Below are 72,089 nucleotides of genomic sequence, written 5' to 3' on the forward strand. Positions count from 1 at the left end.
ATGCTACGTACTGAATAACATTATTATTAATATTATTATTTTTTGACAGTTTGCACGAGCCGGCATGATTATAATATGTGCTGCCGTCCTAGAGCAGCAGCAAAGAAAGAAACAAAAAAAAAAGAAATAATCCGGGGCGCGAGCGGCCAACACTATTTTCCTACTACAGCACCCCAAATACAGAAACACACCATTGAATGCAGAGTTAAGTTAAAAAATGATTATTGGAAGAAATTACACACACTTAACAAAACCCCCAATATACATATTATCGCACTGCATCGCTTCCCACCCCACACAAATCACGGCACAAAACACTTACCACATACGCCACTAATACATAAATATGAGAAAGAGAAAAAGAAAAAAATAGTGTATTCATAGTCCTTTAAATATTATCTGTTAGGGATGACTATCTCAGTCTGTGGAGGGGAATGATGCGCTGAACCATACCTACTGTTCTGGGAAACGTACAGCTCAACAGTCCCTTGTGCTGGCTTGTCAGGTCCTCTCCAGAATACCTTCACCAGAAAGGAAATATCATTGGTCCTGAAATGAACTCGGGTTCACTTGATGTTTTCCATGTGGTGTCAATCTCTTTCTCTCTTACCTCTTTCTTTTATGATGTCTGCTTCTCTCTTGGCTCTGTGCTCCTTCTCTCCTTTTTCCCACCACCCATTTACATACCGTTGGCTCCTCCCCGTACAGTCTGTTGGGCACTCCAAGCCAGGTGCTCCCCTCCCCATGTACCATTGGCCGGCCTTACAAATTAAGACATTCTACCATTAACAAGGATGGGGAAAGGTGTAAACTCTCAGTGACACACATACATATTACAGACGACCGTTACAAATCTATATAGAATGGCTGTTGTCACTTCTCAGTGAACTGGCTGACATGTCAGGAATCTCTCAGCCAAGCTTCACTCCATGCCTTCTGTGCTAAAGACCATTAACTGACTACCGTGGGACTACCTCGAGTTTTCATATGGTGTGGGTCCACATGCATAAAACAATGTGTTTTTGTCAATATAAAAATGAAATTTGTAGTAGTGTCCATTTCTCCTAACATAATCAGATCACTGTACTGCACTCATATTGCAATAAGGAAACCTCGAGAGAATGAAACTGCTTTTGTTGCTACATTAATTAATAATTCTAGTAATGCAAAAATAATCTGTGATGCCAAGATGTGGCTGTGAAATGCTGTGTCCCCATGGCCTGGATCAGTCCGTGATTCATTTATTTTGAATCAAAGTAGCTGTGACAGATGTGATGGTGCTGTACATGGTGGCTGGCTTATTGGTAAGGTAACTGGGTGATCCTTTAGTTTATCATATGGCCCATACTATTCATTATAACAGCAATCATGTCATTACATGTGGCAGGAGATAGCGGCTACCTGCTCAGATGCTCCTAACCACTAGAACGCAGAGAAGAGGCGCAATAATGCTGTGTATAATCTTGTGCTGTCAGTTGTGGAGCACAGCCAGATACTTTTGAATGTGGAAGTGTGGTCTTGGTGCCTCAGGAGCGATGCAGCTCAATCAGCCAATAAAGTTCTGCAGCATCACGATTGCATATGTATAAGAATGATTAGCATATGCCATATATGGATGTTTCAGGGCGGTGTTTGACGCGCAATGCATTTGTACAAGGTAATTGTGATTTATAAAGGGTAAATTGCATACAAATGTGCCTACGCCAGGTTTTATAAAATCAGATTTTTTTTGGAATGCGCATTTTCCTGTTTTTTGTCGTGCACATATTTTCATACTTGAATTCACGTAAGTTTTATAAGTGAGGAACCTGATCTGCCAACCCTGAAATGTCAAAAATAGCCTTTTCCTTGTTCTTTGACCATATTCTGTTTGTTTCTTGCCTATAGTAGCAAAACTTCATTTTGTACACTGCCTTCTGAAATTCACTGATTCAATGTAATGTTCAAAGCTCTTACTTGTATTTTTTCATGCTATTTTTCTGAATATGCTTTTTTTATTGTACTCATCCCTTTAAATCTGACGCTGAACTGAAATCTTGTTTTCTTTTTAAAGTACCGTAATATTTGTATATAAAATAGAGTAGCTCCATTACGTGGTTTCATCCAGAAAATTCCATAAAGCAACAGGCATCATTTATAGTCCAACGGTTAATTGGGTGTATCAGAAGTGCTATTTAACTTGTGCTTTTTATATACAATGTTTTTTTTTGTTGTTTTTTTTGCCAAGGGCTAATAATATTGGCAGGTAGTATTTAAGGCTTTGGACGTAGGACTTCAAGCCATGAGGTTGAGGGTTCAAATCTTGCTACTGACACTGTGACCATGGGGATCACTTCTTGTGCCTGTGCTGCAACTAACCAAATGTATCTGGAATGGTATAAGTCGTCTTGGATGAAGGTATCAATCAAATAATAAGTAATAATGTTAGGTCATTGAAGCTGCTTACTCTTGAACATGCTATACACAATTGTCCACGAGGAAAACATTCTGCACTAGGTCAATTTCTTCTTTTCCTAGTGATTTGACTTTTGTTTACGTTTATTGCAAAACTCAGTTTTACAGGAAAATGTATTTGCTTGAACTGAAATGTCTAATCAGTAAGTAGGTCAAATTTGGGTATGTGTCCATCCATCCATTATCCAACCTACAGGTTCACAGGGGTCTGCTGGAGCCAATCCCAGCCAACACAGGGTGCAAGGCAGGAAACAAACCCCGGGCAGGGAGCCAGCCCACCGCAGGGCACGCACACACACACACACACACACACACACACCAAGCACACACTAGGGACAATTTAGAATCGCCAATGGACCTAACCTGCATGTCTTTGGACTGTGGGAGGAAACCCACACAGACACGGGGAGAACATGCAAACTTCATTCAAGTACAGTATTTCCTTTCATGTTTTTCAACAGTTGTATGCAGTCCCCCTTTAAAGTCTACAGATGTAACTATATATTGTTGTGTTTGGGCTTCTGAGTTGCACAAAAAGATAACCAGGAGAGAACTGGGCAAAGAAACTTTTATTCTGGTATGTGAAGGAACAGTATTGGAGCTGTACGCAAGAGTGCCTTTGTGAACAACAAAGAAAAGTGTTACCTAACCATTGAGCTTTATTTCTTCCTTGAGATTTGCCATTCTTCCCCTTTCCATATATAACCATTGAGCTTTATTTCTTCCTTGAGATTCGCCAATCTTTCCATTTACAAAATTTTTTATTTTCCTCTTGTTTTTCTTGTCCAGAACACCGCCCGGTTTTCAGCTATCCATCCTCCCTATTCCTCCCTATTTGTTACTGGTGTTGTTCATGTGGCCCTTCAATCACCTCTGCTGAGCCTTTCTTTCAAAGCTCGCTCTCCGTACAGCTGAGAGAATGTGAGTTAGCATAATATTAATAAATACTGACAAATAAAAAATTACCCACAAAAAATGTTTCTACTTATTTTCCTTTTTTCTATAACATCACCAAATTTCAACCAAATCTGTCAATACATTAAGATTTTTAAGGTATTTGCCCCTAAATATTGATATACTGAAATGTAATTTCTGCTTTGTTAGCGGATACCTACTGTAGATATACCATCCTGTCAAATTTCAACTTTTTAAAAAAATAGGAAAAGTGTTTTGTTAATGAGTGAGTGAGTGAGTGTGTGAACTAGTCAGTCATCTTTGCATTATGTATAACAAGGGGGCTTCGCCCCCTGCTCGCTTCGCTCGCCTACCCCCGGCGTTTTGAACCCGTGCCCGCTGGGCAGCCGTAGTTTCAGACGCACGTTGTAGGAGCTTGCGTTGTTTTGAACCCGTGCTTGCCCTGCTTCTGCGGTTTGAGACGCGCGTTGCAGTCGTATATCTGTCAGTCGAGCTCGTTCGGTTTGAACCCGTGCCTGCTTTGCCTCCGCAGTTTCAAACGGTGGGTCACGTTCGGCGCTTTGTACGATCCCAAGCAGCACATTATTCCTAACTTCACTGCGCAGTAGTGCCACGCACAATATGGCGGTGACGTCTGCGCCTTCACTACACATTAGTGCCACTCACAATATGGCAGCAACGCCTGCGCCTTCCGTATTATGTCGGGTTTTACCATGCTGTGTAGGCGCCTTTGCCTTTTGTACTTTCCCGCGCCTTCCGACGCGCGATGTAGGCGCCTGCACCTTCCGGGTCTGCCTCCGCTGTGTGGTGTGGACGTTTAACTGTCGTTGTTTCTGCCTTTATATTCTGTATCTCGCTGTGCATGTGTTTCGTGCCTAGGTTTTTTTGAAGCTGTTGCATTCCAGTTTTCATCATCCGTAACCTGCTCTCCATGTGTTTGGCCCCGTTCTTTAACCTCTTTATGACGTTTTACTTTGTTTCCTACTCTGTCTTTTATTTCTAACCTCGCTTTATCCTGCTTGCGGCATGTCAGATGGTTCGTAGTCTCTCCCGTTTCGCTCTGGGGCGGGGGGGCTTTGTGTGGCGCCTGCGCACGTTCGTAGTCTCTCCCGTTTCACTCTGGGAAGGGGGGCTTTGTGTGGCGCCTGCACACTATGTCTCCTGCGTCCACGGGCAGGTCCCTGCGTCCATATCCGGTTTACCATTCTCGGTTAGTAATATGGATAAGCCATCATATTAAAACAACTGACATATGAAGTGAATAACATTAATCATCTCATTACAATAGCACATGGAGTGGGATATGTTTGGCAGCAACTGAACAGTCACTTCTTGAAGGTGACATGTTGTTAGCAGGAAAAATGAGCAAGCATATGGATCTGAGCAACTTCGACAAGGGCCAAATTGTGATGGCTAGATGACTGGGTCAGAGCATCTCCAAAATGGCAGGTCTTGTGGGATGTTCCTGGTATGCAGTGGTTAGTACCTACCACAAGTGGTCTTAGAATGGACAACTGGTGAACCGGCAACAGGGTCATGGGTGCCCAAGGCTCAAGGATGCATGTGGGGAGTGAAGGCTAGCCCGTCTAGTCCAATGTTCCAACAGAAGTTGGTCCAATGTCCAACAGAAGAGTTGCTGAAAAACATAATGCAGTCTATGAAAGAAAGGTGTCAGAACAATGTGCATCACAGCTGGTATGGGGCTGCTTAGCCACAGACTGCTCAGAGTACATATGCTGAGCCCTGTCCACTGCTGAAAGCACCTACAATGGGCATTACAACTGGACCATGAAGAAATGGAAAAAGATGGCCTGGTCTGATGAATCACATTTTCTTTTAGATCATGTGCATAAACATTTGTTTGCCTGGGGAAAAGTTAACAGCAGGATGTTCCGGCCAATGTTCTGCTGTGAAACTTTGGGTCCTGTCATTCATGCGAGTATTACTTTGACACATACCACCTTTCAAAAAGATTGTTGAAGATCACATACATCCCTTCATGGCAAAGATGTGGGCTGATAGCAGTGGCCTCTTATAGCAAGATAATAACCCCACCACACTGCAAAAATTGTTCAGGAATGGTATGAGGAGCTTGGCAAAGAGTTTAAGGCATTGACTTGACCTCCAAATTCCCCAGATCTCAATCTGGTCAAGCATCTGTCGCATATCCTGGGAAAAAAGTCCTACACATGTAGGCCCCACCTCGTAACTTTACAGGACTTAAAGGATCTACTGCTAATGTCTTGGTGACAGATGCAACAGGACAGCTTCAGAGATCTTGTGGAATCCATGCCTCAAAGGGCCACAGCTGTTTTTGCGGCATAATATTAGGCAGGTGGTTTTAATGTTGTGGCTATTTGTTGCTTACAGATTATTTTTATAAATGAACTTTGCAGTGCTGCCATGTAATTTTTTCATTCATTTCTGTCTTCACTATTCTGTGCATTTTTGCCTGCCAATGTGTGAAATAAGCTCATTGTTCATCTCAATTACAAGCATTGCAAAAGCACAGAGCATTGGGTCTGGTTCTTCTTATGAGTCATTGGAGCCTCTGTAGTTCCAGGGAATCACAATAAAAACAGTAATTTTAAATTAGGAAAGGAAGACAAGTAGCTTGAGTTTCTGACAATACCATTCATGAGAATAACCGTATTTCATTAGTAGAGGATATCCAAAGCAGCCGACAAACCACATGGATTACCACTTCTAAGAGATGAGTCTTCACATTTACAGTTCAGCATAACTACAGGCCGATGAGAAGTAATGTGTTAATTTTATTATTGGGACACTGATGTCTCCCTTTAATGTAGCATTTTAACTCAGTCTTCATCCATTATCCTTTCTTCACCAAATGGTTTAATTTTTAGTCCAAATTATTGACTGGGTTATATATTTAGCAACTGTTTGGGGTCTTTAAGGCAAATTGTTTCTTTGTAAATATTTTCTCTTTCAGGGTTTTATACAGTATGTAGTATGTGGCACACGGCTGGGGGTGGCACCCAGCCGGGACGCCCAGGAAGACAGGAGGAGGGCTCATGCCTCCTCCAGACCACGATGGGGTGACCGCCCTGGTTCCTTTGGGGGCCACGGGTGCAGGGCTTGGAAGCCCAACCCTGTAGGGGCCCGTGGTCTCCACCAGGGGGCTCCCCCATGCCTGAAGGACCCGGGCCCCCAGCACTTCTGCCACACCAGGAAGTGTTGGGGGTAAGAAGACTGGGGACACCCGGAGGGCTTCCAGGAGCACAGCCGCCACTTCCGCCACACAGGGGAGTGTCCGGGGAAGTGTCGGGAATCACCTGGAGCCCATCCGGGCATGTATAAAAGGGGCTGCCTCCCGGCAACCGATGACTGGAGTCGGGTGAGGAGTGGACGAGAGTCGAGTTGGAGAGGAGTGGAGGCGGTCTGAAGTAAGCAGGCACTGGAAGAAGAGGCCTGGACTGTGGGAGATTGGTGCTGGAGGCACTGGGGTTGTGCATTTGAGGACTTTGTATATAGTGTAAATAAACGTGTGGTGGACTTTAAAATGGTGTCCATCTGTCTGTGTCTGGGCTGCTTTTCACAGTGGCGTAGTCGGCAGGATGGTCTGCCTGGTTCAAGTTAGGAATCTGTATTGAAAAAACATTCTGTGAGCGGCCTGGCACAGCAGCGGAACCCACACACACGCCACTCCCGCGGCGCATGCACAACTCCGTGTGAGCGATTCTCCCCAGGGACCACCACCGGTCCGCAGAAAGGCTCTGATCCCCGGGTGCGTAGGATCGCCAATGGGCGTTGCCGGAGTGCAGTGGACTCCGACCGACACGCTGTCGGAAGTGGCAGCCAGGACAGCATCGCAGATAGGAAGGCCCGAATACAGCAGTTACGGCTGAATGACGGGAACCGGGAGGTAAGTGCCCTGCCTAACGGCGGTCGGCCCTGCGGGGTCGGACTCACCTCTTTTGTTGCAGGCAGGGTCTGCCCAGGTTTCCGCGTCCGTGGCAGAGGTGTGCCGGTCCACGGGCCGTCGGCAGTGCGGAGGCAGCAGTCGGGAGAGCTGCTGAGAAAATAGTGATGAAACTCCAAGAGCCAGAATGGCGCCGTACCAGGGGGAGAAGAGCCAAAATGGTGGCGGACCAGAAGTCCCTCCCCATGGCAGGCATGAGATTGGATGGTATGTCTTGTGTGCCCGCCAATGACTGTATAGATGCGGGACCAAAGAATGTCCATCTCGCGGCCAGAAGAGACCCGATTGAGCCAGAGGAAAAGGGCCCCAAATAGCAGCCTGCGGCTGCGGCTGACGAAGAGGTAAGCCCCCTGCTGGCTGTTTGTTTGTCCATGTCTGTGGCTCTACGGGCGCTGGCGGTTGACCTGCGTTCTGTGGAGTCGCATCCACAGGAGCTGTGTGCCCTCCGTCCTGAGGTGCAGAAGCTGGAGGGGAAGGCAGTCGCGTCAGGGCAGGCTCTGCAAGAGCGGACGGAACGGCGTGGCGATCGAACCTTCGGCCGGAGCGGTACAGCAGGAACGGTGAGTACAGCCGATCCCGTACAGCATGTTGAAGGTCCCACTTAAAGGACCCGCGAACCCTGTGACTGGAGTCAAGGAGAGGGATCTCCTACAGTAGATGCGGCGGTGGGTGCTGCGTACAGGGCGAAGGGAGAAACAGCGAGGGGGTTGGCAGGACGCGGGCTGATAAGTGCCCTGGGTCCTAGCGCTCTCCGACCTAAGCCGGCCGCAGCCTCGAGCCGTTCTACAGGGACGCAGACGCGAAGGGGTCTCTTTCTTTACCATAAGGAGACTCAGTCCGTCACCACGTCCCAGAGAAAAAGGGGGAGTTGAGGGAAGAATGCCGGTTCCTCCGATAAGGGAGGACGTGAGGCAGGATGCTCACATCCGGAGAAGGGCCGCCCTCTGCGGGTGCAGAGGGAAAACCCACGGCAGGCTGAGGTGATGGGTGCGCATGTGGTCCCGTCCGATGTCCCACCACGAGGGGCATGGAGGTCACAAAAGGGGGGCCGAGCTGGCAAGCACCGGGGTGCCGGTCAAAGGGGGGAGCATTGCCCCTATAGAAGACAGAGAGACACCGAGTGGCAGCGTCAGGGCAACGTCTCCGCCCCTTGTTCTGTTTTCTATTTTGCAGGACCGGGCCCTGGAACGGAGTATGTCGGCTTCCCTCCGAGGAAGACCTGCCCTCGCGGGACGGGCTGCTGGCCCCTAGGGGGTCTCAGCTTGTGGTGGGGTACTGTGGCACACGGCTGGGGGTGGCACTCAGCCGGGACGCCCAGGAAGACAGGAGGAGGGCTCATGCCTTCTCCAGACCACGAGGGGGTGACCGCCCTGGTTCCTTTGGGGGCCACGGGTGCAGGGCTTGGAAGCCTAACCCTGTAGGGGCCCGTGCACCCCCAGGAAGTGCTGTGGGGAAGAAGACTGGGGACACCCAGAGGGCTTCTGGGAGCACAGCTGGCACTTCCGCCACACAGGGGAGTGTCCGGGGAAGTGTCGGGAATCACCTGGAGCCCATCCGGGCATGTATAAAAGGGGCCGCCTCCCGGCAAACGATGACTGGAGTCGGGTGAGGAGTGGACGAGAGTCGAGTTGGAGAGGACTGGAGGTGGTCTGAAGTAAGCAGGCACTGAAAGAAGAGGCCTGGACTGTGGGAGATTGGTGCTGGAGGCACTGGGGTTGTGCATTTGAGGACTTTGTATATAGTGTAAATAAACGTGTGGTGGACTTTAAAATGGTGTCCGTCTGTCTGTGTCCGGGCTGCTTCTCACAAGTATTATTTTATTTATTTGTAGATTTCAGCATTTGGTGTTTGGAGGATTGTTTGCAGTGTACTTGTTAATACACAATTGCTTCTGTTTCTGATTATCCTAATGTTATGTATTTCTGTTACTTGATTGATTTTTTTTTTGGCTTGGAGAAAGCAGAAGGCTTAGCTTTGGCAGGGAACAAGTCGACATATATGAGGGATGTTCAAAATGTTTCTGCACTTTTATATTTTCGTTGGAAACGGTGAAGGTGGGAGGAGTAGTAATTGGGCATTAAAAATTTGGTATGACGCTGGGAAAATTGCATCGCAAAGGAAGGTGACTATGTAGAAAAGTGATGTCATTTATTTTAAAATTCTTAATAAATAGAGTTAACTTTTTGAACGTCCCTCGTATAACCATCACCAATAAAAGATACTGGGCTTGCATAAAACCTATCTTAGAGATTTAAGGGGAGAATCATCACAATTTTAATTACCAGATGATAAAAATAACTAGCATCATTCTTAATTATTAAATTCATATTTTAATTTCATAAAAAAATAAATGTATAAAATCAGTAAAAAGCACATTTTAAGAGTTACTCGTAAAATATTTGAATCCAGGAACATCTGACTTGGTAATCTCAACATTTACTGTTAAGGTATAACAAAAATTATCATTATCTAATTTTTGTAAAGAAAGCCTTTAATGTTTGAGACCATTCCCTATAGAATAGGTTGTGGGCCTTATAAGATTTTAGTAAATGTATTAAAAATGGATTAAAGGTACTGCACAGATACCTTGGGATTCGGTCATTAAGTGAATGAAACTTAAGATCAAGGACATAGGTTCAAAATCCACTAAGTAAATAAACATCTCTGTGTGTACCTAGACATTGGTCATGCCCTTTAAAGTGCTGCGTGATGGTGTTTATCACAAAAGATCTGACTATTTTTATAGTGTCTCATAACATAGGTGTCAAAACTCATCTATATGATTGTGCACAGGTCAGGCCTGCGGTATACACAGACTGATTCAACAAGTAAAGGAAGTGGTTTCTTTATCAAAACGTAGATATTTTGGTGCAGCTTAACGCCTCAGGAACCACATTAATCCTTTATATGATCTCTCTTGGAAACCTTCACTTGTTGCAGGCTTATATTAGGAATACAAGTTATGTGTAGATGAAGTTTGCCAGGTCTAAAAGATGACAAACACAAGATTCATAACCCTGGACCACCAGATGACGGTAAGCATTAAATATAATAACTGGCAATCAACATAATATTCTGAAACCCACATAATTTTATTCAGGGTCATTGGACGCCAGACCTGTCCTTTCCAAAGTTTCAAGCAGACAAAAATGCTGCTTAAATACCAAATGTAGTGAATCCACTCCAATAATGTAATGCCATATGTGTTGCAGCAGCTTTCTTGTGGTTAGGAGGCCCTGATAGTATTTTGTTCTAAAATTAGCTGCAAAAAAAAAAAAACAGGGTCTATTGATCACTCAGTATACTAAAACTTGAGTGTATCTTGTAGTTTTCTGAGAAGTCTAGACATTGAGTAATAGTTTTCCCACTGCTACTATAATGTCCATCACAGAGGATAACTGACTCATTCCTTCATAATTGTTTAGGCCTGCCACTTCAACTTGCTGTAAAGTTCTTCGGCACAGCCAGCTAATTCCATGTCTGTTAGGGTGACTGTCAGCATTCCTGGCATCACAGGCCCATTTTTCATCCTCCACCGACGCATCATTTCATACTGTGCATCTCTGAAACAATGCGGATGGTCGCGCTGAATAACCTCAATCTCATGGTCACTAAGGCCCAATCTACGGATAAACTCTTTCCAGCAATTGACTGGCACAACTTTGATAACCGAGTAGTAGAAAAAGGCACCTGGGAAGAAAGAAAAAGCGTGGGAATTGAAATGGGTTACAAGGAGCAAAAAAATGACAGTTGAATAAATTATGAGAATCACTTGATTACTTACTATCTGTGCACTGGGGAATACAATCAGGAAGCTGAGCAGCGGGGCTTCTTGACTGAACAACAGACATACATTCTGGAGTGGCTGTCTCTTGAATTCCCTGCCCAATTGGCAGCTGTATGGAAAAATTAAAATAAAATGTGATTAATTTACGCTAGTTTCACTTAAGCTTTTGTTCAGCTGCTCCAATGTAAATAATTCCTAATTAAATTTCCTAACGTGCTTATTCCAAGACAGGTAATCATATTCACAAGGGCCATGGGAACCAGATGAGGCACAAGAACAGACACCCTACTACAAACATGTAAATATGTATAGAGATTAGTTACCGTCGTTGTGCCTGTTGAAATTGTTGGTTCAGTGGGAGAAACTAAAAAAAAAAAAAAAGACACAATTATAATTGGGGAAAACAAATTATCTACCTCATTAGACATACACAAATAAGAAGGTAAACATCATTTATAACTTGCTCCTTACCATTATCATATACTGTGACAGATCTGGGTTGTATGTGTTTGAAGACCTTCCATGCACTGAAGGCAATTAAACAAAGGCCAAGAACAGAAAGTGCAGCGATGCATAGGTTCTGCCAAAGGTCGTTTTTTTTCTACTAAAGCAAAAATAGAAACAAATCTTTAATGAAAAAGGGAAACTATAAATATGGGGTTAGGTTGACTACAGATATTATACTGTAAGTAGAAGCAAGGTACTAACAGTGTGCCACACACAAATGTACATTCCTGACATTATTATCAATAAGAATCTCCCCTTGTAGAAGGGCCAGCCTTAGCACCAAAGCATGCAGTATTACTGCCTCACAAAGCTTTGGTTGGGACACCTAGGATTTTCTTGAGTGAGCATAGCTATTGTCCAGGGATTACAAAATACAGGTATGGTCACTGTGTCAAAACATGATATTATGCTTATTGTGATTTCTGCTAATGTCTACATATACTGTAAATACAAACAAATAAAAAAATGGAATAACAAGCAAAATCCATCCATCCATTTTCCAACCCGCTGAATCCAAACACAGGGTCACGGGGGTCTGCTGGAGCCAATCCCAGCCAACACAGGGCACAAGGCAGGAAACAATCCTGGGCAGGGTGCCAACCCACCGCAGGACACACACAAACACACCCACACACCAAGCACACACTAGGGCCAATTTAGAATCGCCAATCCACCTAACCTGCATGTCTTTGGACTGTGGGAGGAAACCGGAGCGCCCAGAGGAAACCCACACAGACACGGGGAGAACATGCAAACTCCACGCAGGTAGGACCCGGGAAGCGAACCCAGGTCCCCAGGTCTCCCAACTGCGAGGCAGCAGCGCTACCCAATGCGCCACCGTGCCGCCCCATCCATTATCCAACCCGCTATATCCTAACTACAGGGTCACGGGGGTCTGCTGGAGCCAATCCCAGCCAACACAGGGCACAAGGCAGGAAACAAACCCCGGGCAGGGTGCCAGCCCACCGCAGGGCACACACACACCCACACACCAAGCACACACTAGGTACAATTTAGAATCGCCAGTGCACCTAACCTGCATGTCTTTGGACTATGGGAGGAAACTGGAGCGCCCGGAGGAAACCCACGCAGACACGGGGAGAACATGCAAACTCCACGCAGGGAGGACCCGGGTTCCCGGGTCTCCAAACTGCGAGGCAGCACAAGCAAAATCCAAAAAGAAGATTTGAAATTCAAGCAATGTTAATGCCCAAAGCTGTTTCCTCCCTTCAGTAAATATTAAAAAACTGACCATCAAAAGTGTGCTTCAAATGTTTATAAAAATCACACTAGACATTATTATCTAAAGTCGGTAATGGCCATAATTTTAGAATAAACGTTGCCTGTTTTCACCCTCAAACCACTGAGCACAAAATTGTCTTAGTAATAGAAAAAAGAAAGAATGTAACTGTCTCTCTCTTTATGCAAGGGCATTTTGGCCACCAACATACTATTTTATTAATTAATGATTTTACTGTGACTTGCAAGCCTAGGCTAGTGGCTTATGCAGGTATCAGTCAGCCGATAACACATCAACAAATGTTTGGATGTTTCCACTTCAGAGTTAAGACTCATGCAACTAAGATTTTTTTTCCCAAGTTTCTATGCCATTACAGCAGCACTAGAGATATTTACCATTACTGGGTTTTGTGACCAGCGCTGGACATGCCGACTTGCAACTGCTGTCTTGGTGATCTCCACACCTGTGGAGAAATAAGAGAGATGTACATTAGTGTTGGATAACTTGGTCCATTCTATAAAAGTTATAAATAGATAAATGAGATCTTTGTGCACTTGGATGTCCTTTATCTAATAAAATTTTTTAGTTAAAGATCAAAAGCATTTCAGTGTCAATAATTTGCAATTATAGAATAAATATAAAAGGCACAGAAAATATTCACCACTGATACTTCTTCCACACCTAACTCAATCCACATTGGATCAATACAGGTTGAAAAGGAAACTTTTACATTGAATATTATTTAGATTTCTTGTTGGTCTTATCTGAATGAGACAATGTGCAATGTCACTTTTGAGATCTGCAGCTTAAAATGACTTTGCTGATTTGTTGTATTTATTCACTGGTTTGTTCACCTTAAATTGTGAGTACCAAACAAATTATCCCAATTCTTACTGGGTAGGTGTGTTGCATGTCTGAATGCAAGAAAAGAAGTTCTAAAGATCTTTGGTAGTCTTCTGCATGCTACAAGGTGAAAGTAATCGGCAGCAAATGATTAACCAGTGCTAATCATGAGAAGATGAACTGTAAAATAAATGGGGCTGGGGCTTTAATGTGCCATTTGGAACCATGCTATTTGGAAAAGTCCATTGTTAAACTACAACTGCTCCTACAAATAGGACCATTTTGTCATAAAGCCTTCAATAAAAATTGATATAATTACATTATTAAACCAAAATAAAATAAGAATTTGCATTTCATAACAATGAAGTGACTTTTGTTTAATTATACACTTCTCACAATTTAATGACTCATTTACATACAGCATGCCACAATACATTTTCATATGATCATTTAAATTATAATTTATTTAATTCGTACACAGATGGTATTCTATAAGCATTCACTTAGCCTCAGTTCTGCTAGAGGGCACTCAACAAGCCCCAAGGTAGTGGGGGTTTGGGGGGGTCGGAGATCTTTGCTGCTCCCCTTATGGACTCTGTAGCTGGTGAGCAACTTGGAAGACTTAGCACTTCAAGGCTAACAGCTCAGAGGTGCCAGGAAAATGAAGACCTCTAGAGAGAGCTCTAGATTGGAGTTGCTACAGCCAACAAAGGCCTGCTAATGAGCACAGAATATAAAGCCAGGGTTAAGTTGAAGGCCAGGGTCATGTGAGTAGGAAAACAGGGAGAGAGAAAGAGATGTAGAAGGGAACTTAAAAGATATGTAAGTGAGGGAGCCACCTCATAAGAAATCTGTAACTGCTGTACAAATGTAGAAAGACCTGTACAGACTGCCAAGCAGCAGGGTTTGTCTTCTTTGACATTTGTCTTCTTCCTGTTACTTTTAATAAACGCAGTTTTATATCTGTGGCTCTTTTGCCATTATTATAGGTGTGATAAATTGTCAAGAGGGCATTAACCCCTGTTTCACAAAAACTGCAGATTGACTACGGATCAGGTGGCGAATATAAAGGAGATAAAAGAAACATGAGAGCAGGACACAAACATAAAATAAACTATATGGACACATGGTAATACATAATAAATCATCTAAGCCTTTCCTATTTTAATGACTTTCGGCATTTTCTACTGATGTGTATTATTTATTAGGAATATGTCAAATGGTTAAACTACTTGTATCTGTTTCTACTAGATTAGAAGCCATCTAACTTTGGTTATTTGATGAAAATATTGTAAGTCTTTTTGTGAAATAGCATTTTGACTTTAAAAATGCTGGGCTTTAAATCCAAACAGGAAATGTCATTTCAGTTTGAGCTAAATTATGACTCTTGACTTAATAGGGTGAAGAGGAAAAAAAGGTTTGTTTTGAGAGACAATATTTTAGTATTGCATTAAGGATTTGCTATTTTTAAATGGTCCAAAATTTCACCATTTCCGTTGTTTATACTTGTGCACTCAATGTCTGAGAGAGAAATACTGCACCTCAGTATCCATAAATGGCTCAAGACTATCGAATATGCTGAACAACTATTTAAAATTTGTCAGCAGAAAATAGGATCTTAACCATATGATAGTATCTGTCTACATTATGATGAGACAATAGAAAGGAAAAGCAACTTGATAACAATATTATAAAATTAAATTAAAAGCTATTTCCAGCAGAAAACTGAATAGTGCCTTGCAAGTTGGTAAAAGGGTATAGTCAGTCTGTAAGAGAACTGTTGGCTGGTTTAAAACATTTTCTTTGAAAACCAGCAATATGCACCCTGTATTGAGTTGTCTATTCCAAAAAGATATAGTGTGAACCTGGTGAGGGTTTTCTTGCAGCAACAACTTCTTCAATATCACATTACTTGTGGCACAAGTTATGTCTAATAATGTCAAAAATACAAACTGATGAAGCAACCCAAAATGCAATGCAGGAAGGAATTTGGTACTGGTTATACAAATTATGAATTTATTTAAAATCTACTCTCTCTATATAAAACCCTAAGCCTAAAAGTGCAATGATTTTATGTCACGTTTTTTTGTCACACTTTAAATCGGGCTTATTTTAAAACCTACATATATATGTTTGGTATCATTCTTTTCAGAATTTATCAAACTTTAATGTGATGATGTTAAATTTTCAGATTTTTATTCCCTTTTTAAATTATAAACTAAAAAATATCAAGAACTTGCGTCCTGCGAGACGAGACTTTATGCCAAAAGATTTAACCACACCCAGGGCCGGAAATAAAAGACAAAGAGTAGGGCAGCTGCTGTACAGGCTTTTAAATGTTCAAAGCCCTGTGCAAGATGCAGATCATGTGGCATTGCAGCTGCAGCAAACCAGCAACTGATCGAGCAAAGTGGAGGTTAAAAAAAGAACTGTATTTGTTTCCCATTGTATCACCGTTTAAAAGGGGCTTTCGGAGGAGTGACTGCGTCTCCTTGGGGTGCGTCCAGCATCCCTCTTCACAACACGAGCGGCACAGACATGAAGTAGCTGGCTTGTAGCGCAGGCAAGGGGGGGTTGGCGAGCAAAGCGAGCAGGGGGGAACCCCCTAGTAGGTAATAAAATTACATATGAACTTAAAACAAATACCGAAAAAGCAGAAATGAAAAACAAAAACTACCAGTGCCTCCTTAAAATTTTTTTGAGTAACACAACATTGATTGTAAGTAAGCACCCCAGCATTGAGTGTAAGGATTCTGTTTTTCTTAAATATAAGTAGAAGTTTGGAGATGGGGTCAAAAATTCCTTATCAAGTTCAGATTATAGTTTTATGATGTTTAAAACACAAATAAAGGTTGATTTTAGCATGGTGTCTTTATGTGTGCCTGTGGAAACCTATGTACTGCAATAACTTTAAAGAAAAAAAAAAATTGATCTTTTTCAAACAAGTTGCACAGTGTTTGTCTTATTAGAGGCTTTGGGCCTATTGTTTTGGCACAATTTGGTCCAGTACTATCTCATAATTATAATTAATCACATTTATATATCACTTTTTTAACCTACTCAAAGTACTTAACATCCTATCAATAGGATCAATATCCTTCAATAGTGGTTTGACCTACAGTATGTCCAATGATAACTGCTGTAGGAATTGTTTAATTTAACCAGAATTTTTGTAGTCTTCTCTATTTAGTCATTGAACTAGACCCATTGGTTTGCAACATTTTTGCATGAGTAGTTTTTGAGGTATATTTTATTTAAATATATAAGTATGCACACTCAGTTGTGCGCACATGCATACACACACTCCAAGAAATTTATAAGTGAACATCGTTCACAGCTGATTTGCCGTACCATAGCACATGATGGATGATGAAGAGAAAGAAATGAACACACATAAACATACACACCTAAATCTGTAAAGGTCGACGTGGACAGAGGCATTAAGCCACCCCTTTACCAATCTATCTGTGCAGCTTGTTTACTTCATTTGACCCAACGTGTTCAGTTTCAATTTAAATATTGCAGAAGTTGTTCACTTGGTTCAGTTTATTGTTCATTTTAATCTACATTTATTTGGGTACATAATAAAAAATATATGTTAATGTACTTTATTACTGTATTTATATGGAAGTACTGTACAAACCATTCCACACCATTTTTTATGTGTATTTTAAGGTCCAATGGCTTTGTGCAGATGGAATACTTTAACTAATCATCTTAATGGTCAGTACCATCCACATCTTCTCATCTGATGTAAAACAAACCCTGCTTCTTATCACATCAGTAACAATATTTTACAATATGCACTCCATCCCTTCTTTACAAAGACATAGATATACAGTAAATAAGATACAAATGTCTAATAAAGCAATTTAAACAGAGTATGGTGCAAAACATAAATCTCAGATAATTTCAGAGAACAGTGCATTTATGCGTTTTTCTTTCTTTAAAAACAAAAATAATAAAACTATGTATAGCATTTCAAAGTGTCCTATCCTTTTTAAAGTGAAATTTGGCTATGCTTTGTCAAAAACAATTTACATCACAATGTAAACATCATGTACATGTAGGGGCATAAAGTAGCTAGATTTATATTTTGTGGTAAATTTTTTTCTGTATGTGTCAATGGGAGTACTTTAGAGGTGTTACTTTGTGAGTAGCATGGCTTAATATTAATATTGATTTAATATGAATTTACCTTCAGACAAAGGAATATTAGCACATATTCAACAACAATCACTGCAGCTCTAACCCTGCTTGGGAAGAGTGTCAATCTGAAAGGTTTTCGTATTATGTATTCTAATTGAGACATCATTTTTACCACTTTTAAAATTTCCAGTATTAAAATTATATGAAACAAAGTAAAAACAGATTTTGATAAATATTCAGCAAGACACTGAAATAATGACTTTTTATATTGTTGTTAGCAATGACTGAGCATAATGCAACGAAACATTAATTAATGTTACAGCTAAAGAAAAAGAACAATAGCAGTGAAAAACTCCTTACTCTGAGCAAGGCTTGCAGTTCTCATCATTTTCACCTTTGAAGTAATTGTTTAGACATTTACAGACTGTGTCATTGTTGTCAAAACCTAGAAGAAAACAGATAAACAGAATGAACAAATGCACAAACAATGCAATTTGATATTTTTATATTTATCCTGTCACTTTTTACAGCTAAAACCTGAATGAAACACACATTTTCTTTTTTTATATCTGAACCATTAAACTCCTAACAGTCATCCAAAAGGCATGCAGTCATGACTTTCAATATGTTATTACCTAAACTATAAATCAGTTTGCACTATCGAGTCAATGTTACCAACCATTCTGCAGCTCAGTTCCATTATTCTTTCTGGCACATCTTGTAGATCTGATATTTATATACATTGATTTTTTTTTTTCCATATTTAAGAATACTTATTGCCACTGCTATTATCATCGTAAATTGAACTCTTGTGTCACGATTTTGGATTTTACTGCACCAGTGAAATTAGAAACAAATAATTTTAATTGAACTGTAAAGTATATTGACAATAAACTGAACTGAACTGGTATGATAATGGAAACTTTGCTAACTATGTAAATGGTAAAATGCATATTTACATGGTTTGACAGCATAGCTGTTCTTTCCGCAATGAGAGCAGGCTTGACATTTGAAGGTGTCTGCTAGTGGACGTTTAAAATATCCCTGCGGACAGCCACACACCCTGTCCTGGTTATATTGACATTTGGAGATTTCTATCTGTCCCAGACCTTACAGGAAAAAAAGACAAGGGTTATCAGTAAGATACATACAATAGTGATGAATAAAACAGAATTGCTGAAAGCAGAAAAATGAGGGAAAATGTGAACTGCATTTGATCTCTGGTGTTAATAAAATTTTAAGTGTAAGGATGGACCAGAAGAAAAGTGCCTTTAGAGTAGATTGACTTTTGCATCTTATTTAGTAATATATTGGGGTGAATATCTTTTCATTACATTTAAACAGGAAAAGAATGTAAAGTGGATAACTTTCACTAGCTGTCTGGCCAACAACTGATCTTTTTGCTGTTTTGTTTTCACTTAAGCTTCAGAGTACAGATTCCTTCTTGTTTTACAAGAATCCTAAAAACTACACAAGGGCTCAGGGATCATTATTCAGGTCATTAATAGTACAAATGTCAGTCCTGAAAGCAGAAGATAATGAAGTCTATAGAATGAAATGTTTCATGGCAAGTCAAAGTTAGTTTAAATTGATCTAACCAAAGTCATCATTTATGATGGGAAACAGACACACTTGCAAGAAGTCTTTTTTGACACAAGTAACTGGGCCTTGACAATGATCTGATTTATTTAAAAGTGTACATTTAAAAGTGATGGCATCTAGTTTCTGAAAAGAAATTATATACTTTATAAAACAGGGCTCAATTAAATTTATAGTAAATCAACAGAGTGTGCCAACATGCTGTGTCCAATGAAACTTTAAAGAACAGTTAGTTAGAATAACACAAAAGTCAAAAAGAACCACGGTAACTTAGATTAATACATTTTTCAAATAAGCAAGCTCTTGCATTAACATGCATTAAACTATAGAATGGCAAAGCATGGAAAAGTATAGGAATTAATTGTAAGTGGATATCTTGAATTGTTGGCAGGGAAATTATTCTGATATTTCTTCCAAAGTGCAGTTAGAATGATGCTTAGCAGACAACACATGACGACTATGCCAAAAGCTTACCAGAGTTGCATTCCTTGCACCGAAAACAATTCTTGTTAAAGTTGATTAAGGAGAGGAAGGTTCCATTTTCACACATCTCACATTCCGACCGTTCATTGTGATTCTTACAAGCACGGATAAGCTTGTATCCTACACACACAAAAAAGTAAGCTTGAATAAACTGGTGTAAAAAAATTTAACCATTAAACTTCAGATATAACTACTACCCATACATGATGAAGACTGTTATTTTTTCCGTGAAGGTTTTCATGGAGCGTGAATAATAGAAACTGAGAAGAATAATGAACCAGTAAGCGAATAATTCGGTGAATAAGAGAAGGAATTTGTAACTTACCTTGAGAACATTTGTTACAGCAGTATTCACCACTTCTAAATTCATCAGATTTGCAGTCATTTATCTGGTTAGGTGGGATAGGAACAGCCTCATTTCTTTCACCAGTCAGTTCCTCAGCATTTAGGTTTGATCTTGGGATAGAACTGGAAAACCCAAAAATCTAAAAAAAACAGAGAAAGAAATGCAGGTAGACAAAGGTTTAAATAAAGGATAATTAATGGTGGTTGGATAAATTATTACTGTGCCACAACCTTGGAGATTTACTGTTTGCATGATATCCAAATAACTGACAATCAAAAAAAGAGAGATTTACATAGCCTAATCAAAACCTAGTCAAGGTCATCTAATTTGACGTCCTGGTATGCAATTTATTAAAATATAGTTTGGCAGAAGGTCTCAATCCAAACACAAGTTATCTGAACTGGAATAAAGCAACACATTTTCTCCTCAAAGATTTACATAGACGGGATCAAACATTAAAAACCAATCTTCACCAAAGCTTATACCATTAAAAATCAAGTTATATTTTACTAAGTATGAAAGAATGTAGGAATGGACTGTTGTTCTTTTAATGGCTCATTCCTACATTGTTACAGGGACAGTCTCTGACACTGTAAAGAAATAAGGCAGGTTCATAAAAAATATGTATAGGAATATTAGCATAAGGCAGTGCAGCATTAAATTTTGAAACTTTCTAGTTTCACATTTAAAAAGATGTTATATACTTTGAAATTCTTTAAATTTTTCCTGATAAGCCTCTTTTATATTGGACATTACTAATGGTTTGGTGCTGCTGCCTCATAAATCTAGGGGCCTGAATTTGATTTATTACTCTACTCACTGTCTGAACTGAGTGTGAAAATACACCTTTGTCTACATCAATTTATGCCTTAAAAACACTGATTTCTGTTGACATTGCAAGGATAGGCAGGTTATGTTATCAAGGACTCTAAATTAGCCTTATACAAGGGGGTCACGTAATGAGCCTTGAGATAAAATTATTCAGTCACAATTACATTCATTTTCAAACTATCTTTGTCTAAGGGAAGGAGAAGTAGGATGTGTGACAAGCTTCACATTAACTTGTTATGTTGTACAGATAAGAATGTTGGCATGTATTAAGGGTAGATGCACAAAGAAATAGGTAGCTAGATCTTTATTAATCTACAAAGGGAAATTTACCTGTTCTAAAAACATAATGCAAAACAGTGAAAACAAAAATGGGAATACTATTACATAAGATTTAAGACTACATGCACAAGACAAAAAAAATAACATAAAGAAATGCTATATTAATACCAGCCTGTCAATTATAATTGGCTTGGATCAAGAAGGGCGTCTGGGACAAAGTGTTACATAGTCTGATGTCTGATGACTAGAACCCATCATGGACAGGATAAGACTGCATTAGTCAGAATGGCCTCTAATTTTACCATCATCCCCGTCTCTATTATGGGTCAGTCCTACAATATTCTTGACCCTTACTGAACAGTCTATGTAGGTATTTGGCGCCACCTGACCTAATGTTACTTGTGACGGTACAGGTCAGCTCCAGCTCCCAATTCCATTCTGGGAGCCTCTTGAACCCTACACCATCAATAGTCATGACCAGATGAGCCGGCAGATGAAGACACTCAAATAAGGCAAGGAGATGGTGAAAAAGTGCAAAAGTGCTTTTATTATAAACCAAGTCCAAAACAAACAGTGCCAATAGTGCAGTGCGTAATCCACAATAAATAATCTGATAAAATGTAGATGCTAGTGGAGATTAAAAAGTTGTAATAAGTAAATCCATTAAAAGCAGAGGATAAAAACGCACAGTCATCTGATCCTTACTGGACAGTCAGACGAGTCCAGCATAACTCCATCTTCGTTTGCCCGGCTCACACCTTGCTTGCTTAGCTGTGGAAAACATTAACAACTACGAACTTCATCACCTGACCTCCATCTTAGCTGCCCACACAGCTCCAGCCAGACTGTCTGAGGTCAGTCCTGCTCCCATCATCCTTCACACATCCACAGTCATACCGCGGATCCCTGGGGAGGACCCCACCATGATCACACCCACTCCACACAGTTATTCAGTGGGGTGAACCAACACTCAAGCACTACTTTGTGAGGCTCAAGATCGTGCTGTCTTTTTTCACTATCTGGCTGGCTCTTCCTGCATGAGACTACTGTGATGGGTCTTCACCTTTTTTGCTCTCAATTCTCCCTTTAACCTCCGATGATGTTTTTTCTTACATGTTTTTTAACAAAAATCTTTGGACAAGTTGACAGTCTGACATTTTGCAGTGACACTGATGTTTTGTTTTCTGCTCTCGGTTGTGATCATGAGGCAACAGAATGGCGACTGTTTATTGACGTATTATTGTTAAGTTTGAAGGCTGTTTTTCTGCACAATGGCAATATCCTTCCATATCTGTCGGACATGCCATTCATATGAAGGAAATGTATGAAAACATGCAGCTGCTGCTGAAACACGTTCAGTACTCGAGGTACAACTGGAATATATGCAGCAATCTGAAGGTGGTTGCAATATTACTCAGTCTGTAGCTTGGATACACCAAGTACAATTGTTTTAATAGTGAGTGGGACAGCTGAGCAAGAGATTTACATTACATGATGAAGGACTGGCCATGTCCCAGGAAATTGGTTCAAGGGCAGAAGAATTGTTTCATATGACCCACTGGTTGATCTGAAGAACATATTTCTTCCACCTTTGCACATCAAACATGGGCTAATTAAAAAAGCTTTTTTAAGGCCATGAACAAGCTAAGTGAAGCCTTAGCATACATGTGACAGATATTTCCATATATCAGCGATGCCAAGAGAAAAGAAGGTGTTTACACTGGTCCACAGATCCAAGATCTGATGAAGGATAGTCACTTTGATGGCCTTCTGCAGGATGCCAAACGTGACGCATTGACTGCCTCATTCCCACTTGGAATTCACCAAGATATTGCCAACATGGAGAAACTCTACCAGGGAAAGTGGAGTCCGTCTATGCTGGGAGACTATTGTTGGACACTGATATGCGAAGTATTAGACAGTGACTACAAATGAAAATCTGCTGCAAAACATTTCTAGTTTTCTCTTGTTTTGCTTAGATTGCAATATCTTAGCGTAGGCCCATGTTGCTGGAGACATTACAATGTTAATTGTGTAATTGCAGTTTTCTTCAAAACCCTACGTCATACAGAAATTACAAATATATAATTTGTGTTTAGCATGTAAAAGCCTGTTATTTTGACTAAAGTTTGTAGAGGAAACGTTTTTTCCATAAAATCAAATGGGACCCGATTATGTGCAGAAATGGGAAATATGCAGTGTCACGCTCATTTATGTGGTCACTCCTCACTGCAGCTCATCCCCACCCAATCCATAGCTCCTCCACACACAATATATTACTGCTGCATTGCCATTTAATTCTTCGGTACTTGTTTGAATCAGCAGTTTTAACCATGAGAGTTAAGGATGTGCTTACATGATTGCATCTCTGAGGCAAGATGGGTTTTAAGGGCAGTTTCCCTTTTTCTAGTGAGATTCAGTATATGCAGTTTCCTCCTATTGCAAAACTACTTCATCGACATCTATAAGCATATATTTTCATTATAGATTCCAACTGAAGCCCCTTAAGGAAACTCTTACAAACATAATGATATGTAAACTTCACACAAAAGACAATCCAGCCCTGAATGTAAAGTGGAGCCAAAATGCTGTAAGGTAACAATGAACTAGGAAACAATGACAAATGGAAGTGGTAATATTCTATTATCAAATTGCATGTTCAGTATTAAAAAAATAAACACACACAGAGGACAGTGATCCAAGATTAAACTATTAATCATCAACACAATAAACCTGAAAAACTGGAAGCCTCATGTCATACACCATTGCATATTTCAAAGAAAGTGGAATATTGTTTTTAATTTTTTAAATGCCTTTTTTAAAAATTGTAATTCTGAAAACAGCAATTTTAGTAATTCATTTACAAACTGTCCTGTGAGGTATATACTGTAGACCCTGCATTTTAAAGAAACTATTACCAACCAATGAATAAAGAAAATCACTGTTTTGATCACTTTTACTACTGCTATTATGGATGTGTTATAAGTTTTAATCATCAATGCAGATTCCTACTTACAATGGGTGATTTATTTATAATAAAAAATTACAATGTACATTGTACAAGTACAAAGACATGTAAATGCAAAGCGAACAGTTTTTAATAAATGTGTTAATTGAATATTCTCGTAATTTGGCTCAGATCGCTTACAATAACACTTGAAAATTCTGCTGGAAATTAAAGCTTTTCATAGGAACTTCCAGAAGAGTGTAGATATATTCTGGTCTGAGTAATTTATAACTTTTGTCCAGAGTCTACAACATCAGGGCAGATTACTTATTTATATTTATTTATTTATTGTGTGTGTTTTTTTTTTGTCTATGTTCACTGTCTGCAGGGGTACATGCAAGCAAGCATTTCATTGTACATGGTTCTTGTACTTGTACACATGACAATTAAGAATTGAAATTGAAATTTTTGTTCCAAAATTTTATACCATCGTGAAACAGCCAAAGAATTAGAAAATGTATTGCAAAGTCACAAACTCTTCACTTGATAGCTAGCCAAATCGAATAATCTATTGACCTAGTCTTGATGAAAACAGGTTCCTTAGATTTCTAGTCCAGAAACTGAATAGTAGTAGTAATTGTTTGTAGTAAGGAGGTTTTGCCAGTGCATGACATAGAAGTGAAGAAAGGTAAAGCTGTGAAAAGGGAAATTTATGATTTGATAGAGTTGCAGATGCAAGAAAATTGTTCCTGACTGAAGAAGAAAGAGACTGGGACATAAAAATACACTACAGCTTGGACTGAGAATGTAAAAGTAAAAATAGTCTATCATAAAATCTTATTATGACATGATAAATCACCATAAAATGACGATGATGCAAATTTATACTAGACATTTAGCTGTAACAGGCTCTAAAACCATCTGCCTAATGCAGATACACTCTCAGCTAATTACCTTGATGTGTGCCAACCATGTTGGAATATCCTCTGCAAAAAATGGCACAATTTACTTATTTTTGATATGTGCAGATCTACAACAAAAATACCAGACTGTAAGATAAAACTTGGTTTTAGCTAGATGTCATCCCACAATCTACATATACCGTATATATTTTACTATGACTTACTTTACACTTCATTGCATAATTCCAAAAAAATCTTTATGTAGCTTTTATGTTCTCTGGCTCAATCAGCAAAGCTTACAAGAGAACAGAGAGAGAACAAATACGGTACATTCATTCTGGTTTATCTAATGCACAATTTGCATAAAAAATCAAGATACATAAAATGAATGATGGTAATGCATGTGAAAAAGTGTGTTTTTTTTTTGCGTAGAGTTTTTTTGTTTTTTGTTTTTTCATGTTTAAAGAAGGTTTTTTGAGAGATTTATTATTAACAAATAATGCATTTAACCACAATGGCAGATCTATGGTGAGTGAAAGGACAAATTGGTTCACATTGCTTATTATCAAAGTGGAATCTAAAAAAAAGATTATTTTCACCCAAAGAAATAAGAGAATAAGCAATGAGGAATGAGGCATGGCAGAAGAGGAGAGCAGGCTCAGGTTTAGGTGACTCATGTACTATACAGTGACTGAATAACTAATTGTGTGCATGTACAGAAGCAATCTCCTGTGCTCTCATGTAACATTGTGTGCTATGGTCTTTCACAACAAAGCATAAGCATGACAACAACCAACACAATGCTTTATATTAAAGTATCTGAAAAACAATATAGTGAGAAGTACTAACAAGCAATGGGACAGCCTACTGAAAAATTATACTGTATAAGAAAAATTAATATTATTGACATTCTAACATTTATTTTAGTTTTTCCCTCTCATTTCAGCCCAAAATGCCCTTCCATAGCATATGATTTGAACAGGAAAAGAGTGAAACATCAGAGTGAACCAAACAAAGGCAATAGATACAAGCAGCTCAGCTAGTAAATGGGAAGTGAAACAGAATAAAATAAAATTGAACTGAAACCTATAGTCAAGGCATTGATGGAATTCAGGACGAGTAATGTGACAGTCACTCAAATGATACTCCTATTTTTGCTATTTGTGTTTTGTTTTGTGTGAAATGAGTAATAACAAAACCTGCTAACTGAGAAAATCACTTTGTTTCTTTTTTCTAGTTGACTGGCAGGAATGTTTCACAAAACAGCGTTTTCATATTTGCCACGTGGAAATTTTAAATTAGAAAATTATATTTTTAATGTGTCATGTCCTTACCTTGTTACAGTTTCTAAGGAACAATATTTTAGTATAAAGTCTATATACTATTAATAATCCACCTGCCATGTAATGCGAGCCAAAAGCCGATGCTAACAATGAAAATAAATTCAGGAACCAAAACATGTATATACACATTATCATGAATTTAAATATAAAAGTCAGACTAAGTCCTCTTTCTAGATAGATAGATCTATCTACTGTATTTGTCCCAAGGAGGAAATATGGCTTTTTATAGAAGTTCTTTATTAAAAAAAAAAAACCAAAAAACAGACAGAAAGATAGATAGATAGTGTAACAAGGCACTATATAAGCGCACAGCACAGATTGGACACAGGAGGCACATATAAAAATAAATAAACTTTCATTTTCTTCAGCTGGAGGACATGTCTTCACCGTGACCCCCCAGCCACAACACAGTCCCAAAGCACCAACTGAAAACACACACGGTATAGCACACTCCTCTCTCTCTTCCACCACCACTCCTCCTCCTCCCGACTCTGGCCCCCGAGTGCTGGGTGCTGGCCCCTTTTATTGGGCACCTGGAAGTGCTCCAGGTGCTTGATTGCAGACATCCGGCTGCACTTCCGGGTGTGGTGAAACTAGTGCCCAGAAGGGTCCAGAAGCTCCTGCTGCAGCACCCCCTGGCGGCGCCTGCGGAATCCAACAGGGCTGCACAAAACTCCAACGCCCATGAAGCCCTGGGGGAGTCCGAGGCACCGCTGCAACCCAGGGAGGGGAGGCTGCCATCTAGCGTCCAGGGAGAGATGTTGTGTTTCCCATGCTTGTTCCCCTGGTACATATGCTGCAAGGGCGTCCCGACCAGGCATGGGCCCTGGCCATCCGTCACAATAGATACATAGATAAATATATACACTCATACTATGGTTTAAATACACACCGGAAGGAAAAAAATTATAAAGAAAGAAAACTTCTGACTTATCTTGGAAGTCACAGTCACAGGGACGCATTATGCAGATGTATTACTAGTTGGTATACTGTAAAGGAGTGTTTCTCAACAAACTTCTCCAGAATAATTTGTTGGATGAAAGTCCTCAGTGTGTCAGAGAGGGGATGTGTTGTGTTGTTCATAATGGCATTTAGTTATTATTTTTTATAAATTCTCTCCATTGGTACGACCTCCAGGGGGTCCAGAATTAATTAGCTTGTTAATTTGGTAGGCCTTTCTTGATGTTACCAGTCCAGCACACCATAGTGTATTAAATTGCACTGGCCATCACAGAGTTGCTAAAGATGTGAAAGATGTCCAAATGAAAGAAACACAGTTTGCTAAAGATGAAGAGCCTGCTCTGTCTGTTCTTATATACTACATTTGTGTTCCGAGACCAGTCCATCCTGTCATTGATGTTGACCACCAAATACTTGTAGGAGTGCACAATCTCTACATCCATTCTCTGAACAGTGACCAGACATAAAGTCTCTTTGGTATGTTGAAAGTCAATATCCAGTTACTTGGTTTTTCCAATGTTAAGTGCAGACAATGCTCTTTACACCATGAAACCAAGTTCCCCACCTCACTGCTATACCCTGTCTCATCTCCCCCCTATCGATAAACCCCATAAGTGCAGAAGCAACTGAGAATTTCTGCAAGTGACATGACTTGGTGTTATATTTATAGTCGGAGGTGTACAGAGAGAAGAGAAATGGAGACAGGATATTTCCTTGTGGTGCATTTTCATAATTTAAGCATACCTCACACAGACATTCTATAAATCCGGAAATCAAGAATGAAAGTCAAGGTTATGAAGTAAGAGACTTACTTCTTATGTTGATACTTCCTAATGTTGAAATTATTTTATTTATATTTATTACTTGTAGAACTATAATGAAAACATTACTTAAATCCTTCCCCGATTATAGTTTCATTGGTTTATAGGATCATTATTGCTATGGTGAAAATGTTACACTTATCTGTCTGCTTTAAAAAAATTTTTTACTGTGTTAACTCCCAAGGCTGTTGACATAGAATCAGTTTTAAAGAACTGAGAGAACTGTTTCAACTAGAATAAGATAAGATGAACACTTCTGTAAAGAAAATTGTTTATTACTGATAATACAGCTCTGCGTAACCTGCTTTTTTGAAATAGCTTTTGATCAATGCTTTGTGATGAACTATTCTCTTCTTAAGATATCAATAAAAAGCTTATTGCACATCCTTTTAAACAGAACATGGAATTTAATTTCTGCCACACATGCTACCAAACTTTAAGGCAATACTTTACGTGACTTAAAAGGAACTAATTTAGCAGTACTTTTCACTTCCATTTAGAACTTCTATAATTGACAAATCTAAATGCTGCAGTAGGAGAGTAGAAACTTAAACAAGGCAAAGGGAATTGACACAGTACGTTAAGTCTAGATAAAGTACTGTATAGTAACCCTGCTATACCAGCTTAATGTTATGGAATGTGCTGCCATATGTTTGCTCCAACACATTAGCACGTTCATGTCAAATATCTGGTAAGTAATTATTAAGCCAAATAAGAAACAGTGACAATATAAAATACATCAACTTACATTTTATAATAATGCAGTTGCTTTTTACTCACTTTTTTGCACATTTCTGACAGTACCTGATGCGTCAAATTTCTAACAAAACTTGCATCATTTGAAAAAATAAATAAAAACAAGAGCAACACTCAACACTATCAATAACAAAAACGTCAAAGCTTATGATGATCTTAAGTGCAGCACCTGTACAATAACAGTTTAAGGCAGCTGGATAATGACAGACACCACAAGTAAATTGGGTAATGAGACAGAGCTTTTTCATTTAATACCTATTGGGATATGTTTCCAATTGGTAAAAGAAAATGTCAAGTGGAAGTCCATCTTGGCATTACTCTTTTACTAAGAACTGAAAAATCATAAACACTGAATTACTGTTCCTGCTAAGCTATTTGGGGATAAAGAAAAATGGTAAGACAGCTAGCTGCCTTAAACCTTTTAAAGATAAAACTAGCAAGGAGTGTTGGTTCTTGTAGGACTGGGCTGTGTTGTCTGCTCAGACATGTAAAAATCATTTTCCTCTTTTGACAAAGGGGACATACTGTCTGCTTAGGCTTTACTCTGTCATTGCAAAATAATGACAAACAATGCAGACATACACATTGAATATGAACATGCAGTTTCATTAGATGAGCAAACTTGTTTAGCCAGAAATACAAAGTTCCTTTCTTGCTTACCAGAGCTGCTGTTTAAAAAACTCATGCCATGCTACAAGTAGGTGTTTATGACAAACACTTGAACTGTCTGGGAACTTAAAAACTGTGAAAAAGCAAAATGAATCTAAGAACACTCTAACTTGCCCCATCTTCCCTGGGCTTAAAATCATAGCTGCCTGACTCCTTGATTTTATTGCCCTAGTAGCTGAAACTGTAGCACAGTGTGGTGATAATGCTTCCCATTTTTAAAAGTTTTTGTCTTACCTTATCACTATACGCAGTGCTAATGAGAATTACATTTTGTTTAATAAACATACACAGAAAATGTATCCAAGTTATTCATGATTTCCATTTTTTGGTTACAATGTTGGTCATCCATCCATCATCCAACCCGCTGAATCCGAACACAGAGTCACGGGGGTCTGCTGGAGCCAATCCCAGCCAACACAGGGCGCAAGGCAGGAACCAATCCGGGGCAGGGTGCCAACCCACCACAGGACACACACACACAAGGGACAATTTAGTATCACCAAACCACCTAACCAGCATGTCTTTGGACTGTGGGAAGAAACTGGAGCACCCGGAGGAAACCCACGCAGACACGGGGAGAACATGCAAAATCCACACAGGGAGGAACCAAGAAGCGAACGCGGGTCTCCTAACTGAGAGGCAGCAGTGCTACCACTGCGCCACCCTGTGTTGGTCAGTCTTTTTTTAAAAAGATGGCCACTTTTAAAAAATGAACAAACTTTCCTTTATACATTACTTTTTATAATAACAAGCAAAAGATTTCTGTGGTAAAATTAAATAACATGACTGTAAAATGTGTCATTTAGTGTTAACAGCATTGTCTTTGATAGCATCATGTAATCATCTTTCTTTTCCTTGAATGCTGTCAGCACATAATTCATTAATAGTTCATTGGCTATTTATTCACTCTCTTGAACTAAAATAATAAAAAGTCAAAGCCAAAAATAAAAACCAAGCCTACAAAATGGACTTTGACTGTCACTTCTCATTTACTAAACATCATCTGGTTTCAAGTAGCATTAGTGAAATTTCTTCACTATAAAATGATTTAATCTACTTTCTGTTCTACAGTTCCTCCGAGACACTATTACCCACTATGCTAAACAGAAGTCTTACTTGGCAGACTCTTTGGATTTTTCCGGTAAAACTTAATCATTTGCAAGGTTAAACCTACTGTTGCCAAATGAAACTTCAGCTACCCTCTCTATGGTAAAAGCAGCACCAGAAAAAGGATACATGGATGGAGGAGTATATTTAATCAGCAAAATGTGTGTTAATAGAAAATATGCTCCTATGTTTATAATTTAAATAATACAGCATAAAAACACAAGGTGCAAAACTTTATGTAATTTATCTTGGAATTTTACGTTGACTGCAGAATCATTTTTTTGAAGTTTTAATTCTGATGAGTCTCTAACGTTTTGAGTTATATGTGTTATTTCTCTCATGAATTATTTTAACACATCAGACTTCTAAATGTTAACAGGCAGTTCATGGAGTATCTGAAAAGGATATTTAGTGAGTCCTTTTTCCTTTATTTTATATTTATTTTGCCAAATGGGTGGCTTGCAAATCTGGAGCTAAACCCTGAAAAGCAAAATCCTACACTGGGAGTAGATTCTGACAATTTTGCCCACCTTTACACACTCCTCCAGCAGCAATTCGATTTCTATTCTATGTATAAAATAGATAATTCTGCAATGAATTACTCTTTAAATTAATCACACTAATTTGTCTTGTCCATTTGAAAAGTCATGGCTTCTTACTCAAACAGTATAATTACTACTTTGATCTGTTTTCATTTGAATTACTCTTCACACCAAACCCACCAAAAAAAATCATTGAAGGGAGAAATGACTCAGGATACTTTAAAATTATGTTACTTCTGGTCAAAACTGCTTATGCCCTTTAATGGTAAATATATTTCCTGTTGTGCATATTGTTTGAAAAGTGAATTGGAAGAACTCAATGCCAGATAAAGAACAAAATTACATAACAGTTCTGGCTAGAGTACATTCATTGCCACGAGGATATGCTTTAACTCCTCACAGTCCTGAACAGAAGAATACAGGTAAAATAATAAATCAGTGGACATTCATGTTTGCAGATAACAACAACTAGATTCTTGAGATTGTAAGGCTTTTTTTCTATTTCTATGCTACCTACATTATCTATTTCATAGGTTTTATGGTGAAATATCCAATTTCAACCCTAAATAAGTGGATGGGACTGACAAGCTTTGTTGGACTGAATGGCCAGTTCTCGTCTAGATTGTTCTAATGTTCTAAATACATACAATCATATATGTCATATAATGGATGTTTTGTATTACATTTTAAAACTGGATCTTGAGTTTGGCACAAATCTACTACATTTTTACTTCTCTCTGATATATAATGAAACCAAGAGTACTGGCTACCTTCCAGCTTAGTATCTGCATATGCAGCAACCGCCACAACCGTAATTTATTTTAAAAACAATATCCCCACATACAGACAAACAGGCTTTCCAAAATTTAAAAGATAGATACTGTGTTTTTCTTTAAGCAAGTCCATTATATATGAAAATGACTCAGTTCTCATCTTAAAATCTTCAAGGCACACCATTGTATATTCTTCATCTGACCAGACAGGAGATTTCGAAATTAGAAGTCAATAACCAACACTTCTTCTCTTCCCAAAATTGTTTCCACAAGACACTGCAACTTCCTTCCTTGTTTTTCACTGTAATGTTACTTATTACTGGTAGGTTCCGGATCTTTCTGGTATTTACACATGAAAATGTTAAAATAAGTTTTTTAGAATGTATAAACAATGGCACAGTAATTTGTCACAAATCTTAAAAAACAGAAATACTAAGGAAGAGTCTCCAGTCAGACATTTTGCGAAGTGCTGATCAAGACCAAATACAATAGAAAAGCACTTACTGATGGTAAAACAGCTAATTATCAGAAAAATAAAAATGCTGAGAACGAGCGGCACAGTGGCACAGTGGGTAACGCTGCCGCCTCGCAGTTAGGAGAACCGGGTATCCCTGCGTGGAGTTTGCATGTTCTTCCCATGTTTGTGTGGGTTTCTTCCCACAGTCCAAAGACATGCAGGTTAGGTACATTGGTGATTCTAAATTGTCCCTAGTCTGTGTGTGTGTGTGCGTGTGTGTGTTTGTGTGTGTGCATACCCTGTGGTGGGCTGGCACCCTGCCCAGGGTTTGTTTCCTGCCTTGCTCCCTGTGCTAGCTGAGATAGATTCTGGAGCCCCCTGCAACTTTCTTCAGGACTAAGTGGGTTATAAAAAGACAGGATATTATATTATTGAAGGCAATAGCACAAAATATACACACTCATAAACTCTAATGTTGTTCATTTTTATTATGTCAATTTTAAAAAACACACTTTTCTTAAAGTTTTTATCTTCCTCTACTTCTTAACAGTACATTTACTTAACTAATAAAACTGCTTATTTATTTCCCATGAAAATGAACAGCCTAACAAGATTTTCCTTAAAGCTTCCAAAAATGTTGCTGATACTATTGACACAGCAACTCAGCATGTAGAAAATGAATTAATTAATTATAACAAGGATTATCAAATCTTCTTATTTTTTTAAGCAAGTTATTCCCAATAGGCACTTGTGATTCCTTATGCAGAGATATTTATAGTTCAACATGTACGGTATATAGCACTTTGCTACTAGTTTCCTGCCTGAACAAAGATATAATCTCCACAATATGGCCTTCAGTATGTGATCTGTTGATGACCCAACTGTGACCAAGAATGCATGTTAAGCATGTAAGGTTTCCTCACCTACTATCACTCCAGCTTCAATGCTTTGATTTGCTTACTTGTGAATACGATTTGAAGGTAACTTTAATGTTATTCAGACTGGAATGCACTTATCCAGGCCTGATGAAGGTTCAAATATCAAACTGACAAAAATATATTTTTGAGAAACTGTTTGAAAAATTTTGCCTGGTCTATCTCCAACAAAATTTAAAGCAGAAGCTAGGGCTGTATTTTGTCCACAATATTCTAAGCATGATGATGAATCTCCAAGCATTCCTGCCGATTCTTTTTCTCTGTGTAAAGAAGATCTTAACTTTTCATTACTAAACTGATGTATTTAGTATTGTGTTGGGCTAACTTAACTGTTCAGCCATATACTCAACATTCTGGGCCAAACTATCAGACTATGTCATCATTATGTCATTTGGAGGTACATTTTTGAAAAGATGCATACAGTTAAGGAGAAGCAGTTGGATAACTTCACCCAGACACAATCTAACAACATATTTTTATATTTTAACATTTACTGTGATAGTATTTCTTGAATATTTGAGGAATATCAAGAAATAAGACTTCTGAATATATGAATCACACAACCATGCGCAGGACTTCCAGCAGTGTTTTATAAATACTATGAGTATGTTCTCACAACTACATTGTTAAAAATGCAGGCATTAATCTCTGTTTTCATCTTTTGTCAAAACTACCCCAACAATTTTAACCCACAAAAATTGAGACATCTGAAAACTCAGCTGATAACGATGTGGCTGAAGAAGTTTTTGAAAACAGTGGCTTGCTGTTGTAGTGTGGATTGGTGAAAATGTAGAGCTTTTAAACTACAGACTAATTGCACTCTAATTGGCTTGTGCTTGTTACGCTTTATTAGGTCCAGCTCATTACAAATTATATATTTCTCAGCCACTTTAATCACCTTGTACTCATTTGTTACTCTCAATAACAATTTCACCTTAACCTTAGTCCAAACAAACCATTTTTTTGTATTCACCATTGCTGTTCTCTATGTGTATATGCAAGGTGTAAATGAATGTCTAGCATGGAGGACACTTCAACTCCCTGTTTCCACTGATATGTGCTTGGCCAGTATAGATGAATATCCAAGTCATGTGCATTTTTGATCGTTTTAGTGTGGATGGAGTTACTTTCATAAATAATGTGAAACTGCTAGTATGGACAGTATGTCTGCCCATTTACATCTGCCAAGTTAATCAGTCATGTGCAATACTCTTAGCTCTTTTCTCACAATGGCTTGACTGATCAGCAGTGTTGAAAGTTAAATCAATTTATATCCTATGGTACCCATATAAAACTGTAAAAAGTGGTCCAGATGGCAAGGCTGACACCAAAATATCAAAGTTTCAAAATGGACCTCCCCGAGACAAAATAAGGAAATGGTAAAACTTTAGGTACTACAAAAATGCATCGATTACATTTTCTATTGTGTAACAAGACCTTAATAAACACTTCTAATAATCTTCATCACAATAACAAGGCATCAGTAAATTACCCCTTCAATGTGACCTACTAACAAAACTTTGGAGTGGTGTCAGGTGGCTTAACTAAAACACGTTTTTCTTGATATTACATATTTAGTATAAGACCTGTGAATCCTTCATAATAACAAGAAATTTTACCACCATGTCAATATGCCACACTGCGCAGAGATGAATGAACTATCTGCTGATGTTTTATAAGCATTTTGATAACCAGAAGAAGCCTCTGTTAAGGTCTTGTTACATAAGAATATGTGAATAAATGAGGCATTTTTGCAGTACCTAAACTAAAGTGTTAACAAGAAAACTACACTGAAATGTACAATGGAAACTCTAAATGCCTTTCAAGAATATTCTTCAGGAATATCCGGATAAGTCAGAGAAGGTGACAGTCCAGGAAACTGCTAACAATTGCCCTGGAGGCCACAGATCAGCTACCTCAAAAGATCAACTAACTCAAAACATGCTAAGGTTTCCCAACTCTTTAAGAGAATGAAGCCCTGTAAGACGGGGAAGACGACAATACTATTCCTGCAGGGCAACAAGTATCAGAAGAGATTTGCCACCTGGACCAGGTTTGCTGCTGCTTTTCACTAATGAAAGCAGGCAATCTGGAAGGTGCTTTAACAGATGGCTTTTTGTTTGATGATAGAGACATCAGGGAAAACAAAAAGAAAACTATAAAATGGGGGCACTGAACACCCCTGGCCTTCAAAGTGATTCTGGGACTTGGTTGGGAATAATCCATGGTAGAAGTTTACGGTCTTTCCTTTTCTTTTTCCAAAAGGTATCCAGAGCCAGAATCTAAATATTCTGAGAGAAATATTTTGAGTGAAAGTAAATGTAGTGTTTTCTTATTCTGTTACTTTAATTTTGGTAGTCTGTTTTGCATCTAGGCAGCCCTCTCTTAAGTATCATATGCAGCATCTAAAATATTGGATTTTAAACTGCAAAACTGAATGTCTGCCACTGGCACACATTGTGACTCCAAAGAAGTCACTTAATGTGCCTGCACGTTTATCAATAAGTAAACAATCTTACTGTATTCTGATCGTGGAAAAATGTGTCCATCATGTATAAAGAAAACAGAAAATTTGAAGGCTTCAGTTATTCTGGACTTTCACAAATTCCAAATACGTGTTCTTTTTTAAACCCCTTTTCAGGATTTATGAATCTTTACATATTTTTGTCTTGTACAATCATATCTTTCTGAAGAAACTAAGCATCCCCAGACAAAGAATGAGTATGATGTTATTCTGAAATGCAGTTCTTGTTTGTTTCCAGAGGGTGATCTAAGTGTTAAATTGGAAATTGTTCCAATTGTCAATGATGAGTGACAATTTCCAAATTGTTACCAGCATTATGCTGATTCTGGTGCCTCACTGTGATTCATGATCCAGCAATAGTTTGTTTGGGTCTGCATGGATGTTCTTCCACATCCCAAGGACTTACATGTTGGTTTATTTAGCAATTCTAAATTGGATGTTGAAAGATTTGTGTTTATGACAATATTTTAAATTATATCATTAGAAGTTTGAATAAAGATTTTATAAAGATCATTGCTACCATAAAATCATTCACAAAAATCAGAAGGCAGGTGAACACTTGTAACCTTAAATTGGTTTACAAGGCAATAAAAAAGGACATGGAAATTTGGAATTTTAGCTCAAATTTGTCCTGGTACTTTTAGTTGCATTTTACAATACAAATAGTATCATGAGTTTAACACTTGTTTAAAATAAAACATAAGAAAATAAGGAGTAAGACAAATGAGAAAAGACAGTTTTGAAATGAAGTTTGAAAATAGGCACGTTGTCCAATTATCTCATCCAGACACTTTTTAAAAGTTGTTAAGGTCTCTGCTACAACTGGATAACTTTGGTAGTTTGACCCTGGCCCCCACAACTCTTTGTGCAATTCAGTAGTTCCTGATCTCTATCTTAAATATACTTTCCCCTAATTTCCACTGATGTCCTGTAGTATGTAATTCAACATTTAATCAAAGGAAGTCTGATAGATCAACTACATCAATGCCTTTGAGAATTTTAAAGATCTATATTAGGTCTCCACTCATCCTGTTCTGCTCAAGACTAAAGTGGTTTCAGAGTAGGATATACCCTGTAGCTGTCATCTGCAGAGATCTAGTGCTACCATGTAATTATTGTAGTGGTCACCAAATCTGCTCACACTTTGTCATGTGGCCATTTTAAAAAGTAGCAGATGCAGATTTAAAATACAGTGCAGCTCGGTGTGTAGTGGCATTGTGTGTGGAAAGACGGGTAGAGGCAGTGTGGCTGATAGAGAGATCAGCTAAATAACTAGCATGTACAACTGAATAATCAGCATAGTGGCACCTCGCTGGTTGCACAAGGAGTTGATTAGGAGCAACGCCTGCATCATGGAGGATAAAGGATGGGAGAATCAGTTTTTGACGTCAGTTGAGAAAGAGAGATGTGTACTCGGGTACTACGAATTTCCTTTGTTGCAGTGAAGTATTGAACCTACGACAGGATAGCGGAGGCAGGAGAAATGGCGGATCCATATTAGACCCTGTGGGTACGGAATGGCACAGCCAGTGAAGGAGCAGGAGGGGTGAATGGGTGAAGGGCATCAGGATTGCTGATGCAGAGCAAAAGAGACATGTGAGTTTGCCATTGAAGGAACTGCATTTGGTGTGGCCAGTGGAGGTGCTACACGAGAATGGAGTAAGCGGGTTGAGCAATTTATCTGTAGTAGTGTTCATCAGGAAGATGATAAATAAAATGATTTGGACACACCTTATGGACTGAATGTGAAGGTATGCTTCATTGGTGGGCCAGAGAAACAAACAGGATGTTTAAAGAGATACTGCTGATGCATTTCAACTGATTTTAACTATAATATTTCCTTTTTTAATTCACTGTTTTTAAGAACATCTATGTATTGAATAATTAATAACTGCACTTTGGATAATATTTGATTAAAATAAATATGAACTTGCACTTTTGGGCAAATTGAACCTTGATGTATCTCTCACTCTCTACCAATCCAGCTTGGTTTTGAACTACCAGTGGGTCAAGAGAACAGGTGGGTATCAGGAGTATGTCCCAGATGGTGACCCCAGACACAGTACTCAAGGTAAAGTTTCACTAGCATATTAAATAGGCTGAGCTTAACGTCCCTTGATTTATGCTCAATAGTTCTTACAATATATTCAAATATTTTATTTACTCTTTAAAGTAGTGTACTTCTGCCCATCACCTAGACAATGAGAAGGTGTTCACCCATGTAAACCCCCAAATCATTTTCAGAGTTTGCTTCCTGTTAAGATAGTGTCACCCATCTTGTATTTTTAATTAAATGCTTCTTTTACTTGCATGTACCATTTCATACGTTTCTACATTAAACTACACTTCCAAGTGTTTGCCCAATTCTACAGAATATCCAGGTCTTTTTGAATTGGTTTTGCTGCCTTCTCTGTATTAGTTATATTTACAAAATTAATGCCAGTGGTGAACTTAACAAAATGTATGACTGACATTTACTTTAAGCCCAATTTCAAAAGTAAATTATCCTTAAACTTCAGCGGGTTGGAAAATGGATGTATGGATAGTGTTCCATTATTAGGTCCTATCTAAAATAATTTTATAGCATTTTACCATTGCAATTGCCACACGATGTTTAACCACCACTAAGAAGTAGTTTTAATTAATCCCTGCAACAAGGAGTTAAAATAATGTCCTTGATCCATTTGTGCATCATAAAAGGTGGCTAAAGGAGGTTGACATCAGGAAATGCATTTGACTGTGAAATCGGATGCTCCAGTTCCCCTGAAATTTGGGGATCATCTGGACAACCTTAGTGAATCTGGAAAAAGGCTGTTAAACCAGCAGAGAGAGAGAGAGAGAGAGAGAGAGAAAGGGAAATATTATATTTAAATTTGTCCATGTAATCCCTTCCACATAGCGAAACAATATTCAACAGAGCGCAGGACAAACCAAAATAAGCAAGGACAAACTTATACAGTGCATCCGGAAAGTATTCACAGCGCGTCACTTTTTCCACATTTTGTTATGTTACAGCCTTATTCCAAAATGGATTAAATTCATTTTTTACCTCAGAATTCTACACACAACATCCCATAATGACAACGTGAAAAAAGTTTACTTGAGGTTTTTGCAAATTTATTAAAAATAAAAAAATTGAGAAAGCACATGTACATAAGTATTCACAGCCTTTGCCGTGAAGCTCGAAATTGAGCTCAGGTGCATCCTGTTTCCCCTGATCATCCTTGAGATGTTGAATGTGGTAAATTCAGTTGACTGGACATGATTTGGAAAGGCACACACCTGTCTATATAAGGTCCCACAGTTGACAGTTCATGTCAGAGCACAAACCAAGCATGAAGTCAAAGGAATTGTCTGTAGACCTCCGAGACAGGATTGTCTCAAGGCACATATCTGGGGAAGTTTACAGAAAAATTTCTGCTGCTTTGAAGGTCTCAATGAGCACAGTGGCCTCCATCATCCGTAAGTGGAAGAAGTTCGAAACCACCAGGACTCTTCCTAGAGCTGGCCGGCCATCTAAACTGAGCGATCGGGGGAGAAGGGCCTTAGTCAGGGAGGTGACCAAGAACCTGATGGTCACTCTGTCAGAGCTCCAGAGGTCCTCTGTAGAGAGAGGAGAACCTTCCAGAAGGACAACCATCTCTGCAGCAATCCACCAATCAGGCCTGTATGGCAGAGTGGCCAGATGGAAGCCACTCCTTAGTAAAAGGCACATGGCAGCCTGCCTGGAGTTTGCCAAAAGGCACCTAAAGGATTCTAAGACCATGAGAAAGAAAATTCTCTGGTCTGATGAGACAAAGATTGAACTCTTTGGTGTGAATGCCAGGCATCACGTTTGGAGGAAACCTGGCACCATCCCTACAGTGAAGCATGGTGGTGGCAGCATCATGCTGTGGGGATGTTTTTCAGCGGCAGTAACTGGGAGACTAGTCAGGATAAAGGGAAAGATGACTGCAGCAATGTACAGAGACATCCTGGATGAAAACCTGCTCCAGAGCGCTCTTGACCTCAGACTGGGGCGACGGTTCATCTTTTAGCAGGACAACGACCCTAAGCACACAGTCAAGATATCAAAGGAGTGGCTTCCGGACAACTCTGTGAATGTCCTTGAGTGGCCCAGCCAGAGCCCAGACTTCAATCCGATTGAACATCTCTGGAGAGATCTTAAAATGGCTGTGCATTGATGCTTCCCATCCAACCTGATGGAACTTGAGAGGTGCTGCAAAGAGGAATGGGCGAAACTGGCCAAGGATAGGTGTGCCAAGCTGGTGGCATCATATTCAACAAGACTTGAGGCTGTAATTGCTGCCAAAGGTGCATCGACAAAGTACTGAGCAAAGGCTGTGAATACTTACTGTATGTACATGTGATTTCTCAGTTTTTTTATTTTTAATAAATTTGCAAAAACCTCAAGTAAACTTTTTTCATGTTGTCATTATGGGGTGTTGTGTGCAGAATTCTGAGGAAAAAAATTAATCCATTTTGGAATAAGGCTGTAACATAACAAAAGGTGGAAAAAGTGATGCGCTGTGAATACTTTCTGGATGCACTGTATGTCACGAATCTTGACTGAAACTATTCCATGTTACAGCAAATGACATTAACCATAACAAGACAACACTACAACAGATGTACAAGTCATCTGAAGCATCCATCCATCCATCCATCCATTTTCCAACCCGCTGAAACCGAACACAGGGTCACGGGGGTCTGCTGGAGCCAATCCCAGCCAACACAGGGCACAAGGCAGGAACCAGTCCTGGGCAGGGTGCCAATCCACCACAGGACACACACAAACACACCCACACTAGGGCCAATTTAGAATCGCCAATCCACCTAACCTGCATGTCTTTGGACTGTGGGAGGAAATCGGAGCGCCCGGAGGAAACCCACGCAGACACGGGGAGAACAAGCAAACTCCACGCAGGGAGGACCTGGAAAGCAAACCCAGGTCCCCAGGTCTCCAAACTGCGAGGCAGCAGCGCTACCCACTGAGCCACCGTGCCGCCTCATCTGAAGCATATTCTCAAAAAGCTAAAAAACAAAATCATAAAGAAATATATTTCTATCTGTGCATATATTTAAAATTCCTGGAAGAAAAGGTATTTTTTGCATGCTTTTATCCATGCAGTACTCACTGGAATTAATTTGGTGTAAGGTGAATTGTAAAAGTAAAATTAGTGTACAGTACAGTGAATTAGATTCAGTTTCAGAATCTCCACTTTGAGCGATATATGCAAACACTATGAGAAGACCAGTTTATAAAAGGAGGCTCCTTAAAAATACCAACTCAGACATAACTATTATTAAACTTCTGAAACATTTTCAATGCAACTGTTCTTTTTGAACAGCTTATGCAGGATATGGTGTGTATTTATACTTTATTTTATTCACCTAGGATTTTACTTTAAAATTAAAATAACCAAATGGAAATGTAAAATCCCAGCTCTGACATTATCTTACTAATACTACAGATCCAGTGATAACAACTAGGAATTATAAGTGAGCTCAAAAAGCATGAAATTTACTTGAGGCCATTGAGCAATCCTGAAGACTAACGCTACAGCACAACTTTCAGGCTCATGGAATTGTAGATAACAGCAGCTGCCAATGACAACAGTGGCAGTGCCTCACAGAAGAATGCTCCATTAACTCTGCATTCTGACAGCAAAGGGGGCGTGAGGCGGGGGCACAGAGAGTAGGAGTGGGAGGCCATGTCTAGAATTTGCTGTGGAGAAGTGACTGAAGTTAATTCTTTCACTGTAATAAGATACTACTTCTTTATCTTGTCTTTGCACAATGTCTCGTCTTGTTTGTGTTTTAATTTAAAATTTTAATTCCATTTTTAATTTATTATTTGCACTTCATGTTGTTACACTGTGGACCCTGAGCTTCTGTATACTTGTACATGTATATGGTTGAGATGACAATAAAGTTCACTTTGACTTTGATAATTCTAACAGATGGAAACAAGACAATGACTTGACTCTCAATTAGTATTCTCATTTCTTGATATACTGCAGGTTAGTTCTATAATAAAACTCTTAGAAGACCTAAAATAAACTCCCTGTGACTGGATTCTCTAACTAATCAAGGTCATTCACTAGAGGTTATGCAGTTGCTAGTTGCTGCCAAAGTTTTCCCTTTCCTCTTGACTTCCTTGTAAGTCTTTAATTTTAATTAGTGCTATGCTTGCCAAACAACAGAAGAGTACATGAACTTGGGAATGCAGCCATCTGCTGTTCCAGGAGATGTCCTTTACACTTTCAGGGTTAAGGCATAATGTTCTAGCTTCACAACTCTCCTGTATGACAACAGTTAGCTTAGATTTTTTGCTCCCCATTAGATTTATCCATTTAAAAAACTTCCACCACCAAGAAATCTAATTACGATTGCTGAGGAACCAGCAGGACTCAAGTCAGAAACCTGCCCCAGACGGGGCACCACACCACAGCAAAGAATACTCTGGCGCAGTGAGCAAATTAGCTGTATACCTTTGGGTTCTAACCAGAAAATTGCAGCATGTATAAAAACAAAAATGTAATAAGCAAATAAAAAATGTGGATTTAAAATGAACAGAACACTGTGCCTTGGTTTACTTTCATAAAATTTAGTGATCGAAAAGGTACATGTGAAAATTTGTACACAAAACACGTTATGGGCTGGAAACTGAAGGTTGTTACAGGGTCCGAATTGACCAGAAGCTTTGGCGGCTCACGTACTGGTATTTCAGGTATACACTCCTAAAACTAATGGTGCCAGAGTGGTTCATCAGAGTGATGCCATGGGAGAATCATTTTTGGTTCCCAAAAGACACGTCCACATGAAAGTTCCAGAAAGAACCTTTATTTATTTAGACCTGAAAGAGGCTCCATACAGTGAATAACCATGAATATATGGTGACAGATTTGTGAAATACTAATGGGTTCTGATTTTAGAAGGACTCTTGCTGCATACGTCTGGTAACACAAGTTAAATCCAATTTATCTTAATCTATTAGTGTCCTGCAGCCTACCATACATTAAAGATTTCAGGTTTTTTTCTACATATTAGGAAATTCTTCAAAGCACAAAGAAACAACTTCATATGAAAAGAACCTGTTCCAGAATGAAATGGTACTTGGTCAAGCAATGGTTCTATGAAGAACCACACAACCCAGTAAAGAATCATAAAGTGCCATTATTTTTAATATTGTACATGCTAACAGGGCTAAAAGGGTAGGATAGTTGATCTACAGCTACAAATTATTCCATCACTATTACTTTGCTTTGTTTATAGCAGGCACTTGAAATACTATGCAATTTTGGTATTATAAAGTACAAAATTCATTTTACCACCTTCACATTCCTACCTGGTGGGCGCATCAAAAGCCCTTCTGTGACTCACCTCAGACTGAGACTGTCTGAGTTCCAGCTAAACAAAACACGGCAGATGTAAACTACTGACCTAATATATATAATATATAATATTATACGGAGTCTTAGGGTGGTGTACATTCCAAGATGCCTTTGTATAAATTAATAAGGTGTTTGCCTTTTTCGCATTTTGGGCGAAAAAGAAGAGGTAAGGAATGTACACATCAGCAGTGTACAGAAACATACTGTTGACTCCGGTCTAATGCAGTTGGACACCAGCAAACAGCGTTCAAAACAAATCAGCTCGTGTCAATCTAGAAATCGAATAGGTTTTGTTCAAATCTTTGACTTCCTGAATGCCAAGCATGGTTAAATCTCCTTCTGGGAAACTGCGGCTTCTGTATTAGGACTGTACTCACGTTCTTCGACTAAAAAATTTGCGCTACGTGAGGCTTCATTCCGCAGATCTGTCGCATGTTCAGAGTGCACCAACCTGACCGCTTCGTAACTACACAGGGCAAATGTCGCTTTTAAATCATTCATTCAATAGTTGCCACTCACCCATAAGAAGGTGAACAGAAGAGGGCAGGTCCAGTTCCTCATCTCCCCGGCCCCGCACCGGTTCGGTGGAGCGAGGCAGAGGTACACAGTCCAATTCCGACGGCACTATGAGACGTGGCCCAGCATTTCCACAACAGCGAAGATACACAGATATGCAAGTCCATTAATTCAATCACTGCTCGACTACAACTTTCCAATCGTTTCTGATTCTCCGGTTGTGGACATCGATAATACTTAATAAACCGCACTTCTGGTGCATCAGAAACAGTAGTGTCTCTTTAGATCGTCGGCTTTCAGGTTCCAAGGTGTTACTCTGAAGGGATTTCAGTAGTTATTTTCTTACTGTCCATTTCCTTCAGTGTGGTATCTTTCCACCTCCGATCATTTCGGGGAAGTGAGTACTGTATTGTGCAAGTGGGGAGGGGAGAAGGGAGAGCGTCAGATTGCGCTTGTGCAGGAAGCCTGAGAAGTGTGTGAAAGTGCAGTGTAATCTGACAAAGCGCCGATTCATCCGCCCTACCTTATTACGGCAATGTAAATAGTCATTGACAGTTTTTCAAGAGGAAGAGGCTAATTCGCTTTTCGAAGTGTACCAGCCTCATTTGGCGCTAATACCCTTTAAAACTGTCACGTGCACATGATCAAAGCGCTCCCATTTGCTGCAGACCTGCGTGGCTTTCCCAGGATTAAGTTCTTGGCTTTTTTAAATTGCAGGAGACGCACAAGGCATTGATTTCTGTTCCCTAGTGTGTAGCCACATGAACGGGGTAAAATTTAATAATATTACATTTTCCTATGTACACTGAAACCTCTCCATTTTCTGAATCCGCTCATTTCAGTTCAAATTTGTTTTAATTATTAGCATGCAGTGAAACGGACCTTGTAGTCTGAAGTAATACAATTGTAGTCTATGTAATAAGTAAAACATCCGATTGCCACGAGTGTCCACTACATCTAAGATAGGCTCTGGCTCAGTATGACACGCACAGTGTACAGATTCAGTTAATTGATGTGTGGTGTGCACTTCCACCGGCTAATCCACCTGCACGCTTTGAAATAAATGTGCCAGACTGGTTCTGAATGATGCCATAGGGGAACCATTTTTGGTTCCCAAAAGACCTATCCAGATGAAGGTTTACGAAAGAACCTTTTATTTATTTTGATCCACGACAGGTTCAGTGCAGTAAATACACATGAATACATTTGAACAGATTTGTGAAAAACCAATGGGTCATGATTTTAAAAGGACTCTTGCAGCATACAGTAACGCAGGCTAAGTCCAGGTTTTCTTAATCTGTTAGTTTCCTGCTAGGTAGACTGCCGTAGATTAAATGTTCTATTTTTTTCATGTTAACAAATTTTTAAAAGTATAATGAACCAACTTCACATTCCCAGAATAAAATGGTGCTTGGTCAAGCAATGGTTCTATGAGGAACCAGACAACCAAGTAAAAAAGCATGAAGTGACATTAAATAACCATTATTTTTAAGAGTGTGAATGTGTTTCTAAAGTTCTAAAACCAGGTTTAGGCTGCAATATAGAGCAAAGCTTTAGACTGGAAATCTTTATCAAACTTTCTTAATTCAAAGAAGGATTGCAGAGGTTTGGTATGACAGAGCCTGTCCCAGCAGCACTGAGTGAAAAGCCTACAACAGCCCAGGAGCGGACACAAATCCATTGCTGGTTTTATTCTCACACCCACACTACACACACACGCTCAGTTCAATTTGGAATAGCTAGTCAAATTTTTACCTTCATGATTTTGTGAATGTTGGAGGAAACCCATACAGACACAACAAGATTTTGCAAACTCCACATGGACAACATGGTTGTGAGATTCAAGCCCAGCAACTGTGAAACAGCGGCGCTATGCAGAACACCATCATGTCACCCAAGATTGCTTGTGGTAATTTTTGTTTGTGTTAAGCCTAAAAAAACACAGTGTCTGGAGTGAGTTGTAGTGTAGGCAGCATACACAATTTACCTTACTGAAGACATACTAAAAAATGTTCTATGCTGCTTGACATCATGTATAAGTTCTAAAACTGTGGGCCTTTCGATTTCATGTGAAAAAAGGAAGAAAAAGTCAGAATTAGCGTAAACTGCCTTAATTTGAGGTGCTTATAGGAAATGTAATGATTTATTTCATGAGGTAGTAGTGCATAATAAACAAGAAGAGATGCATCAAGAATTTAAAATAATAAAATATGTGCTACAATTTAAATGTTTAAAGTCTAAAGATCCTTGATTGTAGTAGAAAATAATAAAAAGTGACACCATAATCGCAATTGCTGATTATGAAATAATCTAAAACGATACCCCACAATGCTTATGTTTGAAATTTGTCATTTTTACTTTCTGGGAGTGGCTCATAGAGGGCTAAAACAACCAATAAAAATCAAATATCAAAAATATTATTTTTGTGATCAGTAAACTTGTAATAGCATAGCATCTGTGTGCCTTTATTACTGATCCCTATTTTTTCCAAATTTTATAAAAAAGAGTAATTTTGACCCCTTTGTATCCAGTAGCAGGTGAACCTTGGTGGTTAGTTGATGTGGCATGCATGACTTCAAGTTTTTCATTTTTGCTGAAGACACCTATTAGTTTACTCATTATCATAAGGGGGGCGGCACGGTGGCGCAGTGGGTGGCGCTGCTGCCTCGCAGTTGGGCGACCTGGGGACCCGAGTTCGCTTCCCGGGTCCTCTCTGCGTGGAGTTTGCATGTTCTCCCCGTGTCTACGTGGGTTTCCTCCGGGCGCTCCGGTTTCCTCCCACAGTCCAAAGACATGCAGGTTAGGTGGATTGGCGATTCTAAATTGGCCCTAGTGTGTGCTTGGTGTGTGGGTGTGTTTGTGTGTGTCCTGCGGTGGGTTGGCACCCTGCCCGGGATTGGTTCCTGCCTTGTGCCCTGTGTTGGCTGGGATTGGCTCCAGCAGACCCCCGTGACCCTGTGTTCGGATTCAGCGGGTTGGAAAATGGATGGATGGATTATCATAAGGACATAATTCCCTGCACAAACTCTGGTCCAAAAATGGCCTAAAAATAGAGGGGTTTGGGTCTAACGTGCCAAAAATATGAGGAAACCCCTGAAAGTTCAATGGTTGGCATAACTAGACATCAAGATGGGTTGAATGATATATCATATGTAGAGTTTTTCTTGTACTGTTAAGTCAGGGGTGGCAGACAAAAAAAGTGATTTCAAAGCATTCATAAATAATTCTTATGAACACAAAAAATTGATGGCTATAGATGATTCTGTGCTGGGCACAATCCATTCACTATAGACTGCACAATGGGAATGAAAGGGTTTAGGTGTTTGCACAAACAGGAGCTGAAAAATATTCATTAACACCAACAGATTTTAGGTAATGGAAATAAACCAATCATTAATAAGAATATTCATAACACTAAGCCAGCTTATAAAGAGTTGAAACAGCAACATTTTTGTAGGAAGTTGGATCCTGAAGAATATGAATAATAATGAAAGTGCATGCACATAGATTATAATAAAAAGGGAAATGCCAATGTGAGACAAAGAATGTGAATCGTTGAAGACAAATTTGCTCATATTCAAATGGCTGATGAAGGCAGAGACAACAGGAAAGATTTGTATTCAAAATAGAGTTTAATCTTTTTTTTTTCATTAATAAATAAATAATAACTTAACTTTGCAATCTTGCAAAACACAAATGATCTTCATGCTATCTTGCTATCACCCAAGGAAAGGAAAGGGAGATTAACCAGGAGGTCAGTCTGAATGTTACATGCAGTATGGGAAACTGGAAGAATGTGTTATTAATTCCCATGAACAGGGTCATAAATGTTGTCAATGTGGAGAGCCAACCCAACCCAGTAAATGTATACATTGATACTTGTCGCTAGCACTGTCTGTTTAATGAGAACTGAAGGAGATACATTAGATTGAAACTCTTAGTTTTAGAATCATTCATTCAGCATATTATTCATTATTCGTACAGCATATGAGGTGATCACAAAACAAAAATCAAACACGAAACAAATGGGAATCATCCATCTCTTTTCTTAACCCATTTACAGGGTTGTAAGAAGCTGGAACATATTTCACTAGGGGGCTCCGCCCCCTGCTCGCTTCGCTCGCCAACCCCTGGTGTTGGGAAATGACAAAGAGCGTGATGTATGAATGAGATGTAGAATAGTGTGAAGGTGTAGATGATGCATATAGAAAGCAAACAATAAAGTGTGTGGCACAGTGTAAAGGTTTATTGGAAAATTTCTTTGTAAACGCCGTTTAAGTGTAAAAGGTAATTCCAGGTCAGAACTTGTAAGGTCAATGAAGATGGTCATTGTCGTGATCAGAGTCAACTTTGTCAGAGCTTAGAAAGAGTTGTGTCTCTCCAGGAAGTAATGCAATGACTTGGGTATTTATGTTTTACACATTAATATTTTTTGGACATAATATAGTGCGTTGTGTTAAAAGGGGCATTTGGTCTAATGAGATTGCTGTTCCAAATATCTCTGTAACTAAGTCGTCTCAGATAAAGGCTTGAGGAATTGTAATAATATCTGGGTGAAGTCTATCTGTATTGGTGAGTGTACCATCTCCCAGTTGTAATAACCAATTGTTATGATCTGGATCTGGACATTGCATGTTTTGTACTAACTGTATCTTTTGAAAGCAATGTTGAGTAAGTGACTGGATGCCATTGTACATTCATCAATAATTAACAGTTTCGCAAGACGGATGTCACGTGCAGTGCTACTTACTGTTCATGTTCATAGTGGATACCGATTTGTAGGATCTAATGCAGTTCATAAAGTTTTTACTTTCAGGTACATCGTTAGTTAGAAGCTTCTGTAGATATTCAGGATATGAATGTAAAGGAGGCAGTCTAATTTGATCCTTTTGACAACAACGTGTAAATGTATTACTTGTATTGCCAGTTGTTTCTTCAGGGAAGTTAAGTGAATGACAATGATTGCAAATGACATTCATTAATCCGAATGAATTTTCCTGAATAGTGGACTCATTATTGAACGCGTTGTCAGCTAACTGGCGTAAGCGTTTAGCAGGTGTCTGTCGTTGATGTCTGTGAACTGTATGTTTTGCTTGTGCCGTTTGAGAGGCGCATCGTTGTATGTCCAGTATTTGGGACGTGTTGTTTTGGAGCTGTAATCGATTTGCCTGTGCTGTGTGAGAAGCCCGTTGTAGTTTACGGCGTGCATTGTTTGTATTGTGCCTTGCCCGTTTTTGTATGTAGGTCAGTTGAGCTTTCTCTTTTTGGAGCCTTGCCTGCTTGTTTTCCGGCATTCCAGATGCGCGGTGTAGATGTCTGCGTTTATTTATTTTGTCCCTTCGCTGTCGTTTCTGTATGTCTGAGACGGGAGGTGTTTTGTTTTGAACCCGTGCCTGTATCGATGTAGCACTGTGAGACGCGCGCTGCATGCGTCTACGTTCATGTTGTACCCGTGATCGTGAATTCATGACTTGTTTGTTCTTCAGCGTTAGATATATGGATAAGTAATAAGGAGGATCGCACTCACTGTTAATATGGAGCCTTTTCTGCGGTTGAACAGTTAATAGTGCCACATTGTAATGAGATCCACCTATGCTGCATAGTGTGAACGTGTTGAGATGACGTATGTTTAATAGGGACGGTTCATTTAGAAATGGGGCTTTGTGTGTCATTTGTTATTTATGTTAGTGTGGTCGTGGGTCTGAATCGTCGTTTTTGTGTACGTTTCGTGTGCTATGTCCGTAGTCTGTCCCGTTTTGTGTCCAATGGGTTTTGTGTGGTGGTCGCGGCTTCTTTTTTTTTGTGTGGTAGGGGCTTGTTGAATCCTCCTCTTTGTGTGTGTCCCGTTTCGTGTGCAGTGGGTTTCGTGCACAGCGCCGGCATCTGACTCCTTTTTTCTGTGGTCTGACTCCTTTTTTCTGTGCGCGGGGCCTCATTTCTTATTTTAGGCTGCATTCCATCCGGTTCCCGTTGCTTGCGGGGGGGGGGGGGGGGGTGTTTGGATTTGTGGGGTGCCTGCGCAGTACATCTTTTGTGTCCACGGCCCATTGCCGGATGTCCCTGCGTCCATCCGGTTTATCATTCTCGGTTAGTAATGTGGATTAGCACTGGGAGCAATGCAATAAACGGTCTTAAACAAGATACCAGTCCATCACACGGCACACACATGTACCTGATTGTACTTACTGGTAGTGAGCCAGTCCAGTGTCGGTAATTAATATAAAATGGAATTTGGGAACAAAATGGAGTAACTTCAATATTTTAAAAGACACAGACAGAATATGCATTCTCTATAGTGAGCCCAAAATCAAAGTTGAAATATCTGGAACTGTGAGGTTTCAGTGAAAATGACTGTGCCACTACAGCTTGTTATTTTTTTTTAAATTGTGATGATTACCTTTTCTGATTTAATCAAATTGTAAGAAACAGCTTGTCTATTGATACTATATTAAAAGTGAGCAATGACGTGGTCATAATGGCCATTCTCCTGCCATGGAAGATGACGTGTGAGTGACTGAGAATCATAGAGATTAATGTTGCTGACACAGCAGTGCACCTTCACATTATATTACATTATATGAAATTAAACATGCACATGTTATTGTAGGACTCCTATTTTGGAAAAGGCAGGTTAGCTGAACCGTGACTTTGCTTGTTCCTGGGCACCATGCAGGTTTATTTTTCTCAGCAACATTGTTACCTTGACTTTTTATTTTTCTCTCCTCTGTTAACTGACCATATTTGTTTTCAGCTGGAACTTGTTAAAATGGTTTTAGTTTCATGTTAACCAAAGATACTGCTTTGCAAACTATTGTTTACTTATCTATATACACTGATCAGACCTACATTAAAACCACTTACATATTGTTCAGGTCCCCTTTGTCCCACCAAAACAGCTCTGACACATCAACATGGACTCCACAAGACCTCTGAAGGTGTCATGTGGTATCTGGCAACAAGATGTTAGCAGCAGATCTTGCAAGTCTTGTAAGTTGCAAGGCGGGGCCTGAATGAATGGGCTTGTTTTTCCAGCACATTCCACAGATTCTTGATCAGACTGAGGTCTGGAGAATTTAAAAGCCAAGTCAGCATCTTGAAGTCTTTTCTGAGTTCCTCAAGTACTCGGGTGTTGTACCATGTTAGCCATTATGAATGTAGAGAAAAGACAAACAAAATGACACCTTTTATTGGCTAACTAAAAAGATTACAATATGCAAGCTTTTGAGGCAACTCAGGCCCCTCAAGTAATTCCTGAACATTTGTTGTAACATGGCAGGGCCTATTATCCTGCTGAAAGAGGCAACTGCCATCAGGGAATGCTGTGTCCATGAAGGTCTACAACAATCATTTAGAGGTGGTACTTGTCAAGGTAACATCCACATGATGCCAAGACCATCACACTGCCTCTCTTCCCCACTTAAAAAATACACACACACCCAACCATCCACATGATCTAAAATAAAACATGACTCATCAGACTAGGCCACCTTCTTCTATTACTCCATGGTTCAGGTCTGGTGCTGAAATGTCCATTGTAGGTACATATGGCTACAGTAGCTCTTCTAAGAGATTGGAACAGAAGGGCTGGCCTTCACTTCCCATGCACATCAATGAGCCTTGAATGCCCATAACCATGCCACTGTCTTACAATTTTCCTTCTTTGGATCACCTTTGGTAGATACTAACCACTACATATCAAAAACATCCCACAAGACCTGTCGCTTTGGAGATGCTCTAACTCAGTCATATAGCCATCACAATTTGGCTCTGTTCAAAGTCACTCAAATCCACATGCTTAGCAGCCTGAGACATCATTCATGTATAAAGCCAAGCAGTCTGTAGGTTCTGAAAGTAGATCATCAAAGGATTGTGTTTGTGCTTACAGGTGTCTCTCTTGGAGTATATAAACAATTATGAATATTGTCAAAAGAATGACCACTTGGCTTTGTACAAATGAAATAGAATGGCAGAGCCATTTTTCAGAGATATTTTTATCCATCCATTTATTTTATTAACTTTGTTTTTCTAATTCAGCTGGTATTATGTCTGTTAGCACTGGGCACAAGACAAGTGTGAAAACTAGGTAAGACGTCAATACAGTGCAGGTCCACACTCATTTATACTAGGACAATCTAAATGCCAAATAATTTAACATGTACATTGTTGGGATGTACAATATGAGGAAGAAATGAACACATAGTAAAATCAGATCCCTTAAACTCTGAGGCTGCAGTGCTAACCTTTAAACAAAGACTGACACCAATTTCTTTTCATGTTAATGAATACCTTATACATTAGTTCACATTTTAACAGTCAATACATTGGCATAGCTATGTCCTAAAGGTATCAAAATTAAGTGACAACTGTAAATTGTCCAGTGTAGGTGAGTATGACTGTTTGTATTCTGTGCTGAGTAAAGTCTTCCTTACACCTGATGCTAATAAGAGAATGTGTGTCAGAATGTAAACTCTCTGCACCATACACCATCTTACAGTTAAGAAGATTATATAAAAATATAGTGACTTTTGTAGCACATGAAAAGTTGCTAAAGCATTAGCAAATCTGCTAATCATTTAAATGTTTGATACCTCACCGGCAGTTGCCTTTTTTACCTTTCTAATCATTTCAGACTACAATCGTATTACCTCAAATGCCAAACCTCCTACTCACCATAGTACTACTGTATACCAAAAACACAGAAGTCATCCCAAGGCCATGACACATTCATTTGCCTTATTGTTTTAAGCTTGTCTTTAATTTCTGATTCTGAGTCATATTATTTTTGTTATTCTTCTTCATGTTTAATGAAAACCCATTGCCTATTGCAGTTTTCAGCAATTTTTTTCTGTAGTGAAGAAGTGCACATGAAAGCCCTGGTACATGTTTACCTTTAAATCAAAGGAATAGCTAATTTTGTGGTAAAGCTGTTAACGATTTCCTCAAAGATAAAAATGAAACCTGTTCCGTTTGTTTTTTCTTTTTCCCTAGATATTTTGCTGTGTAGATCACGTCAGCATCACATTGTGATCAAAAGGCTGTAGCTTCTGACTACTTTAAGTACATTATCTACATGTGTTTCTTCAATAAATTAAAATGAACAGCAACCCTCTCATTTTAGTAGTACTTTTCACTGTACAACTTTTGGGTGTAGCTCCACTTAGACAATGTAAAATGGCCAGTTTATTGTTCCATGGGTTTGTAGCTTGTCAGTTTGATAGTAGTAGTGGTAGTAGTAGTAGGCAAAGGCCTTCAATCTCCTGATTTCTAGTACCTTCCTCAATATAAAAGGAAATGAATGAGCTGTGGGAGTTGCTTCAACTTAACTCTTGTTTGCTTACACATTTCGTGTTGTTTTCTCCCTCTCTTGCCCTCCTTGTTTACAGAAAACAGCTATGCTGTTTAAACCTCTTCTTTGATAATACTCTTTAAACTTGTCTTTGTTACAGTTTATCCAGGGTTTCCTCCCTGGCCTTAGTTTTTGTCCCATTTGTTTGTTTATTCTATTGTTTTCTTGAATTATTTTGTGATGTATGGTTTTAAATATGTTTCTACTTTCTTTCATGTTGTATTGGATGCCTTTTTAATTAGCAATTTATTGTTTATTCATTATTTTGAACTTTTCCTTTTGCCTTCTGTTTTTGTTATTTGTTCTCTCTTGGTTTTTGTATGTTGTATCAGAGGGGGGCAGGCCTACTGTTGCAGCAGTTGTTGAGTCTGCCTGTTTTGGGGACAGTTATAAAATTCTCTCATCCCTCAAGCCAGTGCTAAGGCATTAGCTGCCTTGCACCTGTTGCTTGGCAAACCCCTTTGATTCTATTTGTTAATTGTAGATTTTGTTGCTTTACATGTGGATTACTAGTTTTTGAAATTTTATTTCTTTTCCTAGAGTTTGATTCTTTTTTTGTATTTGCCTCCCTTGTATGCATCATTGTTTTGTCTTGGTAGAGTAATATATGTTGCTCTACTTTCCCCTATTGTATTATTAATAAGTAGCCTTTGTCAAAATGCCTAATCTCACAGGCTTACCACTGTTTATAAGGTATTATAGTATATAACTTATCCCCACCCCTTCTATATCTATAACCTCAGGCAATTAGGTGTAATAAAAAGACAAGCAGGAGTTACACATAAAATAATGTATTATTGATAATATTCATAAATAATAACAATATGCAAAGTACATTTGAATATTGGCAACCATACAACCTGATTAAATGGTGATGTGTAGTTTCAGGCGGCACACAGAATTGTAGTTACTTAAAAATGTCTCTAGTTAAAGCATCATTCTGCTTTCTTCAGAACATGCTGCATTGCCTGCCTCAATATGGCTGCCGGGTTGTGCTCTCCATTGTGTTGTCTTCTTCAGTTCATGATGTGATGGTCTTCATCAGTTTGGTAAGAGAGAGATATGCTTCTTCATCATATGTTGCTTAGTAAGGGAGATATTGTGATGTTAAACAAGAATATTTATAGATGTTCTGTCCAACCCCTAGAGCCAATAGGACATCATGGTACTTAAAATCTTCTGATCCAAGCCAATTCCAAACAGCCATACTTCAGACCAATGGGGGAAATAGAATATCTTAACACCTGCCCCCAAACCATATGTTAACGTAACCTGGCTTTCTTGTGGGGGTTGAAAGACTTTAGCAGAGAAGCACTCGCCAAACTGGTTTAAGGCACATCCCCCAAATCCTGTCGTAAAATTCAAAGAGACCCATTCCCTGGGTTGTAAACATGAATGCTTCTCACTAATATTACATTGCTTTGCCTAAATTACAAATAAAGACATACGAAATATTTATCAAGTTATATGCAAAATCTCACATCACAACAATCATTTTTATTTAGTTTTGTTTTGTTTGGTTTTAGTAATTTTTTTTTTTTTTGCATTTTTCTAAAACTTTTCTCTACTAATTCAAAACTAGACTAGACTAGAAATTTTATTGAAAGGAATCAGGAGATCAGAATGTAGTTGATAGATTGTGCCATTGAATGCACACTGATCATCAAGTTCAAAACAGCAAGGTACAATTAAAAGAATGAATGTAGTTTGAATACTGGGAAACGTTTTTAACAAGAATTACATTACAAACATAAGGAAAGTGCCCATTGGTCATTTTTTCTGTGTTTGTTCTGGTGACATCACAAATTGCATTTTCATGGATGGTTCTGGGATATATTGCCATGACAACTGCTAACATATTTTCTCCAAAAATGGCAGTGCCTGTAACAAAACAAATATAGTGTCTCAACCAATCAGTAATTATTTTATGTTTTTTCATTTTCCCATAAAATAAAAAACTAAGTTTCCAAAAAGTTCAAAACCCCAAAATAGACACATACTTATTGAAAATTCATCCAGGAAACATGAGAGATAGACCCTCTACTAGGTTGGTGTCTCCAAACACACCAGAGAGGCCCATTAGGATACTTGGCATGGAAATGAGATAAGAGCTTTGGTATACAAACATAATTTACAGAAACCCAGGAACATTCTTGTACAGTATAACTTTTCTGATGAACCATATACTCAATACTAGAACCATAGTGCCAAGAGTCAGGAATAGATTGGATCTCAAATCAACAGAAACATCCAATGACACCAATGGTAGAGATGAGGAGACCTAGTAGACCTTTAAATGAGTAAGCAGAGCGAGACTGTAAGATATTAGTTCAACATGTCTTTGCATGAGATAGGTGTTAATGTACTATGATGCTAACATACAGGACAGACAGAACCCTCAATTGGATATTTTTTTTAAACAAGCCAGACCTTTTGTCCTATTTTAAAGATAGGTGCTACCTTTCTCTGATAATCCACAAACCATTTAGCATCAATTCCAGTTTGAGTCAAATTCCTGCATACTAGCTGCCATGTTGATCGTAACCACTGGCCTCACCAACACCACTTTCAGCAGCAAGTCAGGCTTTCTTAGATGGTTTCCCATCTAAGTACTGGCCGTGCTGAAACATGCTTTGCTTCAGGTGGATGACCTGTTCTGAATCACAATCAAAGTAAAGTAAAGAGATGTGGTTAAAAATCATCTTCACCCTTGAATGGAGATATTTTGAGTGCTTTATAGTATAAAATTGTACCTCTCCCCAAGATAGCACAATTATAATATGTGCTGCCAACCTAGAGCTGCAGCAAGCAGAGAGGAAAAATAAAATGAATAAAGAAATGATCCAGGATGGGAGCAACCAACACTACTTCCCTAATAGACTACCACAAGTACAGAAGCACACCAGCAAAAGAAAATGTCGAGTTAACTTAAAATTGTTATTATGCAGTAAATAAAAAATGTTTAAATCAAACAAACCCCCAGTATACATAGTACCACGAAGCGGCGCTTCCACTCCCCTCCCACATGATTCACGAAACAAAACACTCAACAAAATACACCACTAATATACACATTGCAATAGTGAAGAAAAAGAATAAATGAAAACCAGACTTCCTTAGATATTCACTATTAGACATGATCATATACAGTCTGTTAGGGTGAAGGATGCGCCAAGCCACACTTCTTGTCCTTGGAAATGTAATCACAGTCCCTTAAGCTGGACCATCAGGTCCTCTCTGGAATAACTTCAACTCATCCAATATAAAAGGAAAATGATTCTTACTGAAATTAATCCAGATTCACCTGACTTTTTTCCAGTGAGTAGTGTAGCTTTTCCTCTTTGTTTTTTGGAGTCTGACTTCTCCTTCTGGTCTGGTGCTCTCTTCCCTTCTTCCTCACGTTTTTCCTGCCATGACTTTAACTATGGTCAGCTCCTCCCCTTACAGTTTATTTGTCCCTCCGAGCCATGCTCTCCTTTACCAATGAACCATTCGCCAGCCTTACAATTACACCACCATCAGGACTAGAGAAAGGCACAAACTGCCCATTGACACACCTCATGACAACTGCTAAAATGTTACTATAAAACTCAGCTAGTGATGCCAGTTACTCTATTGAGTCTAAATAGAAGCAACAGTAGACAACAGTATTTTTCCAATTTGTGGTTAATACTTTTAGTCTGCCCATTTGCCTCAGTCAAGTTTAAGAAGGGCATAAATCTTTCCTTTAGGTAATGGATCAGGTAGGTGATCAGACAGTAATTCAATTGAGTAATCACATTTTCTGTGTGGGGGTGATTCTAATGATAGGTCCTTATTATAAACATCTTGAAATTCAAGACACTGTAGAGGTAACATATTAATACTTAGACACAAAAAACTGGGGGCAAGAAACCATGTGCAAGCAGTTTCTCATACAAAAAGTGCTCCACTGAATGATATTCCTCTTTTGACAGTCAAAATAAGGATTATGTTTTTTCACCCAAGAAATGTCCAAAGTATACTGAAGAGTATTAGGGCAACAGAGAAAGAAAAATAGTAGGGAGACAGTGAGAGAAAAAAGATGCCCTGGTCTTAACTGAAAGTGGCAGTGAAACATTCCAGTACCAAATTTCCTATGGGTTTCTTGTCAATAGAGAGTACCCATGGACTAAACTTCAGATGTAATTTTTTAATTTATGTTAGCAGGAATTCATGTCAGGAAGTTTTAATAAAATTTATTGATAGATTATTTAAGGAAGGAGAAATTTGGTGGGTGGAGTAGAAAAAAAGAAGTGTTCTTGTGTAGCTCAGTGCTGTATCTCCATCGTTGTGTTATAAAAGAAATAAAAATACAATTAGCAAATAGTCCACAAACTGGGGTGACCATCTCTGTGTGCCTTTCCACACATCTAGGACTCAGTCGGCTACGCTACCGAGGTCGCCTGCAAGCCAAGAAGAATCGATGCCGAATTCTGGTAAAGAGAGTAGAGAACACTCAACTCCTGCTCATACATTTAGAATATGAACTAATAAAATGTTCTGTGGCTCCTGAATCAATGAATGCAGTCATACTGTGCGCATTTATTGCTATTGGCACCATAAATAAACTCCTAAATAAAAACTTACTGCTCAAATCCATTTTCCAAATACTAATAGAAGACATCTCTTATCTGTCAAGTTACCCAAAACCTTGCTTTTTTTCAAAAATTAACACAACAAACATACCATTACAAAGATCAGAACTCAGTTCAGGCACTTGCTTTTCCACGGTTTTTTTTTTCTGAATCATTTACTTCTATTCTATCTGATTTTAAGATTTTTAATTTCCCAAGGTCTGCTGGTCGGGGTGGTGGATTAGCGACAACATTTAAATGCTGTTATTGCTATCAGTAATTGACAAATGGCAGTTATTCCAGTTTTGAATTACAGCTGTTTGAAATGGACCATTCTTAGTCTGTGTTGTGTGCAGTGCTGTATTGACCACCAAAATTTAGCAAGGATTTTATACGCAGGAATTACATTGAATTATGAAAGACTTTTAATGCTTGGGGATTTTAATATTCACGTGTGCTGTCCAAGTAAACTTTTGGTTAAAGACTTTTTAAACCTCATTGAATCTTTTAATCTTGTTCAGTTTGTGACGAACTAGGATAAGCACTGAATCTTATTTTATCTTATGGCTTACCTGTTCGTAACAGTGAAATTAGCGTTGCTTGATGTTCTGATCACATGCCCGTTGTAAACAAGGCTTCCTTACCCTGCCAGACCATCAGCATTTGTAGTCGAGCTTGTTGCTCTCGCACAATAAACTCCACCACTACTAGCAAGTTCTCTGTGGCTGATATGGATGCTTTGTGATTCCCCCAAACCTCAGCTAAGCCCTGACTGTATAGTCACTTTGTTGAATGATTCTTGTTCTAACATTTTAGACTCTTTTGCTCCTTTTAAGGTCAAGTGCCCAGGAGGCCTTTTTGGCAAGCAGAGCGTAAGTGTAAAAAGACAAGCTTCAGGTGTCTTTTGATATTTTAAGGGGCAGTTTGTCTAATTACCAGAAAGCTGTGAAATCTGCTAGAATAAAGTATTTTTAGATGTCATTGCAAATAACTGTCATAGACCTAGAAATTAATTTAACACTTTAAACTCTTAATCTGACTGTTTCTACATGTTCTGACATGACATCAACACTCTGCAAGGATTTTCTCCAATTTTTCTGTTCTACAGATTGCTGATATTAGATCACTCTGTTGATGATGTTCCTCCTACACGTTCAGCTGTTTTTCAATAGTTTGCGCCGCTGTCTCACCTTAAACCTACAACTCAATGTTTCCTCTTGTCTTTTAAAAGGTGTTTTTGAAGTGACTGGGCCTAGCGTTTTGGACATTATAAACAGTTGTATCAAGAATGGTTCAGTCTCAACTGATTTTAAGCATGCTGTGGTGCAGCCTTCAATTTAAAAAAAAATTAAGACTTTTCCAACTTCTGACCCATCTCCAAGTAGCTTTTATTTCTAGAATTCTGGAGTTTTTCTACAACTGCTAACTTTTTTTTGCATTTGATAGATTTGCAAGTATTTCAGTCTGGTTTTAAGGCACACCATAGCACAGAGTCAGCACTTTTAATGCGTTAAAAACAATCTATAATTAATAAGTGACTCTGGCTTGTTACTTTTAGATCTAGCTGCAGCATTTGATACTGTTGATCATGACATCATTTTCGCCTGTCTTGAGCAGTATTTGGGTATCCAAGGAACTGCTTTAGAATGGTTCAGGTCACACCTAACAAAAAGAATCTTTTCAGTCAGCCTGGGCAATTATTCCTCTTCCTCTCAGGGATCTATCCTTGGGCCTATTCTTTTTAAATTGTTCTTAGGATCCTTTTTTTTAAAAAATATATATAATTTTTTTCATCCTGGGTATGATGTTAAACTGCCCTGAAAATGGCTCTCCAAATTGCAGGGAAAACTTTGGGGTTGGTGGCAGTATTGGCACTCTAGCCACTGTAAAGACTTCATGCAACTCTGAAATGGCAGATAAGGCTCTTTTCTGCTCTCTGTGGGAGTAGCTCTGCTGCAGCTGTCCAAAGGAAAACTGCTGCATTATAAAGGTGATGGGGGAAAGCCCTTAGGAGCCTCATTCCCAGAAGAGTTGAATACGGTCAGGCCTGTTCGGGATCAGAACTGGTGTGGTGCTAAGACGTCACTGGGGTCCTAAGTTGAGGTATTTCAGGTAGGCGTGTGGAACATCCTGTCTCTGTGGGATAATGACCATCTTCCTTTGATGTAGTAGGAGCTTCGTAAACTCCACATTTCAGTGGCAGCACTTTCTGAGGTTTGCAGACCTGGGACTGGCCAGATCTCTGTGGTTTATCAAGTAGCATGATGATTCTGAATTGACAAAATATTCTGTTCTGCCACTAGGTGGTAGTTGGCAGGCCAATGTTATGAGTACTTTTTTGTAAGCTATCCTGTATGAATTTTTACAAAGTAAATATTGTGGCCACCAGGGAGTGCCAGAGAGCCCCACACCCAAGACACATATAAAATCGGACATTATATGAATACATTCAAAGGAACTTATTTACACCAAGCACCTTTCCACTAATCACCTCTCCAAAATAAGCCATAATTATACAAAACAAATTAATTCTTCCTCCTCTCCACTTCCCAATGAGTGTTGCCTTCTGCCTCCCAACTCTGACACATTTCAAGTAAAGCAGCGGGCTTCCTTTTAAACAAGACCCGGAAATTGCTTCTGTTGTCCTGTATGTGTCGTTCAGAGAATTTCCAGGTTGTGTGGAAACCATGACTGTCGTCCCCCAGCAACTGCTATTTTCAAAGCATGACCTAAGAAGGGAAAATGTGCAGAACCAAAAGAGATACAGTATATCCTAGAGAAAGAAGGTGTAAGAAACTAATAAGGGCCAACATCCATTTTGGGATCCTCTAATCAGAACAGTGATTCAGAAAACACTCCAAGCACACTCACAAAACCCACAGAAGCAAAAGGGCTAATGCAGCCTTGAAAAAGATGCTTAGCTAAGGAACTTTTCATAATGGAGTTTATCGTTTCCTTGTATTTTAATTGTAAGCTTTGCAGCCGCAATAATATGTTGCTTGTTTATTTAGCTAATAGCTAAGCTGGCCCAGTATCTTATTCAGATATTCCTAAAAGGTTGTCAAGGTTTCTGCTTCAACTGCATAATTTGGTAGTTTGTTCAAGATTCCCACAACTCTTTGTGTAAGGACGTGCTTCCTGGCTTCAGTCCTAAATGTACTTCTCCTTAATTTCCACCAGTGTCCTCAAGTAAGTGACTTACTATTTAGTTGAAAGAATTCTGCTGGACCTACTTTATCAACACCTTTAAGAATTTTAAAATCCTGGATTAGGTTCCCACTCAGTCCTCCTTGCTCGAGACTAACAGGTTTAACTCAGTCAGTCTGTCAGAGTATGGCATGTACTTAAGTTCTGTGATGCATTTCATTGCTCTGTTCTGCACAGTGAAGTTTTTGTGTCTTTATTGTAGAGAGATGGCCCCATATTGCACACAATACATCAAATGTGGTCTAATTAGTGCATTATATAGTATGAGCGTAACATCCCTTGATTTACATTTAACAATTTTTATGATAAAACCTAAAACATGTTAAATTAGTTTTCTATGAGGGAAGGAAGGTGATGGAGTTTAGTGTACACACAAGCAGTGTGTCACCTGACTAATGTACCACTTTGTATTATTTAATATTTAACAATTTCTTCTGCACGTGTATGCTTTAATACTTTAGAATAATAGCACTTTGATTTTATATCCTCATTTGACAATTAGGATAATTGACTTTCTGGTGTTTCTTTTTGGTAAGGTGTCTCCTGTCATGTTAATTATGTACACATAAATAAGCAATAAAAGTGAAGTTTACAATTTATCTCTTTCTTTTCATTTTAATGTTTGTATTTGTATTTGTAGTCTCTATTACAGGAACAGTTTAAAGTTATCAACCTAATATACAAGACATTGGGACGAATCTTGACTCAGTCAGCTTAAAAAAAAAATAAAGATGCAAAATCTGCTGTTGAGTCACCAAAATGTAATAGCAATAGGAAGACTAAACAAAAGCTTAGATTTAAAAAATTCATATCAAATTCTAATATTAGCCTAACAAAAATTAGCTAGATTTGGGACCATGTGATATAATAAATACTGGCTTGCTTCTTTTACTTGATCTGATGTGTCAGATGTAAGTGCTTATCAAAGTGAACTGGCTTCTTAAGACCATATGAAAACAGTACTAACATAAAAGCAGAAAAAAAGATAAAATAGACCAAAACAAAAATATTAAGAACTTAAAAAGCATGAAGAAAATCAACTGTACAAATGGAGACACAGATGATGAAAGAGTCTTTGCAGTCTTGCTGACAATGAACTTGAAATTTTAAAGTCTCCATAGACCTTCAGTTAATATTCATTTGTTCAATTTGAACTTATTCACCACAGTGATCACAGCTTACTTAATGTCTGCATACTCAGAAATTCTTAACCTCTAAGTCAAATACCCATATACTCAACTATAATTGATTACATTTATATGGAAGCCTAACCACAAAGCCCCTTGAAGTCAGAAGCCAGAAGTCAGTTAGTCAGAAGTCAGTTCATTTCATGAAGAATCAGTAGAGCTTCAAAACTGCTTTGTTTTCTTTCTGGAATGAAGCTGATAAATATACTAGAAAAAACACACTAATGACAGATTTGCTTATCTTGGTTAAGCAGAAAGAACATCTCTAAAATAGCTGGCAAGTATCTCTAGATTATAAACATGCTCTTAAACTACTGGAATTCAGAATTAATTTGTTATATAAAATTATGTTTTATGTTTAATTTATAGATTGTGGTTGACATTTAAAGTTGAATCAGTAACTGGAATGTTTTACACTCTGCCAGCTCAAATTACTTTTCTTTGTTGCCTCATTTTAAATTAATTTAATTATACTAATTACTATATTATTGTAATAAGTTTCTTCAGTTGCCTTTAGGGGATAATTATTTTTGGACCATGGGTTTAGTATAACAGAAGGCAGTAAGTGTGCCCATCTAGCAAGTATGGGATTTCCATTGTTGTGGAAGTGTAAGGCAGCGAGGAACAGTTTTAGAAACAAAGCCCCATAAATGTAAAGTACAACTTAAAAATGCAATAAAGACAGGTGCCACTATGGCCACCCAGATAGCAAAAATAGGCATTTCCTATGGATTTCATAGGAGTAAAGTCTAGATAAGGGTTTTAAAAGACCTTTCTGGGATTAAAAAAGTAAAGTCTAAAAAGTCTGGAAAAGGCTTGTGGTGATGGGGGTAAGAGGCAGTCTTCAACTTGTTTGGGTACTGGTGCTTATGAATGAAAACTATTAACATTTAAATTGCTCAAATTCTTGTGTACCATACTGATTTTGCCACTACTGTACAGTTTATTATCTTTCCTTTGGACAGTCTAGACCTCTTCATTGTCTTTTTATGTTGTCTTTTGTTTTCTCTTCACCGTACTGTGTTTGCTGGGCTTTGTAAGACCTGTGTGTTTTGAATTCTTTTGTTTTGCTCATTGTCATCTTTTTGATTTGAGTTTTATGTTGGGAGATTTGTAGAATACCTTATTTTGTTTGAGCTCTGCGAAGGATGTTATAGAAAATGAAGTTGGATTAATTAATACAGGGTGCCCTTTAAAGTCCAAATAGTCATATAACATTTTCCAATACTCCTTAAAATTACAACTTCCTCTATTCTTTCCTCACTGGCAGAACAGTGCTCAATTGTTTTAAACATCTAAATGTTAACACTCTATACCTGCAAGCCATGCCACTCTTAAAACAGCCAAATAACACATGTTGGCTTATCACCATTAGCTTTGTTAAATTTGTATTGCTGAAGATATGTTTACAGAAGTAAACACGATTATGTACTGCATTTTATAATTCAGTGTATGTTCATATTGTTTATTCTGTAATACCTCTTTTTATAGTTGTGCAGTTTTTTCAGAATTCTTGTTTGCACTTTGAATTTTGAGATTAAAGAGGGCCTGAGTGCTGTCTTTTGCAGTTTATGAGTTCTTGCTATTGCTGATCAACATTTCTGCAAACCCCACATACAGAAAGCTTCCAGTTATTTACTACAGTTTTTTACTACAGCTTTTAAACTGATTTATTTCCATTAATTTTGAATTTGACTGTGTTTATTCACCCTCTGACTGACCTGTTTTGGTTGATAGCCTGAGCTTCAAGTGCTCTTGTATGTGATTCCTAATTTGATAGATAGTCTTGCCATTACTTAAAAGTTATCATCGTTATTATTTCTGTCAAACCACGTCCTTGCCCCCATATCCTGTTCACAGGGTGGCAAGAAATTAGATAAAAAGTTTTAAGTAATTAGGACAAGCCCATTTTGTCCAGCACTATTGTGAGCATTTACAAGTGAATGAAGTTCAGGAGTATTTAGTGAGAACATGGAAAAAGTGAAAGATAAGGTTAAATCATGCAGTACCATGGTGTCGATTGCAATCAACCTAAGTGACTGTAAATGAAGGAATGGCAAATAAAAGAACAAGATATCAAGCTTCACTTGCACATGTACATTCATACTGATTAAACCCAGTGTAATGTCAATGCAGACTCTGACCAAGTTGGGATCAGACCTGAGCCCATGGAGCAGTTAAGCAAGTAAGCTAACTACTAGATAACGGTTTTGTTTCTTTCAAAACAAATGTACTAAAGTTACTGAAATTAAATTCATACTATATAAATTGTTTTTCTGGTTCTGCATTGCCTATGGATTTCACATACACATGCTTGACATCTTGCCTGAAGAAGGGGCCTGAATTGCCTCGAAAGCTTGCATATTGTAATCTTTTTAGTTAGCCAATTAAAGGTGTCATTTTGCTTGGCTTTTCTCTACATACACATGCTAAATTTCTTTTCTATTTGTATACAGGAGATAAAAGCACACTCCAATAGAGTAACCTTTTGGATATATGCATTCAAGTAACAGTCCTGAAAAACAGCATTGTGTTTTGAGCAGTAAACATTTTTACATGTTTATCTAAATGTATGGAAGCAAGAATCTTTACCAAAGTAGATTTGTCTCTTCACCACGGAAAATGGCAGCTAACAGTAATCATTCTGAGGATGAAAGGTCATTGAGCATATAGTAAGGAATGAACAAAAGTGGGTGGAGGACTAAATATGTAATATTTTTATGAGAATCATTTGGATATTCACTTACTGTATGTAATATGTGGACTGTGTGAAATAATAAAATCAATATGCAGAAGCATTATTTGGTAAGTTTAAAACTGCTGTATTTTTAATTTTGTGAAACTGAGGATGGCAAAGAAGAAGTGGGATAGTCAGAGAGATGCAGAAAGTAGACAAGAGTACATGGAGATAAGGCGCAAGGTGAAGAGAGAGGTGGCGAAGTCCAAAGAAAAGGCGTATCATGAGTTGTATGAGAGGCTGGACACTAAGGATGGAGAAAAGGTCCTGTACCGATTGGCTAGACAGAGGGACCGAGCTGGGAAAGATGTCCAGCAGGTTAGGGTAATAAAGGATAAAGATGGAAAAGTACTCAGAAGTGAGGTGAGTGTGTTGAGCAGATGGAAAGAGTACTTTGAGAGTCTGATGAATGAAGAGAACAAGAGAGAGAAGAGATTGGATGATGTGGAGATAGTGAATCAGGAAGTGCAACGGATTAGCAAGGAGGAAGTAAGGACAGCTATGAAGAGGATGAAGAATGGAAAAGCCGTTGGTCCAGATGACATATCTGTGGAAGCAAGGAGGTGTTTAGGAGAGTTGACAGTGGAGTTTTTAACCAGATTGTTTAATGGAATCTTGGAAAGTGAGAGGATGCCTGAGGAGTGGAGAAGAAGTGTACTAGTGCCGATATTTAAGAATAATGGGGATGTGCAGAACTGTAGTAACTACAAGGGGATAAAATTAATGAGCCACAGCATGAGGTTATGGGAAAGAGTAGTGGAAGCTAGGTTAAGAAGTGAGGTGATGATTAATGAGCAGCAGTATGGCTTCATGCCAAGAAAGAGCACAACAGATGCGATGTTTGCTCTGAGGGTGTTGATGGAGAAGTATAGAGAAGGCCAGAAGAAGTTGCATTGCATCTTTGTGGACTTGGAAAAAGCATATGACAGGGTGCCTTGAGAGGAGTTGTGGTACTGTATGAGGAAGTAGGGAGGGACAGAGAAGTACGTAAGAGTTGCACAGGATATGTATGAGGGAAGTGTGACCGTGGTGAGGTCTGCAATAGGAGTGATGGATGTATTCAAGGTGGAGGTGGGATTACATCAGGGATCGGCTCTGAGCCCTTTCTTATTTGCAATGGTGATGGACAGGTTGATAGATGAGATTAGACAGGAGTCCCCGTGGACTATGATGTTTGCTGATGACATTGTGATCTGTGGCAATAGTAGGGAGTAGGTTGAGGAGACCCTGGAGAGGTGGAGATATGCTCTAGAGAGGAGAGGAATGAAGGTCAGTAGGAACAAGACAGCATACATGTGTGCAAATGAGAGGGAGGTCAGTGGAATGGTGAGGATGCAAGGAGTAGAGTTGGCAAAGGTGGATGAGTTTAAATACTTGGGGTCCACAGTACAGAGTAATGGGGATTATGTAAGAGAGGTGAAAAAGAGAGTGCAGGAAGGGTGGAATGGGTGGAGAAGAGCAACAGGAGTAATTTGTGACAAACGGGTATCACCAAGAGTGAAAGGGAAGGTCTACAGGATGGTAGTTAGACCAGCTTTGTTATATGGGTTGGAGATGGTGGCACTGACCAGAAAGCAGGAGAAAGAGCTGGAGGTAGCAGAGTTAAAGATGCTAAGATTTGCATTGGGTGTGACGAGGAAGGACAGGATTAGAAATGAGTACATTAGATGGTCAGCTCAAGTTGGACGGTTGGGAGACAAGTCACAGAGGCGAGATTGCGTTGGTTTGGACATGTGCAGAGGAGAGATGCTGAGTATATTGGGAGAAGGATGCTAAGGATTGAGCTTCCAGGCAAGAGAAAAAGAGGAAGGCCTAAGAGAAGGTTTATGGATGTGGTGAGAGAGGATATGCAGATGATGAACAAGATGCAGAGGGCAGAAAGATATGGAAGAAGATGATCCGCTGTGGCAACCCCTAACGGGAGCAGCCGAAAGACTAAGAAGAAGAAGACAGCAATGGTGTCTGCTGGATTGTATTTAATCTGCTCTATTTATTAAGAGGTCAGTTTCACTACTTGCTTTATTAAACTTGCCATTTCCTGATTAACGGGAGCAGCCAAAAGAAGAAGAAGAAGACATACAACACATTATGAATATGATTCCTATAGGTGTAATCTATTTGAATTGGACAGTCTATGTGTCCCAGTGAGCTATGAAATCACTTGATAAAATAAAAAGAAAAGAATTGAATTACTCAATTAAGGTAAAATAAAATTGGTCAGCTCCCATAAGTGTTCCTACTGTGTTGTAATCTAAACCAGTGAACAGGAAATGGTGTTCAGTACCCCTTCTGGAGGCACTGCACCTGTTTACTTCTTTGCCACAACTTTTCTTAACCAGATAAATTCCGCTTTTATTGAACTTCTTGTTTAGTTTGACTTCTTGTTTCAGGATAATTCCTTAATTCTGTAGGATGAGAAGTAACCTCTTATATGATTCATTGTTAGTGACATTGCAACTGACAATTTTTAGCTCACGAAAGTGACTTAACATTAGATAAACTGACAAACAAGAGCTTTTTTTTCAATGAAGAATACACTGTTACATGTCACTGTCCATTTTTATTAGAATGGAACTCATCTTATTTAGAAAGAAACAGAGAGAACATTTTTACAAACTAGCACAATTTAGTAAACTCAAGTTAAATGATAAAGATGTAGACATGGATTAGATATACTGTACATTGCAATGGAAGGTGGAAATCAGTACAGTATGTCTTCTAAGGAACAGGGATATGACAAAGGCCTCTCAGGACCAGTAACGGGTCACCTGATAAAAATTAGTCAACTTGTCTCTGTCCTTCTTCATTATTATATATTTGCTTATTTTCTAAGCTCATTTATTCCAGTATGTGATGGATGACTGTGGCCCTTGATATGCCGAAAGGACTGGGGGAGCAGGACGCTGCCTTCACTGGAGCACTAGAGAGCAGCCCCCCTTGGTTGCTGTGGCTCTACTGATTCCTGCAGGGCTTCATGGGAGTTGGAGTTTGGTAGTGTGGGCCACCAGGGGGAGCTGTAGAGCCCTGCAGTAGGTTTCCACCACACCTGGGAGTGATTCCAGATCTGACTAGAGAGCCACCTGGAGTACTCCCAGGAGCAGCATAAAAGGAGCCGCCTCAATTCACTTGGGGAGCTAGAGTTGGGAGGAAGATGGACGAAGCTTGCCAGTGGAGGAGTGGGAGCGAGAAGAGAAGAGAAGAAAGCACTGTGTTTTGAATTGTGTTTTGAAAAGAACTGTGCTTATATTATGCTGCTGTGGGGAGTGGGGGAAAAGCGTTTCCCCACTGAAATAAACGTGTGCTCTGCAACACTTGTGCCTGTGTGTGGTGTGATCAGGTGTTTGGGGCAGCTGGAGTGCCCTGGTAGTCACAGTGGTAATGGCAACTTAGAAACCTGACATGAGTCCATTGCAGGGAGCTCTCACTTATACACACACACCATGTTTAGGTTGGCATCACACTACAGGACTCAACATAAGCATGTTAAATTTAATGACTGCATTTGATGAATCGAGCTGTTTCTGAAGGTGCCAAATTATACAGCTAGAAATTGCAGAGGGTGAGTTTTTACACAATTTTCTGGTGACTTTTCATCACAATTTTAAATCTTGTATTACCCTATGAAAGCACAGCAAGGTGACCACATTCTGGCAACCATTCAACATGGAGCACTCTGGAATACAAAAAGGGACACTGCACAAAAGTAAACAAACAACTTTTAACAGAAATGTGTGCTGGCTCCAAGTGTTAATGAGCCTCTCCTCTGTTTGAATAGTTCAAAGCACTTTCTTTCCTTGTATAGCCATGCACTCCTGGTTTCCAAAAATTCAGCAGCCTCTGCTTTCTCATGGGGTTCAGGCAATGAGTTTGACTTGGCATGTATGCATGCAAATAATTCCACATTTCAAGTATCTTTGTCTGCGGTGGGCTGGCGCCCTCCCACGGGGTTTGTTTCCTGCCTTGCGCCCTGTGTTGGCTGGGATTGGCTGCAGCAGACCCCCGTGACCCTGTAGTTAGGATATAGCAGGTTGGGTAATGGATGAATGGATGAAGTATCTTTGTTTTAAATGTTTCAGTAAAGACTCAAGGCAAAAAAGTTTACACGCAAATAAAGAGAAAAACTGCTAGTACAAAGACAAGTTCTTAAATAAGATATTTCTGTTCAAGGATTGTATATCTTGTTACGTTTCTTGGAGGTTCCCATATAAGTTCTCCATATAATATACAGTCAAAAATTCATAAGTCAAACATGCAGACATGAAACATGCATGGTCAGAAAACGGCATGCTATTGTTACCCCGTTGAAAACAAAGCAAATCAAACAGGTTATGTTTCTAGCTAACTAAAGACTGAATGATATCCATTACTGCAGTTCAGATAAAGCAGAGCAATAAGGAGGTTCCATTACAAGTTAGCTTTAGGGGTTAAACAGAATCATCCATTATCTGTGTATCTATGAGAAACTCACATTCTAAACAAATTAAGCAAATAGTCATGTTCATTTTAACACTAACATTAAATATTCTAAGACTGGCTCTTACACCTTGCTTCCTTGAAGTCATCATTATTCTTTACTGTTTGTGGGCATTGTATGCATTGGGAAAACATTTAAAGGTTATTTTCATGCTGATAAGAAAACAAGGTAAAAGACACAACATTTCAGCTGCATAGCCTTGTGAAATTGGTTTTAAAATAACCTTCAAGCTTTCCTGCCTTTGCAAATGCATGCTGATGCAACCCTATACTAACTCCATTGTATGCATTGTGTTTTCAGCTGAGCAGTCATTGTTACACACAAGAGCCCATCTCTATGGCTGGGGATTCACTATGTGAATATCAAACCTTTTTGATTTTGTCATGGCAAGTTACAGGTAGCTGATACCAGCATCATGACAGAATGGTTGGGGATTTACACTTTGTAAGTGATTTTTTTATTTCATTTGATTTGATATACTTTGTTAATCCCCAAGGGGAAATTGTCTTTTTGCATGAGCAATGGGAACATAAACATGCAGTGACTGTCTACAACTCCCTGGTATTCTATTATGATTATGTAAATGCAGACTACATTTGAGTATATCAATTAACCTGTGCTGTGCATCTTTGACACATGGAAAGGAAAGAAAGAAAGATGTAGTGAGAATGTACAAACTCTCTAGATAGTGATAAGATTGGAATGCAAGCCAAACATCCTGCAGCAAAAACCAGACACACTGCATGTGCGATTAACTTTTGTAGAAAATTTAGAAGTATTTAGCACACTGGTTTGGCCAATTTCATAGGCAGCCCTCTCAGAGCATTGCATTAGTCACAGAGCTAAAACTGTTTTTTGAGTGCTGAATAATGAGGCATTGAAGTAATAACAACACTGCTGTTTGAGGATCTTACATTTCCGGTGTTAGGTCGATACAGTGCAACTAACAATGAAAGACAAGCTGGTGTGTTAGAATTTACAACTTATTAGGTCAGTAGCAGAGTTTCAAAGGCGGATTTGATATAACGACAGTAGCCATTGAAGTAAAACCAACTGAGGCTTGATTTCAGAAAAGAACTAATTCATCCCACTTTAAGTAAAATACATTCTGAGTATGTATTCTAAAATGGAGAATATGCTGTGGTGTTAAATGAGGCAAATATATTTTCAGCTGAAGCTATTGTAACATCTTAATGTTATTCAAAGACAAAAATCACCATAGTAAATGATGCATGTATTCTATGAACACAGAAGAGTGAACTGGCAGGAAGTACATGGTTACAAGGTTTTACAACAGGAAAGAAAAGAAATATTTTTAAAGGCTAAACTAGCTCAAGAAAAGATTGATTTCTTCTAAGGATTTTCTGCTCAAGGGCAAACTATGGAATAATTTTAAAACATAAAGGTAGACAAAGCTCCATGATATGTGCATGCCAGGCAGTGGAAAAGATAGCCCAAGTGTCTGACCTGAGCAAAATTAGACAAATAATTCATGTCCAGGCCAAGTAAAGGAAAACTTAGAGGGAGTTTTATATGAAAACGTTAAAGGGCCGATTAGGCCCAATTTAAAAGTGACTGTTAGATCTGGTTGTACACTTTTTGGGAACCATTTGGAATTACTCTACATGACCAGAATTTTTCTTTTTTTAGGCTGACTGCTCAGTACCTTAGATACTCAAATCTGCTACTGAAATTGTTTGTAATGGGAGGCTTAGATATGAACCCTATGAAATGATCATTATTGTCTAGAAGGCTGGTGTATTTGGAAGTATTCCAAAACTGAGAAAAGCTTATGCTGACATTGTGTTCAGTGCTGAGGCAATGCACAAATGTATGCTTCCTCTTAACATGTTGTTTCCATACAGTAGTTAAAGACAAACTTCAGGTATAAGAAGAACTATGAAATTACAGTGGTGAATATGCCGCATAATTATGTATTGATGGGTGAACACTTCCTGAACGACACAGTTGTCCAAATGGGGTGGGTCTGTGGATACCACTGTGAGTGAATGAAAAAATGGACCTCTGGAGAGAGCAACATACAATTTGTCCGTGACTGACAGGGGGATCGTCTGTGACAATGGAGGCCACGCTGGTGAAAGTTACTTTGTCGGTAGGGATAAGTTTCAGCACTTGTTCATTAAGGTGTAGCGAGTCTTCGTTGTTGACGCTTAATATAGTTTGCATACTGAGTTGTTCCGGAGTCACAGTTGAGAAACACTTTTTTAATGTCTTTTAAGCACAGGGAAAAAAATTAACATGTGAAACATCCGTAATGTAATAAGCCACCAAGAAAAGTAACATTGCAATAATGCACGCTACGATCCGATCGCTGTAAACAGAAGTGAAAACAAAATCGAGCCCGGTGCATTCTTTAACTGCCTTGTAGTGCAGTGGTAGTGTTGCTGTTTTGCAGTAAGGAGACTGTGGAAGATTTTGGGTTCACTTCCTGGTTTCTCCCTGTGTGGATAGCGCTTTGAATACTGAAAACACCGGTATATCAATGTAATGCAGTATT

At 38.9% G+C, this 72,089-nt stretch overlaps 1 protein-coding gene across 1 annotated transcript; it reads right to left on the reverse strand.

Moving 5' to 3' along the window:
- Positions 1 to 9,771: 9,771 nt before the first annotated feature.
- Positions 9,772 to 44,599, reverse strand: tnfrsf1a (tumor necrosis factor receptor superfamily, member 1a). Its single transcript, XM_051932218.1, has 11 exons — positions 44,029 to 44,599; positions 20,246 to 20,405; positions 19,912 to 20,040; positions 18,798 to 18,947; positions 18,199 to 18,283; positions 13,229 to 13,309; positions 12,960 to 12,969; positions 11,571 to 11,700; positions 11,423 to 11,463; positions 11,097 to 11,208; positions 9,772 to 11,002 (listed from the first exon to the last, which is right to left on the reverse strand). Exons 1-11 carry the CDS (start codon positions 44,068 to 44,070, stop codon positions 10,734 to 10,736), a joined length of 1,209 nt encoding a protein of 402 aa, XP_051788178.1. The 5' UTR covers positions 44,071 to 44,599; the 3' UTR covers positions 9,772 to 10,733.
- Positions 44,600 to 72,089: the final 27,490 nt, after the last annotated feature.

Source organism: Erpetoichthys calabaricus, chromosome 9 (assembly GCF_900747795.2).
Source record: "Erpetoichthys calabaricus chromosome 9, fErpCal1.3, whole genome shotgun sequence".
NCBI classification, from domain to species: Eukaryota; Metazoa; Chordata; class Cladistia; order Polypteriformes; family Polypteridae; genus Erpetoichthys; species Erpetoichthys calabaricus.

Coding starts and splice junctions, on each gene's coding strand:
- tnfrsf1a (XM_051932218.1), bottom strand. CDS start 44,070: ATGAGGAACTGGACCTGCCCTCTTCTGTTCACCTTCTTATGG. Junction 20,406..44,028: donor TTCTGTTCACCTTCTTATGG/GTGAGTGGCAAC, acceptor TGTTTTTTTTAG/ATTTTTGGGTTTTCCAGTTC. Junction 11,209..11,422: donor TTTCAACAGGCACAACGACG/GTAACTAATCTC, acceptor TTTTCCATACAG/CTGCCAATTGGGCAGGGAAT.